This window comes from Papio anubis, chromosome 10, assembly GCF_008728515.1.
Source record: "Papio anubis isolate 15944 chromosome 10, Panubis1.0, whole genome shotgun sequence".
Lineage (NCBI taxonomy): Eukaryota > Metazoa > Chordata > Mammalia > Primates > Cercopithecidae > Papio > Papio anubis.
The window spans coordinates 91342852-91414940 of record NC_044985.1 but is presented as its reverse complement, the minus strand read 5'-3'; the positions used below and the strand labels follow the sequence as shown (position 1 = coordinate 91414940).

Genomic DNA, 72089 nt, shown 5'->3' with positions numbered 1-72089 from the left:
CATTTATTATCATACAGTTTCTGTGGGCTTGCCTTATCTGGGTCCTCTGCTCAGGGTCTCACAAGGCTGAGATTAAAATGCTGGCTGGGCTGCATTCCTTTTAGGAACTTGGGATCCTCTTCCAGGCTCACATGGTTGTTGGCAGAATTCAGTTCCTTTGGGTTGTAGGACTGAGGCCCACATCTCCTAGAGGCCACCTGTAATTCCCTGCCATGCAGCCTTCTCCATAGGCAGTTCACACCATAGCCATTTGCTTTTTCAGTCTCTAAGATGGAGTGTTATATGGTGTGATGTAATCGTGCAAGTGGCATTTTGAGGTTTCACCTGAAAATCTTTAGTCAAAGCTGGGTGCACATTCTCATGGGAAACAGCTGGTAGGAGCTGAGTAGTGGCTGCCACCTTGGGAAGGGAAGGATTCTTCGTTTTCCAAAGTCTCTGCCTTCCGCTGGTGCTGCTTGTGCCTGCTACCCAGGCTGCTTCAATCATTGGCTGTGCCCATTTGTCTGTTGGTGGCATTTGAGTTTATGACAGGGGATTATAATCTTGAAGGAACCTGAAGAAGTGTAGGACTCCAGGAAATGGAATAAAAATGCTCTGATTGAGGAAAGGGAGTGGGCAGAGGTAAATATGGATCCACACCCTCCCATTTGTCTCATTTTAACATAAAAGAAGGTGGGACTACACAGATCCGGGTTCTATTCCTGGCTCTTCACTCACATGTGTGGACTTGAGCCTGTACTTTAATCTCTCTGAACCTCAGTTTCCTCATCTGGGAGGCTGCTCTTTCCCTAGAGTTTCTGATTCAAATAGTCTTGGGTTGGGGCTAGGAGTCTGTAATTTTGACAAAGGCCCATGGTGACATTTAATGGTCAGGCAAGTGTGGATACAAAGTCCATTCATAGTTGCTTGGATTTTGGATACAAAGTCCATTCAAAGCAGTGTCACCATGCCTGGCTAATTTTTACATTTTTAGTAGAGATGGGGTTTTGCCATGTTGACCAGGCTGGTCTCGAACTCCTGACCTCAAGTGATCTGCCTGCCTCAGCCTCCCAAAGTGCTGGGATTACAGGCATAAGCCACTGCGCCTGGCCTTAGGCACCTGTATCTGTTCATGTCACTCTCCTGACCAGTGATTTTTCTCCTGCCTGCATATTAGAACACCAGATAGATGCCCAGGTCCTACCTCTGATGTTAGAACTTGAAGGCAGGGGCAGGGGAAGAGGAGGCTTTGGAAAAGAATCTCCCCCAGCAGATCCTAATATGCAGCTGGGGTTAACCACTGCTTTATAAACAGGCTGAACATTAACCAGCAGCTATAGGCTTAGGAAATAAAGGCCAGCTTCTGGTGAATGGCAGTGACAATTGGGGCTCATCTGACAGGCAAGGATTCCGGAAAAGATTTCAGTTCCAGCAGGAATATTCTCAGGGAAAAAATATCAAGAAGTTCAGAGTTTAGGAAACTGAGTCAGAAACCAAACCATATAGACTGGTTCATCACAGCAGGTCAGGGGAAGTGTGTATGTAGTACTTTGGGTCCCCCTTCCACCACCAACACTCCCTTCCCAGCCACCCGCAGCTGGCTTCCTACGTTGATAAAGCCATGCTATTCAGGCCTGTTCAGGTCCTGAGCAGGCTGCAGCTGCCTGCTGGGTCACTGCAGGGGTTGACAATTTGTGTCTTATCTCTCAAAATAGTTTGTAAGCTACTGGTGGGGCAGAGCCACTCAGCTCAGTAAAATGCAGGGGCCAGTAAACGTTGGTTGAATGAATGAATGAGAGGTGAGCATTCAGCCTCACTGTGAACATTTGCCTGAGTCTGATGCGTGGGGTCACTTCGATGCACTCTCTCACTCTCAACCTTCCTGAGAACACAGAAGTTAACGTCTGTCTCTAAACACTCTCTACCAAACTGAGTTCAATCTATAGACAGATGATAGTGAGAGGCCTAATTTATACAAAATCTCTTATTTCCAGCCAAAAGCAAGTCGAGTGCCTATAACGTCTTGGTTTAAAATGCAAAGCAATCATTTTTCTTTTCTTTTCTTTTTTGAGACAGGTCTTGCTGTGTCACCCAGGCTGGAGTGCAGTGATACAATCATACTCCATACTCACTGCTGCTTCAAACTCCTGAGTTCAAGAGATCTTCCCATTTTAGCCTCTCAAGTAGCTGGGACTACAGGCACATGTCAATTTCTTAACTTTTTTTTTTTTTTTTTTTTTTTTGTAGAGATGGGGATCTTGCTATGTTGCCCAGGCTAGTCTTGAACTTCTGGCCTAAAGCAGTCCTCCTGCCTTGGCCTCCCAAAGTGTTGGGATTACGAATGTGAGCCACTGTGCCTATCATTTTTCATTGAAAAGAAAAATCCTTTTGGTTTTAGAATTTCAAATTCTGGAACACATTTTCCCAGCTAAGGGAAATTTTTAGTAACTTATAGGTGTGGAAGCCTTATTGTAGGCAAACTTGGATTTTAATATTACACTATCATGTTTGAAAATAGAAGAGAATTTTAAGTAGTCTAATAAAAATAATGATTATTATAAAGCTTTGTGGTTAAAAGGACATGAGATTTATCAAATTGTGCAATTTAATATTGCATCGTCTATTATTTGTCATTCATGCCTCAAGAAATCTGTAAAAACGACAGGACATGAGGCAAAGAAGGACACATATGCTTCATGAAGTCCTGCTTGGGGTAGGACTTCGCTTCTCTTGTAAGGACAATTGCTAAAATATAGTTTGGTCAATTAATTCACATATTTTTGGTCCTATCTCTTTGTAATACACAACATTGGTTTGGTTTAATAACTAAAGAAAGCCTCTAAATATTTCACAGCTGACAGTTCTGATGAAAACTTAACTCATAGCAAAGTTGTTTTTTATTTATGGGCTTCTAGGGGCATCCGTGGTGCTCCACAAAGCATGGGAAAGACAAGTTTATGCTCTGGGCCTTCTGTGAGTGCTTAGCATTTAGATAGCAGTGACAGTTACGAGCGTGAGTGGCTTTGTGAGTTATTTGGAATGATAACCTCCTGGTACGAATGACAGGCAGTCCTCCCTGGGGAAAGATGACTATACTGGGTATGGTCATATGGTCACCAGTCATGGCACTGGGAATCACTTTGCTAGAAGTATGATAAGCATTTAAGGGGCAGAAGGATTGGGGAGGGTAGCAGGGAAAAATAAAGGCATTCAAAGTGAGGAAAGCAGCATGACCCAGGCGCAAAGGTGCTGTATCTGGTGTGTTCATATGACATATTTTGGGGACAGAATTCAACGAGGCTGAGTAGCAGGGTGGACCCAAAAGGTGAAGGATCTGGACAGGCAAACCTTGGCATTCCAGCAAATGGAAAACAGAAGGTTTTATATTGAAGATGTTTGAATAATGATTTTTTTTGAATGATTACCATACACAGGTAATTATAGAAGTGCTCCTACATTGAGTCAAAGCAACCCTGTGATGTAAACACTATTTTTAGTATCACATGTTATAGATGAGGAAATGGAGCACAGTAAAGTGGCAGACATAGGATTTGAATCCAGTCTGTTTGGTCCAAGAGCAAATACACTTAATCACTAGGCTGCCTAGTATTCCTTAACATAATAAGTGGTATTTAAGGACGGGTAAATCTGGTGGTGATGTGCAGGGCTGATCAGAAGGAAAAAAGTGTGGGGTTGGGAAATCCAGTTAGGAGACTGTAGCAATAATTATAGGCATTCCAGAAACCATTCTTATCTTTGCTTCCTGCAAATGGAATGGATTTCATCCGTTCCCACTATACCTATGCTAAATCCAGTCTCCATCATCTTCCAATTCCTTCCTTGCCCCCCTCCACTCCCTTCACACTGTGCGGTAAGAGGGCCTTTGTAAAGAACAAACCTGATTATGTTGCCCCTTTGATTAAACCCTTTGTGTAAGATCCATACTCGTGAGTTATAAGATTTTTCATGAGCTGGCTCTTGCTTTTCTCTCCAGCCCCATGATGACTAGGCACTGGTGTCCTTGAGACAGAGTCTTACTCTGTTGCTCAGGCTGGAGTGCAGTGGTGCGATCTCGGCTCACTGCAACCTTCACCTCCTGAGGTTCAAGCGATTTTCGTGCCTTAACCTCCTGAGTAGCTGGGACTGCAGGTGTGTGGCACCATGCCTGGCTAATGTTTGTATTTTTAGTACAGACGGGGTTTCGCCATGTTGCCCAGGCTGGTCTTGAACTCCTGACTTCAAGTGATCTGCCCTCCTTGGCCTCCCAAAGGAGGGATTACAATTGTGAGCCACCATGCCTGGCCTTAGGCATCTGCGCTCTTTTATGCCACTCTGCTGACCAGTGATTTTTCTCCTGGCTGCATGTTAGAACACCAGATAGGTGCCCAGGTCCCATCTCTGATGTCAGAACTTGGGGCAGGGACAGGGGCAGAGGAGGCTTTGGTAAAGAATCCCCCCAGCAGATCCTAATAAGCAGCCAGGGATAGCCAATGCTTAATAGACCGGCTGAACTCCACGTTCTGGAGCAAGCTGCTCTCTTCCCTCTCTGGGCCTATGCTGTTCTTTCTGCTTAGAGCACATTTTCCCTCATCCTGTTCACCTGGTTGACTCCTACGTAGTCTTCGGATCTTACTTATCACTACCTCCCTAGTGCCTAGAAGAGTGCACATGGTAGACTTTCAATAAATATCAGCTAGGATTAATTAAATGACTGACTAACACCCCCTGCAACCCAGGATGTCCACATTCTAATCCTCAGAACCGGTGAATATGTTACCTAACATGGCAGAAGGGACGTTGCAAATGTGTTCAAGTCAAGGATCTTGAGATGAGCAAATAGCTTGGATTGTCCAGGTGGGACCCATGTAATCACAGAGTTCTTATAGGAGGGAGGCATTGCATTGGAGGGAGGGAGGAGATTTAAGGACAGACACAGATCTCAGGGAGGGAATGCTGGTCAGGTGCAGTGGCTCATGCCTATAATCCCAGCACTTTGGGAGGCTGAGGCAGGAGGATCACTGGAGTCCAGGAGTTTAAGACCAGCCTGGGCAACATGGCAAAACCCTATCTCCACAAAAAAATACAAAAACTACCGGTAGTGGCCCCTGTAGTCCTAGCCTCTCGGGAGGCTGAGATGGGAGTATTGCTTGAGCCTGGCGGGTGGAGGTTGCAGTGAGTCAAGATTGTGCCACTGCATTCCGGCCTAAGTGACAGAGTGAGACCCTGTCTCAAAAACAAAACAAAACAAAAAACAAAGTGAAAGAGGCAATGCTATGCTTTGAAGCTTTGAATGCTGGCTTTGAAGCTAGAGGAAGGAGCCATGAACCACAAGAACGTAGGTAATCTCTAGAAACCAGAAAAGCAAGGACACAGATTATCCTCTAGAGTTTCCAAAGAAAGCACGGCCCTGCCAACAACCTTGATTTTGGCCCAGTGAAGTCCACTTCAGACTTCTGACCACCAGAACTGTCAGATAATAAATCTGTAACAATAAATATTGTTTTAAATAACTAAGTTTCTGTAGGCCATTGAAAACCACCTATGAAAAAATGTAGTAAATAACTAAGTTTCTGGTAATTTGCTATAGCACCGATAGGAAACAAATACGTGTGCCATATCTGAGAAGCTTTTCTTCATCACCTCTTGCTCCAGGGGCAAGTTAAGTGCTTCCCCTGCTCACTCCTTTACACTTTGATGTTTCTTTTCTGTGCCTCAGTTTTTCCATGTGTAAGACAAGTACTTACTTCACTGGGTTCAGATGAGGATTCAATGAGTTAATATCCACAAAGTATTTAAAATAGTCCCTTTCCCATAGTAAGTGCCCAATAAATGTTACTGTTATTATTACCCCATCACTGCCCACTTATCACACCATTGTATTTGCTGAATGAAGTAAGTGAGTGGGAAAAGAGATTGAGGAGTATGATTAATACTTCCGCCTGTCTCGTGGGCTGGATCCTGGAAGAAAGGGATCTACCTTTCCAGGGCCTCAGCAATTGTTCTTTCTAGAACCTGACTACCAAATATTTTTCCCCCTTCATTTTGCCCTTTTGGAGGGTCTGTTTCCTGGGTTTCCTCTTGCACATGCCCCTTGGCTCCCTACTCTATTGCCCGGAAGCCTGGGGCCTCTCCATGCTTACTGGCGGCTGCAGCTCCAGGAACCCAGGGTCCAAACCTTGAGTCCCTCTGCTGCTTTCAGGAGGGAATGTAGATCATTTCAAGAAAAAAGGAGAGGGATGAGTCAAAGAAGTGTAGATGGCTTCAAGCTAGCTGACTCAGAGAATGACTAAGAGAAGAAAACTGGAGAGGATGGGAGGACAGTAGCTGATGGCTTCCCTTGCTGGCTGTGTGTCCACAGCACTCTACCCAGCTGCCCCAAGCCTCAGCTTACTCTCCTTCAAGTGGAGCTGATCACGGCACCTGCTTACAAGAGTATCATAGGGTTAAAGGAAAAGTGACCCTCGAGCAATTAGCACATGCCCCATCTGCACACGGCACCCTCTAAGTGTCAGCTGGCATTCATTTGAGTAGGAATGATGAGAAAAGGGTATGACCTGTAACAGCAATTTTCCAACGTTTTGGCCTCATAAGGGCTCCTTTATACTCTTAAAATATTATTGAGGACCTCAAATAGCTCTTGTTTATATGTATATCTAGTAATATTTGCCACATAAGAAATTAAAACTGAAATATTTAAAAGCATTTATTAATTCCTATAAGAACAATAATAGACCCATTATATGTTGACATATGATTTAAAAATAAAACATAGTTAATTCTTCCAAAACAAAAATAATTCTGGTGGCATTGCTTTACATTTTTGCAAATCTTCTCAGTGTCTGACTTAATAATTAAGACAGCTGCATCCTCATATCTGCTTCTGTACTCAGTCTGTTGCAGTATCACATGTCACAAGTCAGATAGCCTCTGGAAAACTCCACTGTACACTTGTGAAAGAATGAGAGTTAAAAAGGCAAATGACATCTTGGTATTATTATGAAATAATTTTGACCTCAATGACTACCTGTATGGATCTCAGAGGTCCCCAGAACACACTTTGAGAACCACTGACCTATAAGATGTTTTTGAAAAAATGTTTTCAATCTGTGTATATAGACCATGATAAAAATGAGATTAAATATTACCTCCATCACATGGGCAAAAATGGAAAAGTTTGAGAAAAATGGAAAAGTTTCCGAGAATATGAAACTTTGGGAGCTCTCAACCTCTGTTAGTAGGAGTATAAATTATATAAATTGGTTTGATTACTTTATTAAATGTTACTAAATATCTCTTTAAAGTTAAAAATGCTCATATTCTATCATCCACTTATTCTGTTCCTTAGGAGAATTAAGAAACAAATTATGATACAGTTACATAATTGATGACCACAATTGAAGACTATACCGAGTAGTAATAGTAATAGAATACCAATGAATAGAAACATATAATTTACATAATAGAATGCTACAACTAAAAATGAATTAACTAGAGCCATGTAAACATGAGTACATCTCAGAAACAATGGTGAGCAAACAGTAAGAGATTCAAGTTCTGTGTACCATTTATTTTATTTTTTAAAAATTATTATTATTATTATTGAGACAGAGTTTCACTCTATCACCCAGGCTGGAGTGCAGTGATACGATCTCGGCTCATGGCAACCTCCTCCTCCCATGTTCAAGGAATTCTTTTGCTTCAGCCTCCCAAGTAGCTGGGATTACAGGTGTGCACCACCACGCCTGGCTAATTTTTGTATTTTTTGTAGAGACGGGTTTTCACCATGTTGGCCAGGCTAGCCTTGAACTCCTGGCCTCAAGTGATCCTCTCACCTTGGCCTCCCAAAGTACTGGAATTATAGGCGTGAGCCACTGTGCCTGGCCAGTGTACCGTTTATGTAAAGTTTGAAAACATGCAAAGCAAAAATATATGTTGTTAATGAGCACACACATATGTAGTGAAAGTATATAGTCACGCATGGAATGAGAAACACCACACTGAGGACAATGGTTACCCATGAGGAATGAGATAATGAAATCAGGGAGGGGTCTTGGAAGGCCTTAACTGTATTCATAATGTTTTATTTATCTACTTAAAAAATTTGAGTTAGAAAAACCTAGTTAAGTTCTGCTTAAGCTGGACAAAATAATATGGCAAGAAAAGAAATCCGATAAAAATGATAATGACAAAGAAATTAAAACTCTGCATAAAGCCTTTGGACAATGACTCGCAACCCTTCGCTCATGTTGTCTATATGGACAGTGCCTGGTCATATGAGGAGCTGGGTTTCAATTGTTCGTTGATGATTGATTGCAGGGTGCTTACCATGAATTTTCCCACAGCAACAGTTAAGCACATTGCCTAAGTGCCTAGACTAGGCCCATTTGCCCGGCTCACAGAAACCTATTAACTTTACAACCTGCCTAACCAATGGTAAGAGATGAGCAGGGTTGAGAGGTGGTTGATTGGGAAAGTTTGTTCTGACTTAGAGATTCAGGAACATGTCCTCTCTCTGGCAGACCTGGCCTCATCCTTCCTCTACCTTCCTTTCCAGCCACGTATTGGGATAGGAGATTCTCATATTCCTGAACCAATCGAGGTTGGCTAGGGTAGAAACCCTCTCTAATAGGATAGCCTGGGGTAGGTGAATGGTAGGGGAATTCGGGGATATGGAGATATGGGAGGGGCCAAACCTGCCAGCACAAATCCCTGAGTTGGAATAACTTTTTTTTTTTTTTTTTTTTTTTTGAGACAGAGTCTCGCTCTGTCACCCAGGGGATCTCAGCTCACTGAAACCTTCGCCTCCAGGGTTCAAAGATTCTTGTGACTCAGCCTCCTGAGTAGCTGGGATTACAGGCGCATGTCACCATTTTCAGATAATTTTTGTATTTTTTGTAGAGCTGGGGTTTTGCTATGTTGCCCAGGCTGGTCTTGAACTCCTGACCTCAAGTGATCTGCCTGCCTTGCCCTCCAAAAGTGCTGGGATTACAGGTGTGAACCACCACACCAGGCCGAGCTGAAATAACTCTTGATTCTCAATCTGCTTTGGAGTCATCCCTCCCTGATTTTCTGCTAAGATTTCTTTTACTTCCTCATTTACTGCCACGTAGTTTCTAACCTGACTTACCTCTTCTGTTCCACTGTGGAAAAAGCCACTGTGCCACAGAACCTCCTGGAGCCTGGCACACAGTAGACACTCAGTTACTGGTCACTCCGTAATTTCCTTCTAGGTGGGGCTGAAGGTTTGGTTGGAAAGAAAGATTTGAAGACGTGTTTATATACATTTTAGACAAGATGGAAGCGGCATTGGTTGTCCCTCCCTACCAATCTCAACAAGTGTCAGCTCTCCTCCCCCACTGCCACTCTTCTCAGCATCTGCAGTGAGCACTCAGCTTGGGGATTTGGCAAAAAAGGCAAAGACTAAAAATAAAAAGCAAAAGGAGAGTTAAGAATTTCAAGCATTCTCTAGGAGCCTCCATTAACTGTTGGTTCTGATATTCATTGAAACATAGGTCCAGCTCGTTACAAGTACCTTTGAATTACAAGGTTTTTTTTTTAAACAATAATAACATATTTAAAAAGACTGCTTATCATTGGGCATTCCTTTTCAGTAATTGTTACAATGATATGTTTCAACAGCTATAGATTATAGGCGCATATACTTTTTATCTTCTTATTCTCTATGCTCCTATCTAGTTGTCACATTTGTTTTTTAACACCTGGCAATATTCTGTCAGTGGCTATTAACGGAGTAGAGAACATGTGTTCTGGAGTTCTAACTCAGGAAGAACATCAAGACCTGAGAGGGTTGATTCAAGAATTAAAGGTCACAATAGATGTAGCGTATTTATAATAGTATCTAGACAGCATAAAGGCTGACTAAATGTTGGCTGTTATCTATAATCATATCAATTCAATTAACTTCATCTTCCTTCTTTACAATGTAAGAGTAACTTCTGGTGGGGAGCGTTAGGGTGAGGGCAAGAGTAGGGTCTCTGGGGTGAGGCACTTGGAGAGGTGCCAGGGTCATTTAGTAATGCTACAGCAGATATTTTTTAAGCACTGCCTGTTTTGATTTTTTTTTTTTTTTTTTTTTTTTTGCCAGCTTAGCACCAGACACTGAGCAAGCTTCCTGGTCCTTGAAGATACAAAAAATGAATGTCATTTTCTGCTCTCAAGTTGCTCAGTGTGTAGTCAGGAAGATGTGAAATGAGGAAACCGCACGTGGGAAGAATGTTCATCCCAGGAGGTCAGGGAGGAGCTAGACCCACACTGGGCTGATGCTCACACTGAACTCGGTAGGGTTCCTCCTAGGAATTGGTCAACTTTTTAGGCAATGACATTAGAAAAAAATGCATAGAAGCCAGATCATGAAGCAGGTTGTATGCAGTCATAAGGAGGCTCCCCTCCCTCTGCCCTCAACAGGTAATTCGAGAAGTTAAAAAGCACAGGAGGGACAGAAGAAATGAGTAATGAAGGTTGATTCTTTATTCCTCTCTCACATTTGTTTCCATCTCTATTACCCCTGCAGATTGGGCCCTCCGTAGCACAAGGGTTATAGTTGGGGAAGAGGAGGAAAGAGGAGAGACAGGAGAAATTCTAGATAGTGACAGTGGAGAGGAAAGGGGAGTTTTAGGAGCCCACTGGCTGGTGCAGTCATTTGTATTTAAGAGACGTATGTAATTTAAGCTTCTAAAAGCCAGAGACTGCCCTAAAAAATAAATTTCCCATGCTATGCAGCAATTCATCAGTACCAAACTTCATCTCCTAGTTATTTATGAGTTTGCATAACTTGAGTAGGTGCCAGGCAAATTTTTCTGAGTTTGATTCTTCATTTAGTATGTTTATTTTTGAATATTTTCTAAAGTAACTTTTAACCATGTTAAAAGTTAGATCCTCACACTGAAAGGTGAAGAGTATTAATGTTTGGGAGTAAATAAAGCAGTCATTCCAATAACTCCCAATCTGAAACAAACTTCTCTCAATTATGAGGCAATTAAGCAAAGTGAGGTGGTGTTTTGACGTGAGATATATGAATAACTGAGACTGTAAAGCTAGCAGATGGCATATCAACATATCAAGTTTGTGAGGTAGTTCTGTGAAGTGAAAAAATATGTACAGTTCCAAAAAATATTGAGGTTGACCTAAATACGTTTGCTTATGCTATATGAGTACAAGGCTAACTATGCAACGTTGTTTAAGTGATGACTAGGATACTATTTAAATATCTGAGAGAACAAGTTGATTCCTTTAGCATTTTTTTTTTTTGAGCAGTCATTTCAATAAGTGCCTTAGAAGTTATATGAAGACTTGATTTCAACTCTAAGAATAAACTACATAATGTTTCAAATCTAATATTATCTAGAAGATCCCAGATGTCATGATACAGTTTAGTTTGGAACAAGAAATAGTAATTAAAATCAACTAGAAACTCTAGTGGGAGATCATTCAAAAACTTCATATGAGAGAGACTTTAAGAGGCAAATAATATGAACAGTGATTTCATCAAAAAGGTGTAAAAAATAAACAGATGGGGACCGTGAAGAAAAAAGTGTTATAAAATATCTAATGTTTTTCTTCTAAATAATTTCCAAAAATAATCAAACCTGTAAGAGTTATATAATATGTAATTAGTAATTATTGTATCTCCTTGAGTTTCTTTTCCCTTTAAAAATATTTCTGCCACGAGGCCGGGCGCGGTGGCTCAAGCCTGTAATCCCAGCACTTTGGGAGGCCGAGATGGGCGGATCACGAGGTCAGGAGATCGAGACCATCCTGGCTAACACGGTGAAACCCCGTCTCTACTAAGAAATAAAAAAAAAAATAGCCGGGCGAGGTGGCAGCGCCTGTAGTCCCAGCTACTCGGGAGGCTGAGGCCGGAGAATGGCGTGAACCCGGGAGGCGGAGCTTGCAGTGAGCTGAGATCTGGCCACTGCACTCCAGCCTGGGCGACAGCGCGAGACTCCGTCTCAAAAAAAAAAAAAAAAAAAAAAAAAAAAAAATTTCTGCCTGTGGTTGTATATACAGAATTAGAAGAATTATACTGGCTTCTCAAAACCAGTAAGGGGCGAGGGAGGTAAGCAGATCAGGTAAGCAGTCATCAGCAATTGTGGTTACATTCAGCTGCATGGAAGAGAAACCTGGCTTCCCAGGCTTATACGAGGAAGGTGGATATTTTTCTCATGTGACATGAACCCACAGCGGGACAGTCCAGGGCAGGTGCTGGTATCTGTGAAGGCCACTGAGGACCTGGGCTCCTTCCTGCTTCTCCACAGTCATCCTGGCTGGAAACTCAGCCATGTGTTTATGCTCCAGGCAAGAAGAAGTAGAAGGATGAGAAGCAGACCTGCAGAGCTGGTGCCTTTTTCAAAAGCTTTCCTAGAAGCTCCACCCTGTGATTTTTTGCTTACATTTAATCAGCCAGCACTGGTTCCATGGCCTCCTCTAACCATCAGGGAATCCAGGTCAGGGCAGGGTTTTTAAACCGAGTACCTTGCCACCCCAAATGAATTTGAGTTCTCTTGATAAGAAAGAAAGAGAGAATGCTTTTATTTTTGATTTTAAAAGTATTTATGTTATCCTGTTTGCCATCAAAAGGAAGTCAGGATTAATCTGTTTCTGTTATGATCTTTCATTTCCTGCTGTATATTATAGTATGTGGTAGACATTCAACAAATGTGGCTGATTGATGAATGGATTCATTTAACCAGTAATTATCAAGCATACTACATGTCGATGTTCTATTATATTTAAAAAGAAATATATATTCCTATCCTTGGGGGATTTATAGTTGCAACTTCAGATTTATAGTTGCAACTTCAGACATGAAATGATTAGAGAACAATCCAACTGATAAAAAGAGCACAATTCTTCATCTGTGTTTTGCTTTCCATTTCTCGTGCTATTAATGTACCTGCTACACTGGATTTGGTTCCAGGACTATTTTCATCAAATCATGTGGTTAAATATGCCCAGTGTTGCAGGAAAAACAATGGAGGCATTAGACATTTGAGTTTTCATAGCATCAGGGTTGTGGATACAGCTTTTGTGTTTCTCATTTTCTCTCTATAAAACGTGCCATAGCAATGGCCGTCCAGCATAGGTGTTGGATAGACAAGGGGAGACAGAAGACAAAGAGGAGCCTGCCTGGACTCTGAAGTCAGGCTTCCTGGATTCCTCTTCCGGGTTGCTGTTTACTAGCTACGTAACCAAGGGTGTATGTCCCACTTTCCCCATCTGACAAGTGGGGCGATGACTGTACAAACTACAGGGGCTGATGTGAAGCTTGTGCTAACATATGAAAAGTATTTAGAAAGAGCTTGGCACATAGTAAACACTCAGTCAAAGTTAGCTGCTATTATGTAGTATTTTCCAATGGTTTATTTAGAAGCAAAATAGTATCAGTCTAGAAGTCCAGTCTTGTTTTTCTCCCAAACATGTTTTCACAAGTGCTTCCATGGTCTCCTTCTCCTTTTCCTCTTCCTCTAAAAACATATTTTGCTGTGTCTACTTGGTCATCTTTCACTGGGCCAGAGAGAAAATCACTGAGGGGACAGGGGGAACAACTGAGTTGGTGGGAGAAAGAGCCCAGCGGCTTGAATGCCTCGAACTACTGTGATGAGCTCTTGAGCTGGGTGCCAATCAAAGTGAGCAGTGGGGCTTGCCAGGAGAGATGTTAATTTCAGCGGTCACACATGTCCCTGTCTGGACTCTCGCTAGGACTCTTGACCCTGCCCTGCAGTGGTTTGAAATGGATTTTATTAGGCTTTCATTACATTCTCATATCGTTTTTCTCGTTGGTATCTAAGCTACACGAGAGCCAGTGTAGTGCTTTGTCCTTGGCTAATACTCTACCTAGACCTCTCCTGAATGTCCAGCTCCCTCTCTCTGCGGCACCAAATCTAGAGTGAGGTCAGGGGCCCGGAGACTCAACTCAACTTGTTAATCAATGAAGCAATGAGGCTGTTTTGTCCCTTTCTTAAATTTCTTTCTAAAGCAGAATTATAAATAGGATACTCTGTGACCTATGGGTCAAAAAGGGAACGATCAGGCAAATGGTTTTTGATTATAATATCTATTATGAACATAATATATTAATAATGAATGTCAAGGATTTGGCTCGAAGACAATAGAAGTAAAGACACCACATGTCTGCTCTCTTTCTCCCTTTCTACAGTACTGATTTCATAATTTATCTTTAGGTAGAGTGGAAATTAGATTTTAAAAAGTGAGTAAAAATTTTCACCTGAAAAAGTAACTTGCTAATTTTTGTCTTGACTAATGAAACTCCATTTTGTCTTACACTGTTTGCAAACAAAAAAGGAACAATAATCCATACTAATAAATACATCTGAGAATGCCTTTAAAACCCCTTTATTTGCCTAATTGGAGAAATTTTCTGGAATGATTGTCAACAGAAAACAGTTACAGCATTTGTGTCTAAATATATCTTCTTGCTTTTGTTCTACTTCCACCTGAGTGTTTTTAAAATTCTTATGTAGAGTTGATCTACCTTTGTTAAGGATACTAGTTTTCAGAATAATTTTTTTAAGAAAATCATTTAAAACATTTATACTACCCTAAGCTTCCACAGTTCTTGTTGAGAGTATTTTTCTCTTTGAATTTCAAGGGAATGATGTCTTGTTGGCATGTTTGATGTTGTGGATGTGGGTTTCACTTTACTCAAGCAAAGCATTTAGAAAGCTCCAAGAATTTCTCTCATCTTCCTGGGTTGAGGGAAATGTAAACAGTGACAAACAGTTCTTCAAACTCTCTGTGATTTTTTTTTCTTGTGGTGGTACTTTCCACAGAGTTCAAACACATGGGCTTTTAAGAAGAGATAATAATCTCATTTGACAGTAAGAAATAGCTATTATGACAAAGATTAGTCAATATTTTGTGAAATACCAAATTATCAAGTAGTTTGGATCTGCTAGACCCCTCCCATTTCAATCATTATGCATGAACTTGATGACCTTCATCCTTGTGACCCCACAAAGATCTTTATGACACTTATGTGTGAATTTAGAGCATTTTCCTACTAAACCACAGCACTCCTAACTCTTTGTTTGGGACAGAGGAGCTGCCTGTGCATTATAGGCTATTTGACAGCATCCGTGGCCTCTCCCTATTAGATGCTAGTAGGACCCCTTCCTCTAGTGTGACAATAAACGATGTATTCTGACATGGCCAAATGTCCCCGGGGGGCAATATTGCCTCCCATTGAGAACCACTGTTTTACAGCAATCTTCAGTCCAGGAGTATAGTGACAGTTTTTCTCTACAATGAACAAAATTACTAGAAGATGTTAGGAGTTGGAAACCCCAGATTGCTGATGGGGCATCATAGGCACAGAAGTTTACACATGCCCTGTCTATAATAAGAGGGGGAGGCCAAGTCCCACTTCCCATAGTGCTTGGATCAGTCTGCCTGATAGTGCTTGCTTGATAATTACCGGTTAAATGAATCCATCAATCAACCACTTTTGTTGAATGTCTACTATGTACTATAATATGCAGCAGGAAATGAAAGGTCATAATAGAAATAGATGAATCCTGACTTCCTTTTGATGGCAAACTTCACTTTGACTAGTCAGGATACTTGCTGGTGATATAAAAATATTTCCCAGGGATTTTCTAATTTTTATGTTTTTAACTACAGGAGAAGAAAAATATCTTTTCCTTTACCCGTCATAGGTTGATGGCTGAGGTCCCCACAGCAAAAAACAGATAAACAAAAGCATACAAATGTATTTAATATAAATTTTATGAGCACCTTCATAAAGAAATGAAGACCCCCATGAAATGGATAAATGTGAGTATTTTCATGCCAGGTTTAATGAACAGTGAAGAGTCGTGGAGAAATACGGTAGGGTGAAAAGGGTATGATCTAATGGTAAGGCACTGGGGGCAATTTAGCAAGACCTGATTCTTCAGATTCTTTTCTGTGACCCTGGGTCTTCAGGGATAAGGATGTTTTTTTCCTGCAGGCATAGGGAGGGCACCTGGCACATGAAGCTGTTAGCACCTGCTTCAGAGAAGGGTAGCGGTGTGGTAAGAGTGGACTTTCTGCTTCTATCATTTTTTTCAAATTCTTTCAGCTGAAAATATTCTGGGATAGTCTGTCCGGGACGCGGTATCATAACTTAGACATATATTAAGTATATAAGAAAAAGAAATTGTAAGTAATGGTTGCAGTAGCAATCAGTAATCAATCAAGTCCATTGAAAATGAAAATTGTGGCCAGGCATGGTGGCTCATGCCTGTAATCCCAGCACTTTGGGAGGCCAAGGTGGGTGGATCACCTGAGGTCAGGAGTTCAAGACCAACCTGGCCAACATGGCGAAACCCAGTTTCTACTAAAAACACAAAAATTAGCTGGGCGTGGTGGCACGCACCTGTAATCCCAGCTACATGGGAGGCTGAGGCACTAGAATTGCTTGAACCCGGGAGGTGGAGGTTGCAGTGAGCTGAGATTGTGCCGTTGCACTCCAGCCTGGGTGACAGAGCCAGACGTTGTCTCCAGGAAAAAAAAAAAAACAACAAAATTGTAAGGAGTTTTATTTCCTTTCTCCCAACCTCTGTCTTTTAAAAAGTTATTATTTGTTATATAAGATATGATTAGATAGCAACAGCTTCCTTTTTCATAAGGTCCCCTTGAATAACTCGCTCATATTTACTGTATATCAAATGCTGCATCATCTAATGCTATCTTGGTCTTTCTAGCATACGTTTCTTTTGTAGACTCTGAATACTTAACACATGTCTTCTGATTTATGGTTATTTTTAAAAATCTTGGTGAGGTAGGAGGAACAAGTATCATTGTCTCTTATTTATGGAGTATTAAAAGGTAAAGAGAGTTTAAATGGATTACTTAATGCCACAGACTTTATCCAGGGAAAAGGTTTGAGTAAGATCCCAGGTTTTCTGCTTCCTAATTCAATGTGCTTTCCATTAGCCTGTTTTAATCATTTTAAATGTAGATTTATATAAAAACTTTCCTTACAAAAACTTCAGGTGCTTTAGAGATAACCCGTAATTCAAATAATGCCTAAAACCTTTGTGGGATGTTGTAATGATGACAGGATAAAGTGGAAGAAAAGTGTATGGGAAATGAAAAGGAATACATCAGAATTAGTGCTCATAAACTTTGTCCCCTGCCCAAGTGCTATTTAAATTTGCTGAGCTTTGTGGATGTTAAAGAATAAATATGTGCCTCCCAATTATCAGAGACAGAACCAAAAAGGATGTAGCTTAAAGGTCTACAGAGTGCAGGCAACTAGTGAAAACCGGGGAGATGAGCTGGGTTCATGTCAGGACGGGGTAGGGATTATGACAAACAATACTGATGCGCTCTCTGTAAAGGGGAAGTCACTCGTCAGTTCCAGTGAAAGGATGGGCCCAGTCATGCCAAGTCTTCTGACTTTACTGAGAAACCCAAAATTGGATTTTTATGTAAAGTATTTTGATTAAAAGAACAAACAATGCAGGCCACATTAGTATGTTTGCAAGTGACGTACGCCCCACAGGCCTCAGTCCTCTCTTGGCATATTTGATTTTTGACTTTGAACTGTTTTCAGATTTAGAGTCCACTAAGAATAACAGTTGATATGTTTGGTGGAAAGGTTCCTTTCCCTTGCATATATTCCTGAAGATGGGCCTTGAAGGTAGCTTGACTCTTTCTTTCTTTTCTTTCCCTTCCTTCCTTCCTTCCTTCCTTCCTTCCTTCCTTCCTTCCTTCCTTCCTTCCTTCCTTCCTTCCTTCCTTCCTTCCTTTCTTTCTTTCTTTCTCTTTCTTTCTCTCTTTCTTTCTCTTTCTTTCTCTCTCTCTCTCTCTCTCTCTTTCTTTCTTTCTTTCTCTCTCTCTCTCTTTCTTTTCTTTCTCTCTTTCTTTCTCTCTTTCTTCCTTTTTTTTTTTTTTTTGACAGAGTCTTGCTCTGTCGCCCAGGCTGGAGTGCAGTGACATGATCTCGGCTCACTGCAACCTCCACCCACCAGGCTCAAGCAATTCTCCTGCCTCAGCCTCCCCAGTAGCTGGGATTACAGGCATGCGCCACCACACCCGGCTAATTTTTGTATTTTTTGTAGAGATGTGGTTTTACCATGTTGGCCAGGCTGGTCTCGAACTCCTGGTCTCAGGTGATCCACCTGCCCTGGCCTCCCAAAGTGCTAGGATTACAGGCGTGAGCCACCATGCCCGGCCAATTCCTCTTTTTACAGAAGTACTCCCCAGCCTTGTTGCCATAAAAGGCATTTCCTCTGCTTAGGACTGCTGTCTACCCACTGTTCACATCACAGCTCCCGTGTAGGTGTGTCCCCTCAAGCACGGGGGCTCATGACACAGGCATGCAGGCAGCAGGCTTCTGTTCAGTGGTTCGGGAGTTGTCACTGAGGTCCAAGAAAACGGCTTTGCAGCATCTACCCTTGGCATGTTATTGATAGCCTCCCCTTGGTCTGTCATTTCTCTGTAATTGATAACTGTTATTGATAGCCTCCCCTTGGTCTGTCATTTCTCTGTAATTCCTGCCCTGCAGGAAACCAGAAAGTGATTTTCTATGCACAACCATGAACCATGTTTTTACCTAAAAATATATTTATGAACTGATCTCTTTTTCCTCCAAATATTAACAAACCCTTTTCCTTAGAATGGAAGAGGACAGTCATTTCTGTAAGATCATATTGAGATGAGAGACGCAAACATTTTTTGTCCTAGAGTTCTTCGAAGTTTACTGTCATGAGAAAAACATTTCTTCCTTGAGGAATTGAATTCTGAAAGTTCAGGAGCCCAGTAGCATCATAATTTTTTTTCCGTTCATTTCTTCCAATGCCCTATAAATCAGTCGTAAAAATAATACAAACTCGATCCCAAATTAGATATAAAATATGCAAAGGTGTTGTGCTATGTAAGTAATGTACTTATTATCACATATGCAATGCAAATGGATGTGACATTCTACAGATTACTTTGGGAAAATAGAGAACATAAAAATGTTCTGATTTTAAACACAAAATAATTTCATTCAAAAATTGACCACGAGAGGGCAGCATTGTCTACACAAACACAGAATGGCAACTGCATTTGAACCTCAGACATTTTCTTGAGGTTCTTTCACCATTTGGTTTCAAACACAAGGAATGATTATAGAAACAGCATCATTGATGCTTAGATTCACAGTTTTAAAAATGAAAACTCTAATCTCTTGGTCTACGCAGCCATTAGAAAGGCTAATTATCGTGGAACAATGGCACATATTTCTTTCTTGTATTTCTCTGCCTTTTCCAGCATGTCTCCTTCACGTTCTTCACTCCGTTTCTGTAGTTCATTTATTTTGGTGGAAAAAAAAAATCACCCGACTATTATTAGTCTGAATCCCAGTGAGCACCAATTTCTTTACGGAATTTATTTATTTATTTATTTATTTATTTATTTATTTTTCCCCGAGTCTTGCTCTGCCCCAGGCTGGAGTGCAGTGTCACGATCTCGGCTCACTGCAACCTCCACCTCCCAGGTTCCAGCGATTCTCTTGCCTCAGCCTCCCGAGTAGCTGGGAATACAGGCGCGCGCCACCACGCCCAGTTAATTTTTGTATTTTTAGTAGAGACGAAGTTTCACCATGTTGGCCAGGATGGTCTCCATCTCTTGACCTCGTGATCTGCCCGCCTCGGCCTCCGGAAGTGCTGGGATTACAGGCGTGAGCCACCACGCCCGGCCATCTACAGAACTGTTATGCAGTCTAGGGTAGTGAATAGAAACGGGGCCCCAGCTGTGGGCAGGGGCTGCTTCTGCCACTTCGAGATTTGCTTTTCCCCATCGATAAACTGAAGGTAATAACAGCATCTGCCTCTCAATGTGCTGTTGTGAGGAAGCGCTTTATAATGGATTTCATAAGGTGCCTGGCACGTAGAAAGTGCTCAGTAAACATTGCGGTAACAGTGGTGGACTCTGTTTTTTTTTTTTTTTTTTTTTTAATTGAATGAGTTGTCAACATTTAAAAATCTGGAGAGCTCACATAAAAATCCTCACTGATCAGTTTTGTCCACATATGTTAGTTGCCTGGCTTCTGTGGGCACACGGGTTGTGGTCCCTCGTGAGCCCTTCCATCTCCCACCATCTGTTTATTGCCTTCAGATGATGATAAAAAAACTGCACCATGGCCAGCAAGAACAGCTGTAGGAAGGAAGACTTCAGATTTTTTCTCCAAGTTGCAGAAGATGATCGTGCTCAGTCCTAAACTCTCTGTAGATTCTTTTATCGAGCAATCCAAAGCCCTTAGCGCTGCAGTTTAATCTAATTTGTTTCTTTTGTCAGATTTCATTTTGAGGCTGCAGCCTTTGAGAGACTAGCAGAGAGCATTTCCTATGGGAAATTTGGTTTCATTCATTCCTAGGTGGCAGTTTGGGGCGTCAGGATTGTCAAACTGGGGAGGACATCTGACGCCTGATGGTAGAACAAAAAGCCACCAGGGACAGGCTTAGGATAGTTCCACTGTGACATCCTTTTTCCTTTTTCCCCTTCACTTCGTCAGCCCCCCTACCCCATGTGTTAAATGGATTTTCTTATTTTTAATCTTAAAGAAAAAGAATTTGTGTTTATAAAATAAGATTTAAAAGGTTATTTCCTCCTCACAGCGGGAATCCAGGGAGATGGCTTGGCAGCCCCCAGGAGCTCAGGGAGGAGCTCAGCGATCCTCTCCTCTGTCTTACAGAACCGTGCTAAGTTACCAAAGGAAACCACCGCTCATTTATCTAAACTCTTTGCAGTTAAATGCTCAGAGACGAATGCGCTTGTTGCAACTGCTCTCAGGGTGGCAGCAGACACTCAGAATGGTGTTTCGATTTAACTTATTGCATTTCAGCTAATTGAAAAGCAGAGCACATCGAAGGGCCTCTGCGAGAACACTTTTCAGACTATAAATCGGGGCTGGAGGAGATGTTTAATTAAATCAGTCCTGAGGTCACAGGAAGGAAAAGCAAACCTCTCCCTCCCAGACTTGACCTGGTTCACGTAACATGGCAGCTGGAGAACTTGGAAATGTGTTAGTAGGACTAATGTAAATATACCAGAATAAAGCACTTCTCCGCCAGACTACGAAGCAAGAAATCGGATCTAGAGGCAGACAATGGCTCTGACCTTCCAGTTTAATTCTGCATGCAAGAAACACACAGATGAAGATGGCTGGAGAGGCTGAATTGCTACGTTTCAGATTGCAGTGCAAAGGATAGACTTTCTTAAAATAACTTATTTCCAAAGAATTCTATTATTTGCTAGCAGGGACTTGGGAAGCCTTGAGTCAGTCCTGGGCCAGAACTGAGTGTGTGAAGGGATGAATCATTGAAACCTACCAGTTCATGAAGGAGGAAACCTAGTTAGCATTTAGGATCCTAGACTGGACACCAGCCAGGTGTCGTCTGCACCAAAGGAAAGCGTGGCCACACAGAAGAAGGGAAAACGGGTAGGCCATTTGTGTGGCTTGGGCCAACCCAGCATGGCCCACACGGGAAGGCTCCACACAAACCTGTTGGTCTCACTTTTCTTGCTGAATTCTCTCTCAGGTTCATGGGCTTATATGATGAATGTTCATGCAACATCTTTCAACAGCCTTCTCTCCCCATCCTTCCCAAATTTAAAGATAGGATCACGTGACAGAAAGAAAAAGAGCAGAATGTAAATGTGAAATCATAGCATTTGAAGGTGTGATCTTGGTTTTTAGCTAGAAGACGAGGAAGCTGAAGAAGTAACTAATTCAGGCCGGGCATGGTGGCTCACGCCTGTAATCTCAGCACTTTGGGAGGCTGAAGTGAGCAGATCTCTTGAGCCCACAAGTTCGAGACCAGCCTGGGCAACATGGCGAAACCCTGTCTCTACAAAAAATACAAAAATTAGCTGGGCACGGTGGTGCACGCCTGTATTCCCAACTACTCGGGAGGCTGAGGTGGGAGGTTGGCTTGAACCTGGCAGGTGGAGGTTGCAGTGAGCTGAGATCACACCAGATCTGCACTCCAGCCTGGGCAATAGAGCCAGACTTTGTCTCCTTAAGATATAATAATAATAATAATAATAAAAGTAATTAATTCAGTCCAGCCAGTCAGCATAGGGAGCTAGCACGTTGGTCATAATTGCATGGCCCAATCTAGAGCATATAGGTTCCTGTTATGAGCATCATGATGTGAAACAAAGGACTCAGTGCCTTGGAATCATTACCCACTCCCCTTGCATCTCTAATCATATATTGATTATGCTTATTTTTCATTCATAATTTTCTATGACTCCTTATTTCCCATGATGCATCCGTATCAGTCCTATTACCCCTTTGGATCTATTTGTTTGCTGGATCAATTCTCGTTAAGACTTTAGTTTCATAGTTGTGGGAGGAGGGCAGGAGAGCTGTGGGGGAGGCGTTTATTCACTTCTCCTGGTCTTTGAGCAGGTAGACACAAAAACCTCTCCCCACGCCCTTTTTTCCTTATCTCTTCCTCTTGGATACTTTCTTCGTTTCCACTCTCTCCTCGTTTTCCTCTCCCTTACAAACTGCAAAGAAGACCTGAAGGATGAGATCAGGGTTTGTGATAGAGGTCAAGCATCTCCCTCACCTTAGGCAGCTAGCTGCCCCTTATCCCTCTTCCCATTCTAATGATCAGCAAAGGAATGAGCAGATGAGGGATCAGAAGAAGAGAAATAAGGACAGCAAAGCCAAAAGGTCCTGCAGGACAGGGGGTCTGGAGGCAGAAACTTGAGATCCAATACCGAGATGGATGAGATGTTTGACTAGGGCAGTCATTCACCTCTCTGGGCCTCAGTTATCACAGCTGTATAATCAGAGAAACAGACTGGACATGCTCTAAGTCTGGCTCTGGGGTTCTATGGGTCTATGAACTAGGAAACAGCAGTTTACAATATGAAAATGCTGCAGGATGCTTATAAAGTTAATTTACAAAAGAAAAGAAAAACAATAGCAACAACAACAAAACCCTTCCTGTGATCTATGTATTTATACTCCATCACCGATGCCATTATGTATGAATAACTTATTAGAACCAATCAAAAAAAGAAAAGAAAAAGCACCAAAGGGCAGAATGATGAAGTTGGCGATGATGCCACCAGGCTCATTCTGGTAAGTGAGTGATTTGTTTATTTCCTCTGTACTTGGGGTTGCTACTAAATCTGGGCTGGAGAAACCAGTAAATATTTTTAATGTGACAAGAAAATCAAAGCATTCAGTGCCTTGCATACTGTTGTTACTACAAGTTTTATTTTGTCTTTTATTATTGGCCATAACCTTTTGAGCCTGGTCTGATACAAGAGCCCTGTGCAATCCCAAAAAAGGTGAGAGGCCAGGTGGAGTCATCTCTGTGTGCTAGGCCATCTGCTAGTAATTCATGAGACAATGGCCAGGGCCCTCCTGATACAGTGCATGGAACTGTTTTGTTACACAATTCAAAGATACTTATTTTTATTATGGTCTTACCATGTATATCTTAGGCTAATCATGTAGAGGGGTTCAAAACCTCTTTAGACCAATACACATTTGCACCATTTACGTTGTGCATCTTGATCTACCCACTAGCAAGTTTATTATCTTCTCTCCAGTGCATCAAGTAAAGGAAACACACACACACACAGACACACACACACACACACACACACCCCCTCAAACCATCTGCTCATCCTTGTGAAAACCTAATAAAAGTAACAGCAAAGAGAGGCAGGGTTTATTCAATTTTGTTTAGACCTGGGCAACATTAATTTCCTTGTCTCAAGACAGCCTATATCGGAGAAAGATTTGATAAAACTCAGGAAGGACAGAAGCAGGGCTGGTGAGGTTCACTTAATGACTCCTTGTGGCACAGAGACAGTTAAACTTAAAAAAAAATTGAAATGCAATCCTGGCTCATGTTACCCATTAGCTGGGTATATTGACCAAACTTATAGTCAGATAATGCAAACAATAACAAAGTTATTGATTGAGGAGATGTCAGGCAAATAGGTACTTATCATGATGCTGCTGATAAGCTCTGGATTTCCCTCCTGTGGCAGCGACAGGGGCCTATTGATTTTGCAGTTGGTCATCTGTGGCTTCCAGCTGACATGGGATCTGCAGGCTGATTGTATATGCAGGAGCTGCACTCACAGCAGAACACCGCAATTACCTAAGAGAATGCCACCCAGCTCTGGCCATGGGGAAAGGAAGGGTTGAGTCCACGTCAAAAAGAGGCACCCGTGAGCAAAACCAGGCAGTATCACTAGGACACAGAATGCTTTGGGGCTGTCTCCTCCTGAGGGTACATTTCTTTCCCCCATGACTGGAAGATACACACAAGATCAGGTCCTTAAGCAGCTGGCATTAGTGCTGAGCTTTGAGCTGACCAGTAGGGGTGCGGAAGACAGATGAGACCTGCAGACCCTCCCCACTGAACACCAAATGTATCACCTCCACAGCACATCTGCTCCCCAAACCTGGGCCTTCCAGTTGGCAGGGAAATCTGGCCAGACATATTATTATTGCTTCTCCCAGCATGTGATCAGCCTGAGGCATTCATGGTTGATTGTCTAAATTTTAGATGTGAACCAGCAAAACGCCATCTCTCTTAGCACTTTTAGTATTAGCCAATTACATGGCCGTGGAGGAGATATAATAATACTCATTATTTTTTGGATAGCCTTGCAAGAAAAGAATGCTTGATGTCTGCCAAACAGACCCGGGCAATTGTTTGACATTTGAGCATGTGAGGGAGAGGGAAACTGGTGTGGTGTGGAGGATGAGAGGAGTAGCGGGTTATTTATTTCTTACTTTCCCATAGATAATTCTGGAGATGACTTGTGGGCCTCATAAGTGAAGGGGCAAAACATTTTGTGTTCATTGTTGACCGTTCTTCATGCAAAATGATGTCACAGGGTATGTGATATTTAGCCAAAGATGATACTCTAGGTAGGAAGAATTCCATCTATTCATTCGTTCCAGCCATCATTCATTCAATGGACATCTTTGGAGGATCTGCTGTGTGCTGGCATGGTGCATGCACAGAACTGGCTAGAACAGGTGGAAGGGGCACCCCTATCCTGCCCCTCTGTTGGTTTCTATCTGATGAGGGGAGAGCAGGGTGGAGGCAGTTTGTTCACAAACACGCATATCTACCCATGGCCCTATTTTTGGAGATTTTCCTGCTCTTGTAAATAAGCAGTGGACCTCTTTTGGAGACTGGGATTACTCTGTGGGAAAACTGCTGTTGGTCCTTGTGGTGTTGTGGTATCTATTCAGTTCCGGGCTCATAGCTCTCATAACCCTTGTTCCAGTCTTTTGTTAGAGTGCTGGGTGTGTTAGGCCTCAGGGGCAGGCCTCTGACTTTCTCCTGCCCTCCTTTCACCTGCCCCAAGGCAGGACTCTACCCTTCTTCTGCCTTCCTGACTGTGGGTCTTAAGACCCTCCCATGAGAGGGTCTCACCCTATACCCTGGGGGAAGAAACACTGACGTCACAAAGCTTCCATAAATACCCACGAGGACAGGCTTCAAGGAGCTTCCGGATAGCTCAACATGAGGAGGTTCCTGGAGGAGGGTACCCAGGGAGGGCATGGAAGTTCTGCACCCCTTCCCCCATACCTCACCCTATGCTTCTCTTCATCTGTAACCTTTGCAATATCCTTTATAATAAACCAGTAAATGTGTTTCCATGAGTTCTGTGAGCTGCTCCAGCAGATTAATCAAACCCAAGGAGGGGGTCGCGGGAGCCTCAACTTGAAGTTCCGAAGGCTCAGACTTGCAACTTGTGTGTGTGTGTGTGTGTGTGTGTGTGTGTGTCTTGGTGGACGGGGCAGTTTTGGGAACTGAGCTCCCAAGCTGTGGAATCTGACACTAATAGATAGTGTTGGAACTGAATTAGAGGACACCCAGCTGGTGTCCCCTGCTTGGTGATAGGGAGAAACCCTCACACATTTGGTCACGTAAATCTTCTTCCGTGTTGACTGCTGTGGTGTGAGAGCAGAGGGAAACACGGTTAGAGAGTGTTCTCTATACAGTCCTAAAGCTGCCACTTTCTGATCTGGGGTGTCCAGCAATACAGATATTGTTTTCTGTTTTCGAGACAACATCTTCTTGTTGTTTTGTTTTCTTTTTTGAGTTGTCTTTCAGAACTTATTTTTAATATCCGCAGTCCTTTGAGGGTGAGTTGAATTTGACTTTTAGAAACAGTGAAACGTCATCTGGCCTTACATCTGGTGAACATGGTGGGGATGAATCATCACCATCTTTCTTCAGTTGTTAAAAATGTGTGACTATAAAGTAATTCGACGAATTTTTTTTTTTTTTTTTGGTGGGGGTTGGTGGTGGGGTAAGGCTCCTGAAGGCATTCTAAAAGTGATCACAGAGGAGGGCTTCTGAAGCATTTTAAACAATGGCAGCATCTTTGTTACAGAAAAGCAGGACAGAGGAGAGAACACAGGCTCAGAGGTCTAAGAGCGGGGGCTTCTCACCTTGGCACCTTCACATCCTTGCTGTGTAACATTAGAGCAGTTATTTACCCACTCTAAGCCTCAAGCTGATCGTTTGCACAATGAAGCTAATTTGACCCACTACACAGAGTTATTGTGAGGATTCAATAACATAAAATAACTAATGGCAAAACATTGGGTTCAGTGCCTGACACATGGCAGTTGTTATTATCAATAATACATGAAGAGCTTCCCAAAAGGAATATATATATATATATATATATATTTTTTTTTTTTTTTGAGACAGAGACTTGCTCTGTTGCCCAGGCTGGAGTGCAGTGATCCGATCTTGCCTCACTGCAACCGCGACCTCCTGGGCTCGAGTGATTCTTCTGCCTCAGCCTTACGAGTAGTTGGGATTACAGGCACCTGCCACCATGCCTGGCTAATTCCAAAAGGAATAATTTGAAAGGAATGAATAATTTTTTTAGAACTATAATTTCCAACCTGTTTACAAGGTATATCCATGCCACGTTTTGCATCACTGACTTCTGTGCTGGGTATTATCCATTGGCTGCCCCAGATCTGCCCTCAATTCTTCTGCCCTTGATCTGTGCTCTGCGTGGACTCTATGGGGCAGATCTTAATTTCCTAGAATTCACACTAGGGTGGTTCTGCTGAGTGGTTGGAGGGTGGTTGGTTGGAATGTTTACTTACCCAGCTTGCTTTGCCGGAGGGTGGAGTTCTCTCCTGGGGCCACAGCTGTCAAGTTCTAGCTTCTCTCTGGTAGCCGTGGCTCCACTCCCTTTCTGCCTTCTCCCCTAGACCTGGCAGCAGCACTGCTGTTGCTAGCCCCAGGGTGCTTCACCATCCTTATTGCTTTATTTTAGCTCTACCCATATCCACAAATAGACTCTTCCCTGAAGTTTCCTCAATTACCATGTCTGGATCCCTGACTGATAGACCCAGTTACTGTGTAGTCTTCTAGTGTTGATCTATTTCTTTAAAAGATGAAAATGGTTTGATTGGCCGGGCACATTGGCTTATGCCTGTAATCCCAGCACTTTGAGGGGCTGAAATGGGAGAATCGCTTGAGCTCAGGAGTTTGAGACCAGCCTGGGCAACATAGCGAGACATTATCTCTAATAAAAATAAAAAGAATTAACTAGGTGTAGTGGCATGCTTTTGTAATCCCAGCTACTTGGGAGGCTGAGGCGGGGGGATCTGGGAGATCGAGGCTGCAGTGAGCTATGATCGCACCATGGCACTCCTTCCTGAGTGACAGGAGTCAGACCCTGTCTCAAACTTAAGTAAATAAAATAAAAATAAAGGATTCGACTGTGTTGATTGTGTCTGGAAAGAGAATAGGATCTTAGAAATTTGGAGCCATGCAGAAAACAGAACTTACAGAGAAACTGAGAACAGGCTTCAGAAATGCATACACTGGCACTCAGAATTTGCTTTCCGGGCAAATTGTGGGGTTTTGCTCTTTCTTTTTTCCTCCTGTAACGTTACACATGTCTCCATGTTAAGTGCCTGCATTGTCAGAGGAGCACTCAGAATAAGTAATGCTACTCAGTGAGTCACAAATGGAGTCCATGTCAGGCAGTGTCATGAAATGGATCTATAACTAGCTTTTTGTCCCTCAATTTGAGATGATCTAACTCAATTTCTATGATTTATAGCTTGAGAGAAGGCACTTTCTGTCCTCCTCCCAAACTTTTGTTCTGTTTCTCTCTTACTCCCAAATTTTCTGGGATCTGAAGGAAATTCATTTCTGTTTTTTTATTTTTTTATTTTTTTTGAGACAGACTCTTGCTGTATTGCCAGACTGAAGTGCAGTGGTGTGATCTCGGCTCACTGCAACCTTCGCCTCCTGGGTTCTCTCCTGCCTCAGCCTCCTGAGTAGCTGAGACTACAGGCATGCGCCACCACGCCCAGCTAATTTTTTTTGTATTTTTAGTAGAGACGGGGTTTCACCATGTTGGCCAGGATGGTCTCCATCTCCTGACCTCATGATCTGCCCACCTCGGCCTCCCGAAGTGCTGGATTACAGGTGTGAGCCACCAACATGCCTGGCTGGAAATTCATTTCTAAAGGCAAACCTGAGCCCATCTCCGTGGCCCAGTGATAATTTTAATTACTTCGTTTTATCATTGCTTTGAACACAGGAGATATGAAGTATTGTGGAAGCCAATTTGTGTGTTTGATATTAAGATGAAATTTCTTTTGCAGGAAAATCAAATGATTTTTTCTTGGTTTTTTTTTTTTTTTTTTGAGACGGAGTCTTGCTCTGTCACCCAGGCTAGAGTGCAGCGATCTCGACTCACTGCAACCTCTGCCTCCCAAGTTCAAGCGATTCTCCTGCCTCGGCCTCCCAAGTAACTGGGATTACGGGTGCCCAATACTGTGCCCAGCTAATTTTTGTATTTTTAGTAGAGGCAGGGTTTCACCATCTTGGCTAGGCTGGTCTTGAACTTCTGACCTCATGATCCACCTGCCTTGGCCTCCCAAAGTGCTGGGATTATAGGCGTGAGCCACCAAGTCTGGCCTTTTTTTTTTTTTTTTTTTTTTTTTTTTGAGGCGGAGTCTTGCTGTTTCACCCAGGTTGGAGTGCAGTGGTGCAGTCTCGGCTCCCTGCAACCTCAGCCCCCCGGGTTCAAGTGATTCTTCTGCCTCAGGCTCCCTAGTAGCTGGGACTACAGGCGCCCATGACCATGCCTAGCTAACTTTTGTAGTTTTAGTAGAGACCGGGTTTCACCATATTGGCTGGGCTGGTCTTGAACTCCTGACCTTGTGGTCTGCCCACCTCAGCCTCCCAAAGGGCTGGGATTACAGGTGTGAGCCACTGCACCTGGCCAGTCAAATGATTTTTTGAGATGTTGGCTATGCAAAGCAGGAGGACTGTGTTAAAATAACTGGTCTAATTGCCAACATGAGCTACTATTTTAAAAATGGGTGTAGTGCTCAAGTAGCTACCGTCATGGATACTGTCCAGCCTAATTCCTTCTACCAGGCTGCTGCAACATCTTCAGCAGCATCTCCAGCTGCTGGGAGTGTTGGCTGCTAATATGACACAATTTCCTTTTCTCCAAAGAATTGTCCCCATCAATAGGAGGCTCTTTGCAGGAAGTTACTGCCCTCTCTGCTCAGCCTGTAGTGACTGACATGAAGAGAACTGAAGGCAAAGCTCAAGTTCTGCACCTCTGCAGAGGCCTCCCTTTCCTCCACCCTGTTCCCACCTCTTCCCCTGCTTCCCTCACCCCCTCACAGCGGTTTTTGTCTCTATTTTCTGATGCGTACATCCTCTATAAATCATGTGCTCCTGGATTCCTGTCAGGAGTTCTAATTCTAGGGAACCCAGGCCTTCTCTCTATTTTGCGGCTGAAGAAGTGTTAAGTGTGAAAGATAGAGAGAGAAAGGGCGGCCTCTCTGTCTGCAGGCAGTGGATCCGCCCATGGCTGCTTCTCCGGATGCTCTCGGAATAAATAGATGGCATTTTGATGACTGCATCTGAGGCGTCTGTGGACATCATCAGTTGTTTGAGGTCTAACTTTCACCAGTTGTGAGAAGACTTTAAATATTCTGACCCGAAACTGTTTCAGGATAGCGAATGTCACCCAAATTCTTGAGTCCCAGAATATGTTTGCCATTTGTTCTGCTGAAAGCCAGGTCGTTCGTTTTTGAGTCCTTGGTGTTCGTCGTCGTTATTTTTGATAACTTGGAAACACAGTCTTTGTCTATCTAGAAACCTCTTGGTATTCCTCATGGACAGTGTCTTTTTTGCCAGGTCAGGTCCCTCATCATGCAGAAACCACATTTCTAAATAATTTCTGAGGGACCCTCCTCCTTCTTGGCCACTCCAGGCTGCCCTGAATCCCTCTGACTGTGTTAGTCTGTTCTTGTGTTGCTATAAAGCGGTACCTAAGACTGGGTAATTTATAAAGAAAAGTGGTTTATTTTGGCTTGTGGTTCTGCAGGCTGTACAGGAAGCGTGGTGCTGGCATCTGCTTCTGGTGAGGGCCTCAGGAAGCTCCCAATCATGCCAGAAGATGGAGGAGCAGGCGTGTCACATGGCGAGAGTGGGAGTAAGAGAGAGTGAAGGGGGAGGTCCCACACTCTTTTTTTTTTTTTTTTTTTTTTGAGGTGGAGTCTCCCTCTGTCACCAGGCTGTAGTGCAGTGTTGCGATCTCTGCTCACTGCAACCTCCGACCCCCTGATTCAAGCAATTCTCCTGCCTCAGCCTCCCAAGTAGCTGGGATTACAGGCATGTGCCACCACGCCCAGCTAATTTTTGTATTTTTAGTAGAGATAGGGTTTCACTATGTTGGTCAGGCTGGTCTCTCTCTCCTGACCTGGTGATCCTCCCTCCTCCGCCTCCCAAAGTGCTGGGATTACAGGCGTGAGCCACGGCGCCCAGCCCAGACTCTCTTAAACAACTAGATTTCAGGTGAACTAACTGAGAGAGAACTCACTTATCACCAAGGGGATGGTGCCAAACCATTCTTCAGGAATCCACCCCCAAGATCCAGCCGCCTCCCACCAGGCCCTACCTCCCACTCTGGAGATCACATTTCGACATGAGATTTGGTGAGGACAAACATCCAAATCATATCACTGACCTTCATTCATTATAATTCCACACAGCTACGTTCAATCACATTTAAGGCATCTATAGACTTTCTTCATTTAAAAAAATTATTTTGTGGTATAACATACATAAAGGGCACCCATCTTTATCGTGCCCTTGATGACTTTTTATATATGCATTTGCCCTGGAAACCACTGTCCAGATTAAGATCTAGAACATTTTCAGTACCTCCTACCCTTTCTCAGTCCGTTAGCCTCTACCCACCTGTAAGAGGAGTTGCACCTGTGTTTGTTTTTGTTTTTGTTTTTGTTTTTTTTGACATGGAGTCTTGCTCTGTCACTCAGGCTAGCGTGCGTAACACCATCTCAGCTCACTGCAGCCTGCACTTCCCAGTTTCAAGTGATCCTTCTGCCTCAGCCTCCTGAGTAGTTGGAACTACAGGCGTGTACTACCACGCCCGGCTAATTTTTTGTAATTTTTAGTAGAGACAGGGTTTCACCATGTTGGCCAGGCTGGTCTTGAACTCCTGACCTCAAGTGCTCCACTTGCCTCAGCCTCCCAAAGTGCTGGGATTACAGGCATGAACCACAGCACCTGGCCTAGTTGCACCTGTTCTTGAACTTCATATAAATGGAACCATGCAGCATGTATTCCTCTGTATCAGGCCTCTTTTGCTCATTGTTACACCTGTGAGATTCATCTATTGTTTACCTCTTTATACAATAGCATTTCTTGTTATATGCTTTTGTCTTATTATTGTGTGTGTTTTTGCCCTCTTCCTTTTTACCTTGAATACTTGTTAATGTATGGGCTGTGTCTTTTATATATTTTATATTTTAGCCTACTATGGACAGTAAAAATATTACACAGGTGACCACTGACTATATTCCAGTTCATACGGTTACTTAGTGAAAGCAAACTTTTGTCTTCTCTCCTGGTTGTGTTGCGTGTGTAGCTGAAATAGTTGTATCTGGGACTGAAGCATGTTTTCCTATAATAATAACAGCTATAGATATTTATAGGACCTTTATAACAGGGATTCAGAGTGACTTTCATTTTCTTTTAGAGTTTGGCAGCAAAGGCATTGAGGTCCTTTTGTTCATGGGTAAGTTAAGATGCTCTGAGGATGAGCCACTGACCAAGTCCTAGAGAATATTGGTGACAAAACGGAAGGTGTAGTTTAGTTTTAGCTCATTCTCTCTCTTGGTCTCAATCCCCGGGTGCCCACATCGCTGGCAAGGGCTTTAGGATTATTCTCATGGGAGAAGAACCACAAATATTAGAAGTTAAAAGTTTTGGAATACTGTTATTATATGAGTTCATAGTATGCTGTTGTTTCATTCTATATGTGTGAGGGTTAATGGTCTGTCTTTATTTTGTTGTCTACCTTTTGAGACTTTTTATAGGTATTACTTTTACATAAACCAGATGTGGGAAGTTACAAATTTGCTCACATAAGGAGAGGTACACATTGATACTTTTCCACAGTAAAAATGCAAATGTTTTTAGTTTCTGGGGAGCTCAATATACTAGGGCCCACAATTCCAGAAAGGCCACAGAACTGGCCATGTTCTTACCATTATTATTTTTCAGGGGGCCAGAAACTTTTTTTTTTGTTTTCTTTGGGAACGCATTTCTGATTTATAATAGAAATGAGTGGGACAACGGGATTCATTTGATTAAAAAATAGAAGTGATTCCCAACTTGGCCAGATCATATTTGAAGTCTTTTATAACATGCAAATACTTTATATATTATTCACAAATACATGCGGTTGTAAATATTCCATCTAATTAATGTACAATAGGCACTTTTCACATGAAGAGTTTAAAGACATGCCTGCTAGAGATGAGTATGAACATATTTTGAGAGAATTTGTGAAACAGTTTAAAATATAATCTGTCTTCACCTTGCTTGTCTCAAGTTTGAATTTTGTTTTTATTCTTGTTTGATTTGTGGTTTGTTGATATATTGAAAGCTCTTACTATTATCAGCATTTCATTGCTTCTTTATAAATGGAATAAAATGGAAATTTCGCCCAATTTCTAGTATTTTGTGGGTTTTTTTGGTTAGTTTTTTGTTTATTTTTTAAATCAGTTCAAATTCATGACTGGGATAATGTAATTTTTTTCTTAACTTCTAGGGTAATTTAACAAGAAACTTTAAGAATAAAAATATGTATTAATGGCAATTAATCTGTCAATTTTGAGATCTGCTTAACTGCTTTTGATTCCTCAAGCTTGTAGGGGTGAAATGTATAATGAAGTATAATGAATACCCTTCCTCACCCCTCATAAGGGTCATGGCCTGCACCCCTACAACAAAAGGCAGGTTAACAAGAGAAAAGCATAACAAATGTATTTAATTAAAGTTTTACATTACATAGGAGCCTCAGAAATGAAGACCAAAAGACCTAGGAAAAACGATCTGTTTGTATGCTTATGTTTGGTGAAGAATGGACAGCCATATGGAAATGTGTTGGACAAAAAGGGTACGATTGAATGATAGTAGACTGCAGGGGAAAACCCAGCAAGGCCTCTCTGTTCGGAGTCTTCTTGGCCTCTCTGTGTAGCATTCTTTCCTCCTGGGTATGGGACAGGACCCCTCTGGAATGAGGGTCTTCAAAGAAGAAGGGAAAAGGGAGAGAATGACCTTTCTAGGTTTTATGGCTTGCTTTGGGGTGTGGGGGTTCTAGTTTCTATGGCCCGCCTTGGGGAAGAGAAATTTTGGTTTCTATGCCTCACTTCAGCGGGAGAAAGGGGTGAGAGACAGGAGGGCGGGGAAAAGGTCATAGAGATCATGCGTCTGTGGCTTTCCAATCTTTTCTAGTTCAAAGTACTCAGCACGCCAAAGTGCCATACGTTGAGATTTCATTTTCCGAGCCCCAATATTCCCCTGTGTGGAAGTTTCACATCCAGAAATCGGGTTGGTGGATTGTCTCATTAGCCATTGAACCAGACCTCTCAGCCCTAGCTCAGTCGAGTTAAGCGGTCAGCAGTCGTCTCACTTCAGGCAGAGGTGTTGTAAATGGGCTTCCACTAAAGTTAGGCACCAGTGCAGTGCAAACAATCAGATATGTAACGAGGCATTTCTATGGAAACAGTAACAACAACAAAAAAAGTTTAATGGTTAGAACAAACAGTAAACTCAGTTTTTAATTCCAGAGGGCAGCCAGTCAAGATTTCTAGATGCTGGACTTAAAGCATCTCCGGCTGGAGTAGGGGCAGGCAGTGATAATCTGACAGATTTTCCTTGTTTGCAAAAGTTTGCATCAGGTGTTCCAGTGAGCTTTCTGAGTAGTCCATATAGCAGCAGGCCCAAAGGTTATCTCTACATAGCTGTAGTAGTGATTTCTCTGAAGTCTTTATCAAGCCATCTAATTTCACCTTGCAGAGCTTCAGAAAAAGGGGTGCTTTAACTTTTAGTGATTCCAAGCCAGAAGACTGGGAGAAAAATTGGAAATACTCATTTGGAGAGTCATAGCCAGATATTGGAGGAAACTAGAGAAATTCAGGATCCAGCCCAGATTTCAGGTGGATAACAAACCCTCAAAAACAATGAGCTAGCATCTAATACTGGGTGCACTATACTTTTCTTCTGAAACAAAATTTTTCTCTCTATAGTCACCTTCATCTCTATCAAAGATAATCAAAGTAAAACTAATTTGTTTGCAAAATAAATTTAGTCTCATTAAACTTGACCTGATTATTTACACAAGTTCAGCAAGAATAGTGATTGGCCACATAGGCTGTCTTTAAATTTGCTTCGCTGGAACGTTTTATAAGAAATCTCAGATTAGACATTGAAAAGCCTCTTGAGGCCAGGAGGCCAAGCTAAAGATTCACCATTAAAATTCATCTAAAGTGGCTGGGCGTGGTGGCTCATGCCTGTAATCTCAGCACTTTGGGAAGCTGAGGTGGGCGGGTCACGAGGTCAGGAGTTTGAGACCAGCCTGGCCAACATGGTGAAACCCCATCTCTACTAAAAATACAAAAATTAGCTGGGCGCGGTGGCAGGCGCCTGTAATCCTAGCTACTCAGGAGGCTGAGGCACGAGAATCGCTTGAACCTGGGAGGTGGAGGTTGCAGTGAGCTGAGATTGTGCCATTGCACTCCAGCCTGGGGGACAAGAGCAAGACTTCGTCTCAAAAAAAAAGAAAAGAAAAAAAAAGAAAAAAAAAATTCACCTGAAGTACTTCTAGGTTTTGGTGAATTCCTCTCTGCTTTAGGTCCCCCAAATATCCTGAGGTTCCTGGTCCTGCCAGGAGGTGACATTCTTTACCCACCTCTAAGGCAACCATGTGAACGATGCTTTCAAAGTGCCAGGCCAGTTGATCCAAGCGGGAGCTTTATTGGCTCCATAAAGTCAACTTTAGTTCTTTAAAGTTGTCTGTCATATTTGAAAATAGAACATTCCAGTCAAAGCCTTGGTAACATAACCAGTATTTCCAATTGTGTCTTGTTACAAGGAGAACAGATTTTTATTAAACTAATATAAATAATTATATTGCCATGAAAATAAGAATACTCACAAATAGTTTCTGAATTCTAGCAGGATCAGGTAGGAAGAAAAAGTAATTGTTCCAATTCTGTTCACAAAAGTATATGCTACCAGATCTCTGCAAGCTCGAGAAGGCTTAAGGGAAATAGTTTCTTTAAATCTGTAAAAGGAAACATTTACAATAAGAACCAAATTTCAAATTTAAAAATTTCAAATTACAAGTCATGAAAACGTTACCTTCATCAGTTCAGTTTCATGTAATTAATTCTTGATCTGCTTGATCTTGCTTGGCAGTTTCATGAAGCCATTCATTTCTTCATTCAAGTTCTGGAAATTCTCACACAGTCCAATGGTATGATCTTATGGTTATTAGAAACCTGTATTCAAGGGTATTTGTCAAAGTCTTTTCTATGAATCTTTTCGAAGAAAAGCAGTTTTGGACTATCGCTGATTGCAAATACTTTTAGAGAAAAATCAAAACTAATGGCCTGTAGATGACAAAGACTTAATATAGCCATGGTTAAAAATCTGATGAGAGTTCATTATGATCAGCAGTTGACAAGGAAATTTAGTTATTTCTGTGGATACAACATTTTAACATAATTGCCAGAATTGTTACTGATAACATTAGACTTTAAAAAATCTCATACATTTTCATATCAATAATACGCTCCTAAGTATAACTCTAGGTTTAGCATTACTCATTATTTGACCACACTTATTGTATAATTTAATGCATCAGATATATGTAAGCCCAATTATTTTAATATCTTTCTTTTACAAGGTGAGAAACATATATTTTGTAGCTTTCAAGAGGCCTAACTAGTAAATCTCAAAGTAAGTTCAAGGTCAAAAAGACTTAATTTAGAATTTGATTTTGGGAAGTATGTCAAAATGTCAAAAGGTTTAAAAAATTGAATATGATCTTGGCTATCTAATTAATTAAAGTGACAGTTTTAAATAGAAAAACAATTTTCTATTTTTTTAACATTGTTTTAGAGACAGGGTCTCACTGTCATCCAGGCTGGAGTGTAGTGGCACAAGTATAGCTCATTGCAGCCTCAAATTCCTGGCCTAATGCAATCCTCTCACCTTGGCCTCCTGAGTAGCTGGGACTACAGGCACGCACCACTACACCCGGCTCATTTATTTTTATTTTTGTAGAGATAGAGTTTTGCAATATTTCCCAGGCTGGTCTTGAATTCCTGGGCTAAAGCAGTCCTTCTGCCTTGTCCTCCCAAAGCACTGGGATTACAGGTGAGCCACTGAACCTGGCTGACAACAAAAGATTTTAAAGGCAAATACAAAAGGTTGCATAGCTGTGAATAAAATGTAGTCAAAGACCTAATAAAATACAACATGAAGCCCAAAAATGATCTTGATAAAACACAAAATCTTTGTTTTCTAGGTCAGTTACTGAAAAGGAGAAAAAAAACCCTTCATATTCTCAGACCAGTACTTCTAGAAAACTTTGTTATTTTAACAGAGAAGACAAAATTCCACTTTTGCATTAGTGTACTACTAATACTAAAGCTAATTTTAAATAAAATCTTTTAATAAATCCATCCAATCTTAGTTCTGACCACAAAAGATAACATTTCCATAAATCATTTAAAACTTAAAAAACAATTCAGCTTTTTAAAAAACAAAAATGTAACATTTACATAACTTTCCTTATCAAATGCATCTTATTTCTAAGCAAAGAGAGTTTTCCCTCATATTTTCTGGCAGTTTAATTACATATGTTAATTATAATGTTTAACTCTTAGTAACCTTAATTTCTTTCTTTTTTTTTTTTTTTTTGAGACTGAGTCTTGCACCATCACCCAGGCTGGCGTACAGTGGCATGATCTTGGCTCACTGCAACCTCTGCCTCCCGGATTCAAGTGATTCTCCTGCCTCAGCCTCCCAAGTAGCTAGGACTACAGGCGCACACCACCATGCCTGGCTAATTTTTGTATTTTTAGTAGAGATGGGGTTTCAGTATGTTGGCCAGGCTGGTCTCAAACTCCTGACCTCGTGATCTGCCCGCCTTGGCCTCCCAAGGTGCTGGAATTGCAGACATGAGCCACCGTGCCTGGCCAGTAACCTTAATTTCTAGTGAAAACTAGCAAGCTTTATAAACTCTCTTATAACAGCATTCATCATTTCATAATTTCTAGAAGCAATTTTTCATGTTTTTAAACAAACTTCAATCTATTTAGCTTTTCTGTACTATCTAAAAACAAGATGCCAAAGTACATAAACTTATGCCTAGTAATTAGTGTTTCAATATTTTTAACTTACTTAGAAATGACCCAGATATTTAATAAGTATCTGTTACTTAATTTCATTTTACGGTTTCAAGTTACCAAAAAGATTTTGAAACTATTTTTAACTAGACATATTTTCTTAAAACATAATTGTTATTTTGCTTATAAACGATTATCCCACTTATATTCATCTAATTCACTCATTCTTTTTTTTAAGTTTTAAGTTTTAATTTTTGTGGGTACACAGGTGTCTATATTTATGGGATACATTAGATACTTTGATATAGGCATGCAATCCGTAATGATCACATCATGTGAAACGGGATAGCTATCCCCTCAAGCATTTATCCTTTATGTTACAATCCAATTATGCTTTTAGTTATTTAAAAACGTACAGTTAAATTATTATTGACTATAGTCACCCTGTTATCAAATACTAGGTCTTATTAATTTTTTCTAACTTTTTTTGTACCCATTAACTCTCTCCACTTCCCTACATCCTCCCTTCCCAACCTCTGGTAATCATCCTTGTACTCTCTATCTCCATGAGTTCAACAATCATGTAAAATTTTTGTTTTTTTTTTTAGACAGAGTCTCTTGCTCTGTCGCCCAGGCTGGAGTACAGTGGCACGATCTCGGCTGACTGCAAGCTCTGCCTCCCGGGTTCACACCATTCTCCTGCCTCAACCTCCCGAGTAGCTGGGACTACAGGCACATATGACAACGCCCAGCTAATTTTTTGTATTTTTAGTAGAAACAGGGTTTCACTGTGTTAGCCAGGATGGTCTCGATCTCCTGACCTTGTGATCCACCCACCTTGGCCTCCCAAAGTGCTGGGATTACAGGCGTGAGTCACTGCGCCCAGCCCATTGTTTTAATTTTTAGCTCCCACAAATAAGTGACAACATGAGTTTGTCTTTCTGTGCCTGGCTTATTTCACTTAATACAATAAGTCCCAGTTCCATCCATGTTGTTGCAGATAACGGGATTTCATTCTTTTTTTATGACTGAATAGTACTCTATCATGTATATGTACCACATTTTCTTTATCCATTCATCTGTCGAGGGACACTTAGGTTGCTTCAAATTCTTGGCTGTTGTGAACAGTGCTGCAATAAACATGGGAGTGCAGGTATCTCTTAGATATCCTGATTTCCTTCCTTTTGGGTATATACCTAGCAGTGGGATTGCCTGGGTTGTATGGTAACTTTATTTTTACTTTTGTGAGAAACCTCCAAACTGTTTTCCATAGTGGTTGTACTAATTTATATTCCCACCAACAGCGTACAAGGGTTCCCTTTTCCCCACATCCTCTCCAGCATTTGTTATTGCCTGTCTTTTAGATAAAAGCCACTTTAACTGGAGTGAGATGACATCTAATTGTAATTTTGATTTGCATTTCTCTGAAGATCAATGATGTTGAGCCATTTTCATATTCCTGTTTGCCATTTGTACATCTTCCTTTGGGAAATGTCTATTCAATTTTTTTGCCTGGCTGGGTGTGGTGGCTCACCCCTGTAATCCCAGCATTTTGAGAGGCCAAGGCAGGTGGATCACCTGAGGTCGGGAGTTTGAGACCAGCCTGATCAACATGGAGAAACCCCATCTCTACTAAAAATACAAAATTAGCCAGGTGTGGTGGCACATGCCTGTAATCCCAGCTACTCAGGAGGCTGAGGCAGGAGAATCTCTTGAACCCAGGAGGCGGAGGTTGCAGTGAGTTGAAATGGTGCCATTGCACCCTAGCCTGGGCAACAAGAATGAAACTCCATCTCAAAAAAAAATTTTTTTTTTTTTTTGCCCGTTTAAAAATATGTATTCATTTAGTTTTTGAGACAGGGTCTCACTCTGTCACCCAGGCTGGTGTGCAGTGGCACAAACACAGCTCACTATAGTCTTGATCTTCCAGGCTCAAGTGATTCTTACTCAGCCTTCCGTGTAACTGGGACCACAGGAGTGCGCCGCCATGCTTAGCTATGCTTTAAAAATTTTTTTTTAGAGACTAGGTCTCACTTTGTTGCCCAGGCTGGTCTCACACTCCTGGACTCAAGCGATCCTCCTGCCTTGGCCTCCTGAAGTGCTGTGATTACAGGTGTGAGCCACCATGCCCAGCCGTGCCCATTTCTTAATTGGATTGTTAAATTTTTGCCTATATAGGTGTTTGAGCTCCTTATATATCCTAGTTATTAATCCATTGTCAAACGTGTAGTTTGCAAATATTTTATCCCATTCTGTTGGCTGTTTCTTCACTTTGTTGAGGGTTTTATTTGCTGTTCAGGAACTTTTTAAGGTGACGTGGTCCCATTTGTCCATTTTTGCTTTGGTTGTGTGTGCTTGTGGGGTGTTACTCTTAGATTTGCCCTTTTGAGGCTATTTTCTAGATCTTTGTAGTCATGCTTCATTCTTTTTTATTTTTTTTTTCTTTTGTCTGTGCGTTTTTGTGTAGACTGTCTTAGTAGGCTTACTAATTCTTTCTTTTCTATTAGTAGGCTTACTAATTCTTTGTTTTATTTGATCATTTCTGTTGGTAAGAGACTCTGACGCTTTCTTCAGTATGTCAATTGCATTTTTCAACTCCAGAATTTCTGCTTGGTTCTTTTAAATTATGTCAAGGTCTTTGTCAAGTTTATCTGATAGAATTATGAATTCTTTCTCTGTGCTATCTTGAATTTCTCTGAGTTTCCTAAAAGCAGCTATTTTGAATGCTCTGTCTGAAAGGTCACATATCTCTGTTTCTCCAGGATTGGTCCCAACACCTTATTTAGTTCATTTGGTAACTCATTCTTTTTTTTTTTTTTTTTAAATAACTTAAGTGCTTTTATTTTATTTCTGGGTTTTTGTTTTTTTTTTTTTTTTTTTGAGACAGAATCTCTCTGTGTCGTCCAGGCTGGAGTGCAGTGGCACAATCTCAGCTCACTGTAACCTCCGCCTCCTGGGTTCACGCCATTCTGCTGCCTCTGCCTCCCGAGTAACTGGGACTACAGGCCCCCCCGCCCCACGCCCAGCTAATTTTTTGTATTTTTAGTGGAGATGGAGTTTCACCATGTTAGCCAGGATGGTCTCGATCTCCTGACCTCGTGATCCGCCTGCCTCAGCCTCCCAAAGTGCTGGGATTACAGGTGTGAGCCACCATGCCCAGCCGGTAACTCACTCATTCTTAACAATTATACGTGAACTGTTCATGACAATTTTATGAGACACCAAACAAAGCTAACCTCTGTCTCAAGTTGTTTTTGTTGTTGACAAATCAGGCAAGCACAAAAAATATCATAGAAGGAAGGAAACAAGAAAGTTAAACATGGTTCTTTCCTCTTTTTTTTCTCCATGACTGATGTGCATCAAGCAATTCAGGAATTCGTTTTTACTGTGTATTCTGTTTGAAGGTTGCGTTTATACTTTTATGACCTGAACCATCTAGCAGGGACAATACACCTGTCTGGCCAGCAAACCCAGACAAAAATGTATGTCTGTATTATATTTAATGACATAAACATATGGATAGAAGCAGATCTTACTTCTTTTACTCTAAAACTTTTAGCCTTGCACCAGGTCTGATAATTCAAGACTCACTAGCTGGACCTGACAAATGATACAAGTTAAGATTATCTGCTCAGATGCCTAAAGGGGTTTTTTTTTGAGATGGAGTCTAGCTCTGTTGCCCAGGCTGACGTGCAGTGGAGTGATCTTGGCTCACTGCAACCTCCGCCTCCCAGGTTCAAGTGATTCTCCTGCCTCAGCCTCTCGAGTAGCTGGGATTACAAGCTCATGCCACCACGCCCGGCTAATTTTTTGTATTTTTAGTAGAGATGGGGTTTCACCGTGTTAGCCAGGATGGTCTTGATCTCCTGACCTTGTGATCTGCCCGCCTTGGCCTCCGAAAGTGCTGGAATTACAGGTGTGAGCCGCTGCGCTCAGCCTGGCTAAAGCTTTTTAACTAGTTTTTGTGGAAAAAGGTTTTAAGATTTTTTATTTGACCAATTTCTAAACAGTTCATTTTTTTCTTTTTGATGACAGTCATCTCCCTGAAATTTGTACAAGAGATCCTCTGTATCTATGGATTTTGCTTCTGTGGATTCAACCAATCAGAAATTGAAAATATTGTTTTAAAGAGCACGCATCTCTACTGAACATGGACAGACATTTTTCTTGTCATTTTTCCCTAAACAGTATAACAACGACTTACGTAACATTTACATTATATTAGGTATTATAAGTAATCTAGAGACGATTTTAAGAATATGAGAAGATGTGCATAGGTTATATGCAAATATTATCTTATTTTATATCAGGGACTTGAGCATCTGTGGATTTTGGTATTTGTGGGAGGTACTAGAACCAATCCCCTGTGGATATCAAAGGACAACAGTATTTCCAAATGGTAATGATCAAATTCTAGAGAAGAAAGAGTAGAAAATTTATATCTCAAATGCACAGAGAAAGAATGCAGGTTTTTCCAAGAAGGAGTTTGAGATGTGTCAGTTAGGTGACACATAGAGGAGGACTCAAAAGGATGCTGAGGCAACATAAAATTATAGGAATTCACTACAGCATTTGACAAGGATGTACACAGATAGTCCTAGGAGAAGGTCCAGAAGCCTACCTAAAGTTTGACTATAGAAACTGAAATTTTTCTTACCTTTGGTGTTTCCTGTTAGTAATTTTTCATCCACTGACCACTAAATGGAGGAGGTAAGGATTTGAAGGAGGATAAATCAAGGATTCAAGAGAACTGAATGGCAGATTGTAAGTGCCAAAGGGAGGAAGGAGGAACAGAAGCAAATGGAAAGAAGTCTTATAGGAGCTAGTCTGGGGAGGTCTCAAGTTTCCCAAAAAGGTACATGAATTTCCACATTATCCTCAGCGAAAATCATGCCACCAAGAAAAAAAAAATGTGGACAGAGGGGCTGAGCATATAGTTAGCAGGGGTTCAGTAAGGGAGGTTTCAGTAGACTGAGACCTTCCCATGACAGAAGCAGGATCCAACAGACAGAACAAAAGAGAGGACTTAACAACAATTGTAGCCTGAATATCAGCTTCCTATTAAACTAACTTCTGACCATAGAGCTCTTTAAAAAAAAATTATTTCAGATACCTTATTATTTCAGCAAGGGCAAATAGCAAATATGCCTGACCTTTTTTCTTCTTATTTTTCTTTCTTTTAAACTGAAAGTATCTACCAAGAGATTCAGAACCAAAGCCAGTAAGTGTTTTTGGATTTATTGGACAGGACACGCTATGAGGAATCAGAATGAACAGGCCTTGCTAAGTTTCTTTCAGTTTACTACCTTAGTTCATACCTTTTTGTCCTGTCATGTTTCTGCATGACTTTGCACTCTTTATCAAACCTAGTCTAAAAACGTTTCAGCTTAATCTTTTCTTTGAGTCTTCATTTTCTGATGAAGGCTCCTGTGTCATGTAAAACTTACATTAAATAAATGTGTATACTTTTCTCTTATTAATCTGTCTTTTGTTAGCCTAATTTATAGAGTCCCACCTGGAGAAAAGATGGATAAAGAGAAAAAGAGGTTTTTTTTTTCCTTATCCTTCAGTACATATTAAAATTCAGGTAATTATGTTCTTTTTAGTTTTTGAAAAAAGCTCAAAATGCCAGGTAAGTGCTTAGTCAGGAAGGAAAAAGCTTTATAATCTACTTTGTTCATGAGATGCTGTAACAATAAGCAGAACGTCTGTTCTGGAAGCATCTGTTATATCAATTACATGGCAAATTTTCAAGTTCTAGAATGCGAGAATTTGTAAGTGGTGAGAATTTTTGATAACCAAGAGAAGACAGGATCTAGAGAAGAGAGCAGGTAATGAGCTGAGAATATGTGAGCATGATCTTGATGGTGTCTGTGTTTTATTGCAAGCTAGAAATTAGGCGCTTTTACATGCAATATTTTTTTTTCCCCACAAAATGGTTCCCAAATAAACAGTTAAAGTGGTTTTAGGTGATTAAAGCAATATAGAAGATTAGTTTTGTTATGTATAATCACCTTTGCTTCTCCTTTATTGATGAAAAGAGCTTTTCTCAGTAGGTTGTGTTATCTATTTTAGATATTGCCTGATCTTGTTTTTTAAATGTAAATCAGCTTTTTAATCTTTTTTTATGTAAATTTGATAGCCAGTCCCAGCAATTATTCTGCTTTGTCGTAGCTCCCTCTTTAGAGCTGTCTCTATTTTATGTTTAATTGTCCTAATTGTCCAAATTTGAATAAACCTGGAGAACAGCAATGGAGATCATTACTTGTTTTTAAATTTACAAAAAGGTTTAAGCACTCCTTCCTGAACTGCTCTTTAATTCTTTACACTGTTAATTATGATCTGGGAGATTGGAAAACCTTGTTATTGTCCCTGGAGCTGCTACTCCAAATTATAGGTTTGTTTATTCTTGTGTTGCTACTTTATATCAGAGTTCTCTTTCTATGAACATGATAAAAAGCTCATCAGAGAAAATTTGTTAAGTTCACTTTTTAATCAGTCAGGATTTTAGCAAGGGGGTATTTAGGTGAAGAGGTATATTAGGTGGTTTTAGAGGTTGGAGCAAATAACTGCAGTCCTGGCAAGGGAATTCATCCATTTCATCTCTCCACCCCTCCACCTACTTACCTATCTATCAATCTATCAATTTTTGGAGGGCTTGAACTGGATGACATATCAATTCAATGGGATTATATTCTGACTTAATAATTTTTAGAAAATAGTAGATTAGATTCTAGGTCAAAACAGTCTGAATTTTAAAGTTGATTTAGCTCATAATTAAATTTGAAAAACCAAATACAGGAGAAAGCCAAGAAGGTTTTATCTCAGTTTATTGAGGTTCTTTATAGTTTGGGTTTTATGGCTTTGGTTCAAATCAAGGCCTTGGTCAGGAGGCAGGGCACTTGATTTAGCAGTTGAGCATGAGGCCCAATTATATCTAGTACATCTATGTCCAGCGCACCTATGTCTGGTACAATGTCTCTAGCTAGAAATTTTTTTTCTATCATCATGCTGAGAAGCCATCTTTAATTCATTCACAGGTTCACTAAGCAGCTAGGGATATTTGGAATGAATAGATTGCATGTTAATTTCTGGTCAGTCTGACATGCTAGATTAGATGTGCTCAGTTATCAGTGAGAGACATACTTCATATAATATAGGAAGTCACATATAGATATACAGATAACGAAATTCACTGATTTTTGTGGCCACATTTGTTCAGGACTGCCTAAAAGATTGAACCTGGCGATGACCTTGGACAAGTCTCTAAAACTCTCTGAGGTTAATTTCCCCATCTATGAGGTCAAGGATAGGAATAATTCTCATGGTCATAATATAAGGAGAACAGACAAGCATCAGTGTTTTAAAGAAGCTCCATTATCATACACAAGGTCAGATCAAATGAAAATGAAATGTTCTCTTATAGCATCTCTGAGTTTCAGCAAGTGAATTCTAGTCATGCTTTGTATTCACAGACAGGAAATGTCTATTCAGAAGGAATGAATAATAGATAACTACTTTCTTTGCTTTACACCTAGTTATAATTCTACAACTAACATAATATTAAATGAGTTCCCTTCCTCCCAGTGATGTTTCATATTCTGGTTACATACTGTAACCTTAAAACTCAACGGCATGAAAAATCAAACAGCTGGGGAAAATGTATCTTTAATTTTCCCACCAATTTACCATCCCCTGCCCTCTTACTCCAGATTATCTGCCCAGTTCTTAGATAAATGGTGTATTCTAAGCCCCTCTACTATCATAAAGATGATGGACCCCAGCCAATCTTAGCTCCAGTTTCTCAGATCCAGTTTTTATTTGCTGGGTTTTAAAACTAAGGTTTGCTTTCACAGTGGTGTGTTAAATACCTCATTTGCTGAATCATACCTCAAATAAATCTAACAAATTTTTTTTTGTAATTGCATGTAAGTGTTCATTTTTGGTGTTAAGTAATTCATGAGTAGTAATTTATGTTTAGTAAGAAGTAGTAATAAATCTTAATCCGGCTCATAAGAATTGTAAACTATGTTATTAAATATGATATATTACCAGTAAGAAGAAAGGGAATTAGGGTGAAAGAATGACATAATTTTGACCTGGAAGAAATCATGTACAAAATCTTATTAACTGTTCATTGAAACAGTGAGGGAACAACGGGTCTGAGAGGAGAAATGACTTGTTCAAGGTCACACAGCTGGCTAGCTTCAGAGTTGGCCCTAAACCTCACAGTTTTTGGCGTCTGGTCCAACACACTTTCCATCACAACATGCAGCCTCTTAGTTTGTTGGTTTTGGGTCAGAAATATAATTAACACAGGGCAGGAAGCCTAGATTATGAAAGAGTTGGAGGAGAATCTGATGAAAACCAAGCTTTTCTGAAAGTTCTGGGCAGTTGACCTGTTCTGTGATATATTCCTGGTGTCCACCTGAAATTGGAATTTGGCAAGTGGCTCCTCTTTCCTCTTTGACCTCCTGGTTCTCTTCCTAGACTGGTGATTTAAGAGATTACAGAGTGCACAAATTCTAGAAGAGTGAGAAAAGTAACATAATAATAAATAACAATAAACAAAAAAGTACAGAGGAAGTAAAAAAAGGGAAGAAAGTAGTACAGTAATAAGAGTACAATTTCAACAATTCTGATGTGAGGTGATGAAGCAATGGATGGGGAATACCCATGCCAGAAGTTGAGCTGTGATAAAGAAAGAAAAGTAGGATGTGGTGTCTAATGATAATAAAAAATTATAGCAGCTTGAAAACCAAGATGGTGTAACTACAATAGGAGCAGAGTTTAGGGTTCTGATGCAGACCCGTTATCCACACAGACGACATGGGCTGCGGCCAAGTCACAGGGGATTGTTAATCAACCCCATACCCACACAGAGCCTATTTAAATGCACACACACATATAATACATACATGCATGTATATATATGTTGTAGGACTTTCCCCTTGGTTCAGCTAAAAGCCGGGTTCTTGTCACACAACCATGAAAGATTAGGCTCCCAGATGCTTTGAAGGGTGAGAAGTGCAGGGTTTACTGGGTGAAAAGGAAAAAAAGGGAAACAGGGACTCTCAGCAAAGCGAGAGTTTTGCTAGTAGGCTTCCCGCCTCACAGATTGATTTCCAGGTACAACCCCAGAACAGAAGAGGCCAGGCTCCTCCCCGCTGCAGACAGCATGAACTTCCTGAGGCTCCACCCCAGTGTGCGCTTCTCCCAGTGCGCAGGCTGGTTGGAGGTTCTCCAGTGACCCCTTTACACTTGGCTGTCTCCTGTATACATATAGGTGCATAGGTTTGGTTCCCATACCATAGTGTGGGATTCTTTAGTTACCTGTATAATATCCATTGATAAAGAACATCTCCAGGAATTGTTTGAGATGCCTAATGGAACTCCTTAACAATTACAGTCAAGATTCCAAGAGAGGTAGCTAGGTAAGTTGCTTCTGTTACAGAATGACTCATTCCGCATTACCCTTTGTTCAGACCTACTTAGTAATCACCAGTGCGCTCTCACAAGGTCCTGGGCTACTGGCTCTTGTGTCTTGATAGACACTCTTGGAAAGCTTATATGCTTATGTTGTATCAGTTAGCATCTGTAAAAATTATCTTCCAATATTCTTTGATACTGATTTTCTGGGGAGGGGGACCATGATGAGAATGTTGTATGGATCTGCTGACTCAGTCATTCAGAGGATCACCTTATTTGAGCCACCATATGAAACTCAGAAAACTGGATGTTTTAAGTCCTATAAAACATGATCATTCTTTTGGTTATTGGGTTATATTACCAAATCCAGTTGACTCCAATGTATAAATCAGAATGTCATCATTTAAATATGTATAATTATCTTAATATATTTATATGTTTATAGTTTAAAATAGTAACATATAGTTTATAGTTTAAAATATAAACATAAATTATGTTTATACTTTAATTTGTATATTAACGTATGTTTAATATATACTTAGATTTCTATTGACCCGATTATATGCATTCTCCATCCCTAGGAAGCATCTTTCTGATATCAAGTTACCTGAGAAGTGAATTTTAATCAGAATGCTTGGTAAGCATAGAGTAAAAATTGCTCTGGGAGAGTGTTTTATAGAAACTCTAGAAAAACCCAGGGAACTGTGCCAACTCCACAACTGTATATACTGTTTTAATGACCAGGTAATGGAATCCCCAAACACAATTTTTTTTTTTTAACAATTAAAAGCATGAGTTGTTTTGGAACAGAGACAGTGATGAGCAGCAGAATTGATAAGCCATATGGGATAGGCAGAATCGCCCTCCAAAGATGTCCAAGCCCTTATCCCTGGAACCTGTGGGTATGTTACTTTGCATATCACAGTGGACTTTGCAGATGTAATTAAGGTCTTGGACATGTATTATCCAGGTGGGCCCAATCTACTCACACAAGCCCTTCAAAGCAGAATTTTCTCTGCTTTGAAGTCATAGAGATGCAGTGGAATAGGAAGCAGGAGAGGGAATCAGAGAGATTCCAAGTGTGAGAAGGGTTTGAAGTGCTGTTGCTTGCTCTGAGATGTGGGGGGCCACCGGCAAGGACTGAAGAGGTCTTTGGGAGCTAAGGGCAATCCCCCGCTGATAGCCAGCAAAGAAAGCAGGAACCTCAATCCTACAACTCCAAGAACAAAATGTTGCCAACAACCTGAATTTGGAAGCAGATTCCTCCCCAGAGCCTCCAAAAATGAATGTGGCTCTGCCAACACCCTGATTTGGCCTTATGGAACCTGGAGCAGAGGAACCAATTGAGCCAAGATCTGCCCAGACTTCTGACCCATGGATATGGCAAGATAATAAACGAGTGTTGTGTTAAGCCTTTATATTTGTGGTAACTTGTTTCAGTAGTAATAAAAAATCAAAATGCTATATTAATATGTTCAAGTTCAGTCTAAAAAAAATCCCAGGGGAAAAAAACAAACAAACCACAGTTGTGCATGTGCCCACCTCCCCTTTTCCCAAACAGAATTCAAGAGACAAGGACAGTGAAATACCAGATAGGTCGTTCAAGCACCAACTGTTATCTGTAAGATATAATGAAAAGTAAACATCTGGTTCTTTGCATAATTTTGATCAAAGGAGCATATTATGTGTTGTGCACATTTGGAGGAAAACCAACTGCATTAGGATTTTCATCAGGGAAGAACTGTACAGGTGTCAAACGGGTCTGGGACACTGAGCCACTACTCCACACTTCACGTTATTGTGATCAAGGAGAGAGATTGCACATCTAACTTGAGTGAGGGAGTGAGCAGTCATCGAGCGCCCAATAGAAGGTCCAGGCTTCCTCAGTTGACATACTGGGTGGAAAATATGGTGCAATCAAAAGAAAGAGGAAAGAGAGGAGGATTTTCTTCTGGGCCCTCTTTTTATGCTCATCACTCACCTGCAGTTGACTCACGTCTGCTGGCTGCTGCTCAGGCCAGTGTTCCTGTAGTGCTCTTATCATGGGTTAGTTTTATTTATACTTTATTTATTTTTTGTTTATTTAATTATTTTTTGAGATGGAGTCTTTCTCTGTTGCCCAGGTTCGAGTACAGTGGCGCAATCTCAGCTCACTACAGCCTCTGCCTCCTGGGTTCAAGCAATTCTCCTGCCTCAGCCTTCCGAGCAGCTGAGACTAGAGGCATACACTACCATGCCCAGCTAATTTTTTTATTTTTAGTAGAGGTGGGGTTTCACTATCTTGACCAGGCTGGTCTTGAACTCGTGACCTCTGGTGATCTGCCTGCCTGGGCCTCCCAAAGTGCTGGCATTACAGGTGTGAGCCACTGTGCCCGGCCTATTTATACATTATAAGAGCTCCTTTCAGAGTTCTAGGGAACTTGAATATGGCATCCATATAGCTTTATAATGGATTTGTGCTGTTTCTGCTCACCTAGTATCTTTTCTTCTGGTAATAACACCCTGACTGTTTGGGAGAGGAATCATTCACCCACCTCCCCACATATTTTTTGTTTGAACCACTCCTGACCCCTCCTCGTGGATCTGGGGTTGGGCATATATGATCCAGGGCTGGCTCATCCACATGTATTTTTCTCTCTTGCCATAGGAATTTGTTTGCAGATGTGGCAAAACAAAAACAAAACAGTTCAAAGAGCACCAGGACTTTTTCTGAGACTGTTGCAATGGCAGTACTCTTTTTCCAATGGCGTTGCTAAATCTGTGGGATGAATGCTCAGATCACTGGTGATCCTCTTGCCATTTATGTGACAAGGGCCTCTTTGGGAGTGAAGTCAGCACAGACAAAGCAGAACTGAGAAAATGAGATGAAACAACTACTTGACACCATTGTCTGAGCATCTAGATCCAGCTGAGTCTCTGGATTTTCCCGGGACTTTTTCAGTGCCTTGGTTTAAACTAACGTGAAATGGGTTTTTCTCCTGAGACATAGAAAGATTCCTGACAAACCTACTTCAGTTAGCATGTCAATGCTGATGACTTGCAAGTCTCATTACCTCTGTAATAATTCATTTGCAGTTACCTTTAGAGCATTGACACTGGAGACAACTTCTGACACCAAGTCTTGAATGTGTTGAAAACTTAGCTGGGCCAGGTGCGGTGGCTCATGCCTGTAATCTCAGCACTTTGGGAAGCTGAGGTGGGTGGATCATCTGAGGTCAGGAGTTTGAGACCAGCTTGGCCAACATGGCAAAACCCCGCCTCTACTAAAAACATAAAAATTAGCCGGGAATGGTGGCAGGTGCCTGTAATACCAGCTACTTGGGAGGCTGAGGCAGGAGAATCACTTGAACCTGGGAGGCAGAGGTTGCAATGAGCTGAGATCATGCCACTGCATTCCAGCCTGGGTGACAGAGCGAGACTCTATCTCAAAAATAAATAAATAAATAAATAAATAAATAAATAAATAAACAAACTGAGCTCATGATGGTCTTCTCTTTACTCTTCTTCCTATCATTGGTTATGCCCCCTCCTCTCATGCCCCTTGACCGTGCCTCTCTTTCTATTAGGTTTGGAGATATTGTAATGGAGCCTTTTTGGGCAAGTAAGCATTTCTTCACCCCCTTCTTCTGTTAGCCTCCTCCCATTCCCTTGGGCATCCTCTCTCACACTCTGTTGGTTGGGTGGCTCTTCCACCCACAATTGGTGCATCACTCTGCTGGTGACTATAATTGGGCCAGGGATGGAAACATGATCCAGGCTGGTTTTTTTCACTTGTAATCTAAATAGTCCTAACCACAATAGTCCTAAATAATCCTAACAAGTAAAGTTTCTACCATCTCTTCCTCTGCCCACCTCCAAGCAGCCTGCTGTATTCTCAGGTCCTACAGTCTTGGGAGTTTCTATTTTGTTTTTTTTCTTTCCGTCTAAATTAACAACAATTGTCCTAATTATGTAACTATATATGTCAGAAATAAATATTCAATGTTGAAATGTAGAAAATATAAACAGGTGTAGAGGAGATTTCTTTTGTCCACCCTGCTAGGTTCACAGCTAGGGCTCTTATAATAAAGGCAGATTAATAAGGGAAAAGCATAGACATTTATTTAATAGAAGTTTTACATGGCATAGGAGCCTTCATAAATAAAGATCCAAAGAGACAGGGAAACCCATGTATTTTCATGTTAAGTTTAAGGAAGAAAAGAATAGTCATGGAAAAGTATTATTAGACAAAGAGGCTATGAGCTAATCGTAATAAACTGGGGGGACTTAGCAAGGCCTGTTTGTTCAGATTCTTCCCTGTCTCTTCAGCGATAAAGATGTTCCTTTCCTCCAGTTATAGGGTGGAAAGAAGGTTTTATGATCTATTTCAGGGGAAGTTCAGCGAGATGTTTTTTTGTTTGTTTGTTTGTTTGTTTTGGCAGAGTTTCGCTCTTGTTGCCCAGGCTGGAGTGCAGTGGTGTGATCTTGGCTCACTGCAACCTCCGCCTCCCAGGTTCAAGCAATTCTCCTGCCTCAGCCTCCCAAGTAGCTGGCATGCATCACCACGCCCCTGTTAATTTTTTTTTGTATTTTTAGTAGAGATGAGTTTTCACCATGTTGGTCAGGCTGGTTTTGAACTCCTGACCTCAGGTGATCCACCCACCTTGGCCTCCCAAAGTGCTGGGATTACGGGCATGAGTTACCACGCCTGGCCTCAGCTAGGTTTTATAGCCTACTTTAGGGGAGAAGAGGCAATGTCAAGGTGAGAATGAACTTCCTGCTTCTGCTGTTTTCTCAAATGCCAAGGTACCATATTTTAGGGTAGCATGTACTGAACTTCAGCACAGGTATACAACAGAAATATGATTCACTCCTCCTAAGGGTTCATGTAATTATATTAGGGTCACCTGGATAACCATGTCTGTAACGTTAATTACATCTGCAAAGTCCACTGTGATATGCAAAGTAACATATTTCACAGATTCCAGGGATGAGGGCTTGGACATCTTTAAAGGGCGATTCTGCCCATCCCATAGAGCTTATCAGTTTTGCTTCTCATCACTCTCTCTGTTCCAAAACAACCCATGCTTTTAATGGTAAAAGTCCACTGTATTTGGGAATTCCGTTATCTGGTCATTAGAACAGCATATGCAGTTGTGGAGCAGGCATATTTCACTGGGTTTTTCTAGAGTTTCTGTAAAACACTCTCCCAGAGCAATTTTTACTCTATGATTCTGATTAAAATTCAAGTAGCATTCTGATTAAAATTTACATCTCAGGGAACTTGATGTCAGGAAGGTACTTCCTAGGAAAGAGAATGCAAATAATTGAGTTGATAGATATTAAAAAATATATATCAAATATAAGTGTAAGTTAATATACTAATTACAGTATAAATATAAAATCTAAATTATAAATATATACATTGGCCAGTGGTGGCTCATGCCTATAATCCCAGCATTTTCAGAGGCCAAGTCGGGAGGATCACTTGAGGCCAGGAGTTTGAGACCAGCCTGGGCAACAAGGCGAAATCCCATCTCTACAAAAAATTTTTTAAAAATCAGCCAGGCATGATGGTGTGTGCCTATAGTTCTAGCTACTAAGGAGGCTAAGGTGGGAAAATCACTTGAGCCTGGAGGTCAAGGTTGCAGTGAGCCATGATTGTGCCACTGCACTCCAGCCTGAGCAACAGAGCAGGACCCTGTCTCAAAAAAAAAAAAAATATATATATATATATAAAAATATGTAATCTATTATCTATAATCTATAAATATAATTATATAATACATAATTATTATAATCTATAATTAGGCCATTGGCCTAAAATGCTGACATTTTTGTTTATTTCCTTTAAGTTAGTTTATATATTCATTTATCTACTCAATGTTATTTCAATTTATTTGCGTCTGATACATTCAGGTCTAGTGGTTGATCAGTTCATTAGAATATTCAGTTGAAACAAATTATAAAAAATGATAAATGCAGTCAGATAATATACAAATTACAGTCCTTTAGTTATCTTTTGACATAGGGCTGAGGCCTTTTCTTTGAGCATGGGTCTGCTGTGTAAAGTCTGCATTGTCTTTCTTGCATTAAATACACACATAAAGTTCTAATTTTCCATTCTAATCTATTTAAAGTGGAGTGAATTCACAATAGCAAAGACATGGAATCAACCCAAATGCCCATCAATGACAGACTGGATAAAGAAAATGTGGTACATATACATCATGGAATAATACTATGGAGCCATAAAAAGGAATGAAATCATGTCCTTTGCAGGGACATGGATAGAGTTGAGAACCATTATCCTCAGCAAGCTAATGAAAGAACAGAAAACCAAATACTGTATGTTCTCACTCATAAGTGGGAGCTGAACAATGAGAACACACGGACACAGGGAGGAAAACAACACACACTGGGGCCTGTCGGGGGGTCGGGGGAGGGAGAGAATCAGGAAAATAGCTAATGCATTCTGGGTTTAACACTTAGATGATGGGTTGATAGGTGCAGCAAACCACCATGGCACACATTTACCTATGTAACAAACCTGCACATCCTGCACATGTACTCTGAAACTTAAAACAAAAATAGAGTGAGAACATAGAACGATTTGCCAAGTAGTTTGAGTAAACAATTCTAGAATTTTATTTATTTTGCCCCCAAATTTCACAGTTGTCCACATGTAATTGATGGCATATCTCCCAATAACTCACCTTTATTGAGTGCAAGGATTCAAACAAGTTTTTATAAAAGCAACTCTCTTCACGTTGACATTTCCTTTGTTTTCATAATTGATTAAATTATAACAAAAATGAATGGTGTTGACAGTTCTGGGAAAGTAACTGATTTTAGGTAAACTCAGAAGAGTTCAATTTATAGAAGTAGAATCAGAGTCTCTTAGAGATGAGTTGCCTGACAAGTTCATTCATTCATCCATTATTTATGTATTTGCTGACTACTGTATGCCAGGCACTGCTTTGGGATCCAGGTATACAGAAATGAACAGAAGTGGCAAAAACCATTGTGTGCTGGAGCTTCTGTTTGGCACTAGCATGCACTGTGCTGGAACGTCAGCTGTATATTACAGAGGGAATAATAGCATCAGTTAATGAAATGAGTTGGTCAGTTTAAAAGACCTTTTATTGTACTTCCCCTTTTTTTTTAAACCTCCTGCTAAACTTGAGATCGTTTGAAACCCTCTTTCTCCTTTCTGCCTTACGTCTTATCTATTGTCAACTTCTCCCAGATTCTTTTCTGCAATATCTCTTGGAAAATTACAGCAAGAGTTAACTTTGTGGATCTCTACCTCAGCTATTAATATTTTCCTTTTAGATGCTAAAATCACGATCCTCGGAAAGCATTTTCACCATTATGCTCCCAAAGACAGGGCTGGTTTCATGGTCATGTGACCTGTGCATTGCCACAGGGCCCTGTGCTCAGAAAAGAACCATGCTTGGTTTAATACTGTCATGTCCCTGTCTTGAAATTTTTAACAATTTTTGAACAAGGGCCCCCACATTTTTGTTTTGTTTTGGGTCCTACAAACTATGTAGCTGGACTGTCAAAAGAACCTACAGTAGATTCTTATTTTTTGACTCTATTGAATCTAAACTCCTCTGCTTAGCCTCAAAAGTGAATGTCCACCTTCCTAAGTAGATAACCTTTTATTTTAACCTTTCCTTGATGAACGAAAGGCTTGTTCAGGGCTAGCTAGATCTGCTGCCCCTGCATAAAATCGACCCACTTCTGTCACTATGTTGTGGCTTAAGCAGATCTCTCTGATAGAAATGGATCCTGTCTTTTTCTCTGCTCCAACCTAAGTCTCTAAAACGCAGAACTCATTTCTTTCTAACCTAACTTTGTTTCCTGCCAGCATTTACGTAATTATGAATTTAAGTTTCTAATAAAATAATAATAGTTACTCCTCACTTTGTGTTTACTGTGGGAGACGTCTCCTTGGCATGGAACTAAATGCTTTGTATTCATTATCTCATATAGATATATAGTTTTAGAGGTGGGGCCTCATTCTGTTGTCCAGGCTATAGTGCAGTGGCACAGTCATAGCTCTCTGCAGCCTGTAAGCCCCGGGTTCAAGTCATCCTCCCTCCTCAGCCTTTTGAGTATTGAGACTACAGGTGATGCCACCAATCCCGGCTAATATTTTAATTTTTTGTAGAAGCAGTGTCTCTTTATGTTGCCCAGGCTGGTCTTGAACTCCTGGCTCAAGTGATCCTCCTGTCTTGGCCTCCCAAAGTGCTGGGATTACAGGCATGAGCCACTGTGGCTGGCCCCTTATCTCCTCTTTATATGGAGTTCTGTATTTTCTCTTCAGTTTTGGGCGTGCTTATTCAGTACAGCCTGACTCTCCATGTAGACGTCAGTGTTCCGAGCCTGAGGGTCATGTCTTCCTCATTCATTTGTGCTCTCTCGGCACTGTACACATGGTGTTTGGTGTAGTGCCAGGGCTCTGTGCCTGTTGCCAATTGACAGACAAAATATTAATAAAAGCTGAAAGTATAAAGTATTGCACTTCTTTCATCTACTGATTTTTGCAGCTAGCAGCATCACAGGAAGACTTTGCTGGCCTGAGGACTTTGAAAAGTGGTCTGCACCATAACTTGAAGTAATTGTTCTTGTGATTGAAACTAACAACTATATTATGCCTGCTAGGCATAATGCCAGGACATGATTTGATTTCTGGTCAAATCTGCAGCTAAGTTGATTTTGCAAAATGTACCCACATGTGCTCAGGCAGTACGAATGCCCTCCCACCCTCCATTCACTCTCAAAAGTGCACTTGTCCAGGGAGTTGGATATCCCTCACTTGTTGGAATATTTGACCCTGTGCATTTAAGTCTGAATCTTCCAAGGCTAATTAGAAAAAATTGTTGTTGATGAGCTTCTGCCAAATGTAAAATGCCATGTTCAGATGCCTTTAGGACATCCATTAAAACAGCCAGAAATGGGGCCATGGTATTTATCAAGTCAAGGGAGACTCATGCTTAATAACAGTGACTTGTTTTATGCCATTAAGAAATGAGCAGACCTGTCAGGAGAATGTTCAACATAAGGTAATGTCAAACTTGCTGGAATAACTTACTCACTGCAGGGCTCCCATCTGTGAAGTCGCTGGGGAGGTAGCTGCCTCCATGTGATTCCTCAGATTTGTCAGTTAAATTAGATGGCCAAAGGCAAAACCAACTGACAGGGGCATTATGGGACACTCCTGGAGGATTCAGAATCCATAATCCCACGAGTAGGTCCCATTCACAATCTTGTTCATGCTGATACTAGGGGTCATGGCAGATTTCTAAGAAAGTAAGTGATAAGAAAGAAAGCCAGCAGGCCAACCCCCTCAAGGCTGTCAGTAGCAATATGGTTAATGTATAGTTTGTGTGTGGAGAAAAGGAAATAGCTTTATTTTTTAATTTAATTTAATTTTTTAGTAGGAAAGTCTCAGAATATTGTCTAGAGAGAAGAATTCAAAGGTTTTTTGAAATTGAATGTTTTGGCCTACACCAAGTCAGGCTACCGTCAGGGGAATTATATTTACGGGATGCTGACCTCAGTGTTTTTAATGTTTCTCCATGACATACCAACCTGAGGGTAAAAATAGGGTACAATAGCAAAAACACAGCAAGTCTCTGTTTTGACCTCCTTCAGCAACTGTAAGAAAGGCAACCATTTTATTGATTCTAGTTTATTTTACTCCCTCTTTTTCCTTGCCCTCCTTTCACTCGCCCCTACCATTCCCTACTAGAGGGCCTTCAGAAAACCATGGGTATGGGGTAAGGATATTTTGAGTAAGAGAATATAAAAAGTATACAAAGGCACTACTCAAACCTACTTCCTCTCCTCCCAACAATACTGATCTAAAGTCCTTGGACCGAGTTGGTAGATCTCAATTTTTTCCTTCTCTTAGGGTAAGTTACTTTCCAGGAAGTTATTTGAACCTTAATGAAAACAGACTTCTGGCAAATCTACTCCCTTAGCCCCCAGATCTGGCTCATAGAGGGAACACAGAATCAACCGAGAAAGCTAAGCTCCCTTCATGTCAGGGTAACTGTTGTCTCAATGATCTCAAGATTTAAGTGTCAGGTGGTGAGAGCCAAAAACTAGATCATGATGACTATTTTGCTTTAGGTGCCTCAGAAGCAGACCCTGGTACAATGAGTCAAATGCAAGTAGTATGTTTGGGAGATGACTCCAAGACACACTGATAGTGGAGTATGGAAATGAGACAGGGAACAAAAAGAAGCTTTTGAAATTTGCATTAGTGAGCCAATCATCACTTTAGGCAACTTGAGCTTGTTCTGCCCGGGAACTCTGGGAGAGAGTGTAAAACATATCTCAGAGTTATTCCAACTGGGAGGTGAGAAATCTGGTGTATTTATCAACCAAATCCCATCTGTCATGGATGGAAGGTTGCTTCCAGGGGCATAGACACCCTAACACTTCCAGCTTGCCCTGTAGGAGGGCTGACCTATCTCTTGTAGCCAGAAAACATAAGCAGAGAATGGTAGGTATTCACAGTTAGCATTTTTTGATGTATACAGAGAAGGGATGTGGACAGGGTGCTGACCAAGCCTGCTATAGCAAGAGTGGGAGATGGAGTAATTAATGATCAGGTTCAGCAGAAAAGCCGTCTTTTGGTGGTTTTTCTATCAGTGCATTAACAAAGTTCACCTCAGTCAAAGGAAAATGGGGAGACAGGCAAGTAAAAACTTTAGAATGCTTAGGCTATTTAATTTCTGCAAGGTAACTAAGTCACTTGCTATTGGGTAGATGTTCAAGAAGTTATAGCAAGAAAAAAATTTGACCAACAGATAGGCTCAAAGGAATCTGATTGTACAATACACTTTGAAATTATTCATTGTGAACTTAATCTCTTTGTACAAGCCCAGGAGTCTTTTAGCTAATTCCTTTCCCAATGAAGGAGCCAATCAATGTTCTTTTAGGGGAGAAAATTACTAGAGAGCCTAGTATGTGTTTTGATGCCCTAATGAGGCACTATGAATTACCCAACCCAAACCAATTAAGTCTCAGCCTGGATAGAGGGCTACTGAGGAGATGAGGACACAGCATGCATTTAGGGCAGAATTAACTGCTTCCATAGCCTGGAAATATGCTTGGGGAGAAGCCAAACCTTGTAGGCACTCTGCTGTCCTTAAAGCTGGCAGCTGAAATGTGATCCAGCCCAACGTTAGCTTTTGACGCTTTTGCTTCTTTGGCCTTAAATTTAAAAAATGTCTATAAAACATAAAATATGTTTTGAACATTACATAAGGCTATTAAGAGGGGGTGAATCATGAAAACATGGTATGTCAGAGACAATAAAGTAAGTGAAATGAACTGCTGTTGACTAGTTGCTTGACCTTGGGCCAGTTGCTCAGTCCTTTCTTGTCAATCAAATGGAAAATTATAGCCCAATAATGTGGTTTTGGATTGCAGCTCAATAAGCAAGCTCTAATCTCTTGGCTATGCCTTACTGTACCATGGGAAACCAAGCACTTATTTTCATTTTAATGTGATCTCTTTCAGTGGACTGTGACTTTCTTAAGCACCCAGCACAATGCCCTGCTTGGCTTAGAAACTCAGGAGCTATGTGTTGAATAAATGTGGAATGAATAGTGGAGGAAGTTATTTAGAATACTATGGAGCACCTAGAAATATGCAAATAAACATACTGTCAATGCAAATAACTGTTTCATCAGAGAAGAAAATGATGAATATTGAATTTTTACACGACCAGTGTACGTTAGTAGGGTAGAGGAAATGTGGAAGGAGAGTTGTCACTGGTGAGAAGGCGTGTAAGGTAGTGACTAAGACATAGGCTTTGGAGTCAAGCTGCCCAGGGCTGGAATCTTGGCTCTGCTTCTTACTAGCTAAGTATTCTTGTGCAAATTACCTAACTTCTCTGGGCTTCAGTTTCTTCTTCTGGACTGTGTAGGTTGCAACAAGGATCTTACAGCCATGCAACATCTAGAAAGTCTTGAGAAACAGTCTCTTGCTTAGAAGAGCTCAGTATAAGCTGATCATGGAAAAACACAAAGTCCAGAGTGAGGTATAAAACTTCACTGGGTTGCCTTTCAGGCCTACTGTGTCAGCCTTTGATGGGTTTCCAAGCAGACTTTTTTTTTCCTGATTTCTTTTTTTTTCTGCCTCTGTGATTTCCCAACCCTGTCCTAGCTCCATTTTCCTAGCACTAGACTTGGCCAAGGTGGGTGAAACTCTTGCACCTTTCTCCATCTTTAGAGGGCGGTGATGGCGGATCATTGGAATAGATGGGTCCTCAGGTCCTCCATGGTATAGGCATGGGTATTCCAGATTCTTCAGAGTAGAGTAGAGTATCCATAGGACAAATTTACTGAGTTTCCTGTAACATCACCTTGAGCAACTAACTGAAGTCATCTGCCGGGTGAAGATAGAAAGGAACAAGGGGCATGGAGAGAACAAACCATTTTCTGCCACACTATAATAAGGCAGTATAGGTCTTTCTAGTACCTGCCACATAGTAGATGCTCTAGACATACTGGCTATGTCCAGTCTTCATGGTATTAGTGATCAAGGGACCTTCCTTACCTCCACTTCCTTCACCTCTTTAAGCGTGTGCTTTGAACATTCACACCATCCGGAGTTGTGAGCAGGTCTCCAAATCTGGTTAGGATAGCAAGGAAGATGGATAAAAATTCCATCATTTGGGTCAGCACCAACCCTGAGCAAAGGTCCTTGATCCATGGATGGGATCCACATCCATCAGCCTTCAAGTGGAGTTTGAGATCTTGTCTGCCATTTTTACATGGAGTTCTGCTACATGGTGACCGGCTGTGAGCACCTTCCTCTGGAGGAAGTCCTTCCTTTTCCCCACCACGACCAAGGAAATGATCAATAACCTTTATCCCAGAAATCCTGGGAACCTCTCTGCTCTCAGGCCACTTTGAATAAAGGCTGTCAGTGGAAAGGCTTTTGAAAAATATATATTTTATCTTCTATTATGAAATAATTAACTGTTCAGTGTGCTCTTTGTTTATGTATTTAAAAAATTTAAGCAGTACAAGAATCCTAAAGCAAATCTAGTCCAACTCCTCTTCACTTTAAAGAGGAGAAACTGTAAACTGGTTTGCTGCAAATTTTCCCTATCTTTTTTTTTTCTCCTTCTAGTATTTCTGGTCACCAAGAGTTTTGTTTATGTTTGTGGGGAAATCTAAAAATTATATGCCTGTAGACTATTTTGTACAGACTGATGTTTAAAAAGTTTCCTTAAGATAAAACAAAATTCACACTTGAAGTTATTTAGCTGCTTGGTGAGGTGGTGACATGGCATAATGCTTCATATAGCTTATTTTTATTTTTATTTTTTACACCCATGTAATAGCAAAAAGACACAATGACACAGAGAGCCATAAAGCCAAACAACTCTCCCATTTCATTTTACAGCACAAGGCAGAGAAAGGCACAATTTGGTATCCTGACCATTTTTATAGGGGTTTGGAGACAGGTTAGACATGTCTGAAATATGTCCTTCAATTCTTAGAACTCTTTCAGGCATTCCTGCTGAAGGATGTTCCTTGGAGAAATACTCCTATAAATACAGGATGTTTTCATTACTGCATGTGGTTGATTCAGCCTGTTGGCTACATGACATTGAGGAGAAGTGCCTGAGAAACGACTTCATATAGACCGTGTGCAAACAGTCCCTAGAGCTCCCCGGATTAGAATGACTCTAGTGGGAGCGTTTGGAAATGAATGTTCATATATCACTGAGGTCTTTAAAAAAAGGTTTAAGGTTCTGTAGGCTGTCTCCCTTAGTGCTGTGAAATGATGGAACGATAGCCTGTATGGAGATGAATTTCTGCCTATGAAAATTTTCACTTGTACTCATTGAAGAAAGCTATAAAATCAATACTTCAGATAGCAAAACCAAAACCAAAACAAACAATGACAGCACAACACCCACAAGACACAAGGATGTAGCAGAAGGATTTACTGGGGCACAGATAGGAACTACAGGAGCACATAGTGTAAGTTCAATTTCAGTGTTTCCTTCAGAAAGGTATAGCCACAGGCCCACGGAGTGAAAGCTGGGCCTTTTAACATTTATGTTATTTTAAATAATAACATTCCATGTTTGCCTAGCTCTTTACAATTTACAAGTATTTTTAATTCATTTATTTGAGCCTCAAAATCACCTTGGAAGGTGGGTGAGATTTTTATATACGGTGAACCTGAAGATCAGGAAGATGAAGAGACCTGCCCAAGGTCGCACAGCTAACAGGCCTCTTGATCTTCCAGCTCCCAATCTGATGCTCTTGCCACTACTCTGCACTGACAAATAAAATATTGCTTCTCTGTTTCTGTAATATTGCCAGTGTTATAAAAATATTACAACCCCCACTTTCCTGATCAAAAATTAACTACTCTTTTTTTTTTTTTTTTTTTGAGACGGAGTCTCGCTCTGTCGTCCAGGCTGGAGTGCAGTAGCGCGATCTCGGCTCACTGCAAGCTCCGCCTCCCGGGTTCACGCCATTCTCCTGCCTCAGCCTCCCGAGTAGCTGGGACTACAGGCGCCCGCCACAGCACCCGGCTAATTTTTTTGTATTTTTAGTAGAGACAGGGTTTCACTGTGTTAGCCAGGATGGTCTCGATCTCCTGACCTCGTGATCCGCCTGCCTCGGCCTCCCAAAGTGCTGGGATTACAGGCGTGAGCCACCGCGCCCGGCTGCAACTACTCCTTATTGAATACAGATTTTATGGTGTGAAAGACTGAAGAATATAGCACTTTTGATGCAGGGTAGGTAAGGAATGGACTTAGAGATGCATCATTCAGAGGGATGTTGAATTTGTAATGAAACATGCAATTTTGTAGTGCTTATTGCAAAAATATAGAAAATAATGAGCAGGTTGGAGAAAGCAGAATTGTGAATTGAGAAAATTATTTACTATAGTTAGATTAGTCTGTGGGCAGGATAAAATTTATGAACAAGGGCAACCTTTGCCTGCCAAGACAAGGGTATTACAATCTCGTGTGCAGAATAAAGCTAATTACCATCAGGAAGGAGTCTTTTTTTCTCTCTCTCTCATCTTGTTTGCCCTGGGTATTACAGAAATATATATCTCTTTTCTTCCAACATCCTAAACAATTTTGGGAACCATCGTGTCAGGGAAGTCTAAGAAGACACAAATACAAATAAGTTTATGGAAGAATTGGATTCTAGCTTGATATAGATAGTTCATTGTCTATGAACATGTTTGCCCTTTTAAAGGGAATGTATGTGAAACTGTAGATTGAAGGGTGATTTCTGGGTATTTCACAGACACAAAAACCAACCAACTGTAAAAAGCAAACTGATAATCAAGTGAAAAATACCACTAATTCATTATAATAAGTAGTTAAAAGAGCCCAGTGATGGCCTTCCAGGCACTGGACCCTTCATCCATATCTTCACTGATTTTCTTTCTGTGTGGTTGATCTACTTGTCCTTCGTTTTCCTGCCTACTGCCTGAGCATCCTCATTTTAGGGTCCAGAACGACTTCTCACTGAACACCCTTCAAGGTAGCTTCCTAATGTTTCTTTTGAAAGTTTTTTTTCTTTTTTTTGAGATGGAGTCTCGTTTGTTGCCCAACCTGGAGTGCAGTGGTGCAATCTTGGCCCACTGCAACCTCTGCCTCCTGGGTTCAAGCAATTCTTCTGCCTCAGCCTCCCAAGTAGCTGGGACTACAGGCACGCACTACCACGGCTGGCTAATTTTTGTATTTTAAAAGTAGAGCCAGGGTTTCACTATGTTGGCCAGGCTGGTCTCGAACTCCTGACCTCAGGTGATCCACTTGCCTTGCCTCCCAAAGGGCTGGGATAACAGACGTGAGTCACTATGCCTGGCCTCTTTTTAAATTTTTTGAAAAGTTAAAAAATGTACAGGAAATACAAAAGATATTCTAACAAACACCTGTGTTCCTTCCACCTAAAATAAATGCTAACATTAGTTACAAAGCAAATGTAACCAATAACTTATTTAAATTTACTTCCAACCCATAAACTTCCTTAAATCATGATAACCAAAAAAAAGTGGTGAATTTATCAGGTATGAAAAGTCTGGATCTAAGAATATGCATATTTAAGACCAAAATTGAAAACATGAATACTGGTTTAGCCCAATGAAATTTTACTAGCTCAGGTTAATTTGGGGAAAGGACTGAATTAGTGAAACTCTAAATCATACCACATTTTGTAAAGAAGTGCAGATGTGAAGTTTAATAACTTACAGAGTGCAGATGTGAAGTTTAATAACTTACAGAAACATATAACTACAAGAAAGTCAGCAAAAATTCCCTAATACCCAATTTTTGATGTGTGTACTAGCTGGTCTTAAGTAAATAGATTTGGAAGTATTCCGAGTACAGTACTTGGAAACAGCAAGCCTTTAGTTAACATTTACTGAATGAATGCATATTGTGTGCCAGGCCCTGCACTCGGCACTGGAGATATACAAACATGTAAGTTCCCAGCTTTTAATGGGCAAGGGTTCAGTCTAGGAAAAAAGACACATGGATAGGCATTTTCAAGTAACTGGTTCATAAAACTATAGAGATAGAGACAAGTTCCATTTTTTAAAAATGCATGATGAGTTTTCTTTTTTCCTTTTTTGAGACGGAGTTTCGCTCTTGTTGCCCAGGCTGGAATGCAATGACGTGTTCTTGGCTCACTGTAACCTCCGCCTCCTGGGTTCAAGTGATTCTCCTGCCTCAGCCTCCCTAGTAGCTGGGATTACAGGTGCCTGCCACCACACCCAACTAATTTTTTGGATTTTTAGTAGAGCCAGGATTTCACTATGTTGGACTGGATGGTCTTGAACTTCTGGACCCAGGCAATCCATCCACTTCAACCTCCCAGAGTGCTGGGATTATAGATGTGCGCCACAGAGCCTGGCCGAGCAATGAGTCTTCCTTCTTCTTCTTTTTTTTTTTTTCTTTTTCTGAGATAGAGTACCACTCTCTTGCCCAGGCTGGAGTGCAGTGACGCGATCTTGGCTCACTGCAACCTCCGCCTTGTGGGTTCAAGCGATTCTCCTGCCTCAGCCTCCTCAGCCTCCTGAGGCTGGGACTACAGGCGTGTGCACCATGCTGGGCTACTTTTTGTATTTTTAGTAGAGACAGGGTTTTGCCATGTTGGTCAGGCTGGTCTCAAACTCCCGACCTCAGTTAATCTGCCCCCCTTGACCACCCAAAGTTCTGGGATTACAGGCAGGAGCCACCATGCCCGGCCACACAATGAGTTTTCTTAAACAGCTTTCATAAAATTATGTTTATATTACTCATTTACATGATAAATCTTTTATGTCCTGACAAAATTAAAAATTTCAAATCAGTAGAATGTAACATAACAATGGTTTACTGTAGAACAATAAAAAAGAATGTGTTTGTCCATCTTCCCATATTAAAGTGTTTGAGGGGACTCATATGCCCATATAGCCAGCATTTAATAAATATTAGGTAATACTAAGGGATAGCAAAAGGGATAGGATATTTGCATTTTAAAATAGATATATTAGATACAATTTGTTTTTCTATTATTTGTGCTTTAAATCAGAAAATTACATTCCCTCCCCACTGCCTGTAACTCATGCCTCCACACCGAGTTGAGCATCCTATACTTCCTTTTCTCCTAATGGTAGTGGAATTGGCTGTTTTAAGCAGATGGGATATTGCCACATTAGTATTTCAGAGTAGTCATAAATCTTACATCTCTATAATATTTTACCGTTATTAATACTGCTAGTAATAATTGCTTCCTACTACAAGCCAGGAACTATGCTGGCTTGAAAGACATGCTCTTTATTAAAGCCCCTAATTTTAACTAAAATCATTCAGATTTTTTTAATAAGGAAAATAAGGTTCAGAGAGGGTAAGTAACTTATCCAAAGTCACAGAGGCGGTAAGAAAGTGGCAGTGCTAAAAGTAAAATACGGGTCTTCTCAATATCTAAACTCCGTCCGCAATTCACAGAACACATTAATGTGGCAAGCACTTTCATGTAATTACCTTAATTCTTAACAACTCTATTAGGTACTTCAACTCTTTTATTATTTTTTAAAATGAAGATTCAGAGAAGTTAAGTGACTTGCTCAAAGCAACTCGTTATTAAATATTAAAGCCTTCAAGTCCAGGATTTTTTCTACCAGACCACAGGCTATTTCTTATAACATTAATATTATCTGAAATATATCAAATGCCCAGAGTAATGTCCTCAGTATTTTTCAAATGTAGAAAATGCTTTCTGGCTTATCAAAAGATAATAACATGAACTAGAATTAGAATATTCCTAACAAACAGAGGGAGGAGCTTCAGTTAGATTAAAAAAGTAAAGGCCGGATGCGGTGGCTCATGCCTGTAATCCCAGCACTTTGGGAGGCCGAGGCGGGCGGATCACGAGGTCAGGAGATGGAGACCATCCTGGCTAACACAGTGAAACTCAATCTCTACTAAAAATACAAAACAATGGCCGGGCATGGTGGCGGGCGCCTGTAGTCCCAGCTACTCGGGAGGCTGAGGCAGGAGAATGGCATGAACCTGGGAGGTGGAGCTTGCAGTGAGCGGAGATCGCACCACTGCACTCCAGCCTGGGCGACAGAGCGAGACTCCATCTCAAAAAAAAAAAAAAAAAAAAAAAAAAAAGTTTTTCAACACACCAGCATTCTTGAGATATAATTCACATACTGCATAATTCACCTATTTAAAGTGTGCAATTCCATGGTTTTTAGTGTATTTACAGAGGAGTGCAATCATCGCCACCAGCAATTTAAGAACATTTTTATCACCCCAACAAGAAACCTCATACTCATTAGCAGTTACTTCTCATTTCTCCCGCACAACCTCTCCAGCCTTAGCAGCTGTTAATCTACTTCCTGTTTATATGGATCTACCTATTCCGGATATTTTATACACATGAAACCATACAAATGTGTGGTCTTTTGTGACTGACTTTTTCATTTAGCATAATATTCTTTTTCCTTTTTTTTCTTCTTTTTATTTTTTGAGACAGAGTTTTGCTCTCGTTGCCCAGGCTGGAGTGCAATGGCATGATCTCTGCTCACCGCAACCTCCACCTACCAGGTTCAAGCGATTCTCCTGCCTCAGTCTCCCTAGTAGCTGGGATTACAGGCATGTGCCACCACGCCTGGCTAATTTTGTATTTTTAGTAGAGAGAGGTTTCTCCATGTTGGTCAGGTTGGTCTTGAACTCCCGGCCTCGGGTGATCCGCCTGCCTCGGCCTCCCAAAGTGCTGGGATTACAGGCATGAGCCACCGCACCTGGCTTTTTTTTTTTTTTTTTTTTTGAGGCAGGCTCTCACTCTGTAGCCCAGGCTCTAGTGCTGTGGTGCTATCTCAGCTCACTGCAGCCTCTGCCTCCTGGGGTTAAGTGGTCCTCCCACCTCAGCCTCCCAAATAGCCTGGCTAATTTTTTGTATTTTTAAAAAATAGCCAGGCGCGGTGGCTCACGCCTGTAATCCCAGCACTTTGGGAGGCCGAGGCGAGCGGATCACAAGGTCAGGAGATGGAGGCCATGGTGAAACCCCGTCTCTACTAAAAATACAAAAAATTAACCAGGTGGGGTTGTGGGCGCCTGGAGTCCCAGCTACTCAGGAGGCTGAGCCAGGAGAATGGCGGGAACCCGGGAGGTGGAGCTTGCAGTGAGCCGAGATCGCGCCACGCACTGCAGCCTGGGCGACAGAGCGAGACTCCGTCTCAAAAAAAATAAATAAATAAAAAATAGAGACAGGGTTTTACCATGTTGCCCAGGTTGGTCTTGAACTCCTGATATCAAGCAATTCATCTGCCTCGGCCTCCCAAAGTGTTGGGAAGACAGGTGAGAACCACCGTGCCTCGCCAGCATAATGTTTTCAATGTTCATTTATGTTATATCATGTATCAGTACTTCATTTCATTTTATGAAAGAGTAATTCTATGGTATGGATATATTACATTTTTTGTATCTATTTGCCATAGTTGGTGAACATTCATATCCTACTTTTTGGCTGTTATGAATAATGCAGTTATGAACATTCACATGCAAGTTTTGCCTGTGGGTATAGATTTCATTTCTCTTGGTGTATACCTAGGAGTAAAATTGTTGGGTCATATGGTAAGTCTAATCTTTTTAGTACTTGCTGGGCTCTTCTTTCAAAGCAGCTGCACCATTTCTTATTTCCATCAGCAGTGTATGAGGTTTGCAATTTCTTCATAACCTGGCCATCACTTGATATTATCTATCTTTTTGATTCTAGCCATCTTAGTGGGTATGAAGTGGTATCTTATTGTAATTTTGATTTGTACTTCCCTGATTGTGTTGCATACCTTTTCATGTGTTTATTGTATATCTTCTTTGGAGAAATGTCTATTCAAATCCTTTGCCCATTTTTAAATTGGGCTACATGTCTTTATTATTATTAATTATTTTCCACATCTTACCTGGATCTTTTTATTATTGAGTTGTATGAATTCTTTATACATTCTAGATATAAGTCCCTTATCAGGTACATGATTTGCTAATATTTTCTCCCATTCTGTGGGCTGTCTTTTCACTTTCTTGGTAGTGTTCTTTGCAGCATAACATCTTGATGAAGTCCAATTTATGTGTGTGTGTGTGTGTGTGTGTGTGTGTGTGTGGTTTTTTTTTTTTTTTTATCTTGGTGCTTTTGCTTTTTGTGTTGTGTCTAACAAACTATGGCCTAATCCAACACCATGGAGGTTTAGGTTAACATTTTCTTTCAAAAGTTTTATAGTTTTAGAACTTACGTTTAAGCCTTTAATCCCCTTTGAATGAATTTTTGTATATGATGTGAGGTAGGGAGTCCAACGATCTTTTGCCTGTGGTTGTCCAGTTGTCTTAGTACCATTCGTTGAAAATACTATTGAATGGTCTAGGTGCCCTTGTTGAAAATCAGTTGACCAAGTACATAGGTTTATTTCTGGACTCTAAATTCAATTGCATTGACCCATCCTTATGCCAGTATCCTTATGCCAGTACCACATTGTCCTGTTTATTACAGCTTTATAGTAAGTTTTGACATTGAGTGTCAGGAGTGTGAAGCCTCCTACTTTGTTTTTTCTTTTTCAAGATTGTTTTGGCTGTTCTGAAGCTCTTGAATTTCCATATGAATTTTAGGATAAACTTGTCAGTTTCTGCAAAAAAGCCAACTAGAATTTTGAGAAACCAAATTTGAAAAATTTGTTTAATTAAAAAATTTTACTACTCTATTATTTTAATTTGTTTGTTTAAAAATAAAAGCTATAAATGCTAAAGGAAACGTTTAAATACCCAGTAGTTTTACAGCACTACAAAAACCCATTCATCCATTAATGAACTTTGGTATCATGGACACAAGGTTGATCACTCCCTTCTAATTAGATATGCCTCCTGAAGAAGTCCCTGGGCTTCTTTTCTTTATTAATCTACTAAAAAGTGAGATAAATTGGACGACATTAAGAACTAGATACAGTTAGAAGAGTGAAAAGGCAAGCCACAGAATTTGTAATACATGTATTTGTTAAATGATTTGTATTCAGAATAATAAATTGTAACAAATCAAGAAGAAAAACAGACCACCTAATAGAAAAATGGGCAAAAGACTTAAGCAGGCAATTGACAAAAGAGGACATATACATTTTGCCTACCTGTAGGCTGAAAAATGTCCCTTCACCCAAGGATAGATCTACTTTTTAATCCGTAGGACCTATGAATATTATATGGCCAAAGAATACATATTAAATGACAAAATATGTGATTAAGGTAAAGGATCTTGAAGTGAGAAACTTATCCTAGATTATCTGGATGAGTCCAATATGCAATTATATTTGTCCTCATGTAGACAGAGATGGAGTTTTGACACAGACACACACAAAAAAGGGAACATGAAGACAGACAGAGATTGGAATGATGTAGGCACAAGCCATGGGATCCCAACAGCCACCAGGAGCTGGAAGAGTCAAGAAATAGGTTCTGCTCTAGGCCTCCAGAGGGAATATATCTTTACTGACACCTTAATTTTGGATTTCTGGCTTCCAGAACTGTGAGAAAATACATTTATGTTGTCTTAAACCACCAAGCTTATGGCAATTTGTTACAGCAGCCATAGTAAACTAATAAACCACCATTTATTAATTATCAGAGATAAGCAAATTAAAAGCACAATGTGATATTGCCACCTGCACCCTAGAAAGCTGAAAGGAAAAAGACATGATTTTAAGTGTTGACGAGGCTATGAAGTTACTGGAACACCTAAATGTTCCTGGTGGAGTGTATGTTATAGCCACTTTGCTAAACTCTTTGGGTTTCTTCTAAAGCTAAGTATATGCCATTCCATTTATTTCTAAGAGAAATGTATACTTTCACCAAAAATCACAAACATAAATGCTCATAACAACACTGTTCATGATAGCTTCAACTTGGAAACAACTCAAATTTCATCAGTAGTAGGACAGATAAATACATGGTAGTGTATTCATGTTATGGAATACTATAAATAATGAGAATGAAAAACTACAGCTTCACACAGCAACATGGATTAACCTCACAAACATAACAATGATGAAAGAAGCCAGACACAGAGTATATACACTATGTTTCCATTTAGATAGAATTTCAGAAATAGGCAGAACAAATCCATCATACCAGAGGTCAGGATAGCAGTTACCCTTTAAGAGGGGTAATGGCTAGGAAGGAGTATAAGGGACTAGACTTTAATCAAAGTTTATTTTAATAAAAGAGAATGAAGTTAATACAATCTCTCCTAATTCATATGGTTGCACCTTGTTCAGTTATTTATTTTTTAGCAGATATTTATTGAGCTTCTATTATTTCCCAGGAACTCTTCCGGTGCTACGGTTACAACAGTAAACAAGATGAAGTTTCCATTGTCATAGAGTTGACATTGTAGTGGTTCCCTTTCCAGATACTGGGGTATACTGTTACATTGTTAGCCCCTAATGACTTATGACACATGACATTCACACCCTTGGGTGGTTCTCACTCACACACCCACACTGATTCTGGACTTGGCTATGTGACCTGCTTTAACCAATGGGATATTAGCAGAGGTGATGCAAACAGAAGCTTGAAAAGTGCTTACACATTGGGGCTTTAGCTCTTAGAATGCTCCTTTTTGGAAGCCAGCTGCTGTGCTGTAAAAAAGCTTGAATTTGATAGCTGAATGTTGAAAGACCACATGGAGGAAGTGCCTGGAAGGCGAGTCCATCTTGAATGTTTCAGCCTCAACCAAGCACCCAGCTCAATGCAACCACATGGGTGACCTCAGCTACACCATGTGGGGCAGGAAAATCACTCAGCTGAGCCCAGTCAACCCACAGACTTGTGAGAAGTGATAAAGTATAATTTTTTTTCTAAACCACTAAGTATGGGGTGGTTTGTTACATAGCATTAGATAATTGAAACAAATAAATGGATGAGTAAATAAATAAGAAATATAATTTCAGAGTATGATTTGGGCTATAAAATATTAAATGGGGTAATGGTATAAAGAATGACTTAGGCTGAGTATGGTGGCTCATGCCTGTAATCCCAACACTTTGGGAAGCTAAGGTGGGAGGATCACTTGAGCCCAGGAGTTTGAGACTAGTCTAGGCAGCGTAGGGAGACCTTGTCTCTTTCTCTGTCCCTCTGTCTCTCTCTGTGTGTGACACACACACACACACACACACACACAGAGCCAGCATGGTGGCATGCACCTGTGGTTCTAGCTACTCGAGGAGCTGAGATGGGAGGATCACTTGAACCTGGAAGGTTGAGGCTGCAGTGAGCCATGTTTGTGCCATTGCACTCCAACCTGGGCAACAGAACAACACTCTGTCTCAACAAAAACAAACACAACAAAAAAGAATGACTGAGGGGAGATTTCAGAGAGTGATGTGGACACATTTTGAAGACTTTAAAGTCACATGTACTTGTAAGGTATTAGTAGGGCACTCTATACAGAAACTGGGGAATTAAGTTTCTTGTTGAGACTGTCAGGTACTGTGGGGGATCAACAATAGAGAAAAAACACTAGAGTTGGAGTTAGAAGAGCTGGATTGGGATTAAGACTCTGCTTTTGATCTTGGGCAAAGTGCTGGTCCTTTGTGAGCCTGAGTTTCCTCATCTCTAATATAGTCATCTTGTTTACTCTCCAGTATTGCTGGGGATGTTATACTTGGTAATGTTTGAGAAAATACTCCAAAATTTTAAAACGTTATTTAAGTGAAAGGCATTTCTGGCTGGGTGCACTGGCTCATACATTAGTACTTTGGGAGGTTGAGGTGGGAGGATCGCTTGAGCCCAGGAATTTGAGACCAGCCTGGGCAACATGGTGAAACCTCATCTCTACAAAAAATACAAAAATTAGCCAGCTGTGGTGGCATGTGCCTGTAATCCCAGCTACTTGGGAGGCTGAGGTGGGAGGATCACTTAAGCCTGGGATGTCGAGGCTGCAGTGGGCTGTGTTCATGCCACTGCACTCCAACTTGGGTGACAGAGCAAGACCTTCTTAAAAAAAAAAAAAGCAAGAAAAGAAAAGCATTTTCATGAAAACAAAGATATTTTGACCACCCGTTCAGTTTCTGTCTGAGGTTTCTGCTGTCTCCACAAGATGATGCATTTAAAACCAATGAAATAGATGTTATCTGCCATAACCATAGTCTGTCTGCTCATTCTACTGGTCTGGTCTATGTTACACATGAGCCTTTTAAATATATTTAGCATCTACTGGGACCACGTTTGGTCAGTTTTGAATCATCCTTGAAGTTGTCACTGAAAGCTGATATTCTTTATTTTGACAATGAAGAAAAACGCCAATGAATAGCCTTATTAGTGTAAAAAGTCACACAACCCAGAGCCTCTATCCCATTAGGAAAAAACATCTGTGATGCCACATCGATAAATACTGCATGTGCAAAGAGTACCTGACTT

At 40.9% G+C, this 72089-nt stretch overlaps 1 long non-coding RNA gene across 1 annotated transcript; it reads right to left on the bottom strand.

Moving 5' to 3' along the window:
• Positions 1–33992: 33992 nt before the first annotated feature.
• On the bottom strand, positions 33993–47132 carry LOC110740932. The gene is made up of 4 exons (XR_002516250.2): positions 47057–47132; positions 35730–35869; positions 35524–35652; positions 33993–34435 (listed from the first exon to the last, which is right to left on the bottom strand). It is a non-coding gene; the product is annotated as an uncharacterized LOC110740932 (long non-coding RNA).
• Between the last annotated feature and the right edge of the window lie 24957 nt (positions 47133–72089).